General features: G+C 34.8%; 1 protein-coding gene across 1 annotated transcript; it reads left to right on the top strand.

Moving 5' to 3' along the window:
* Positions 1-30,974: 30,974 nt before the first annotated feature.
* On the top strand, positions 30,975-60,259 carry LOC128237300 (sorting nexin-12-like). The gene is made up of 4 exons (XM_052952688.1): positions 30,975-31,177; positions 45,984-46,079; positions 47,520-47,644; positions 56,890-60,259. Exons 1-4 carry the CDS (start codon positions 31,010-31,012, stop codon positions 56,993-56,995), a joined length of 495 nt encoding a protein of 164 aa, XP_052808648.1. The 5' UTR covers positions 30,975-31,009; the 3' UTR covers positions 56,996-60,259.
* The last annotated feature ends 9,784 nt before the right edge of the window (positions 60,260-70,043 follow it).

The raw sequence follows: 70,043 nt of genomic DNA, 5'->3' as shown, positions 1-70,043 counted from the left end.
TTACTTAGTGGTAACATTAAAAATACTTGCGAGGTACAAGCTTAAAATCAAACATTGAAAAAGCATTTAGCTATACAAAGGGTCTTTATAATCCTCGCTTTTAAATATAAACAAACGATCTGGAATTAGCAACAGCAAGTACTAATTTAAAGTACTCTCACAACCCATCGACTGTGATCAAGAAGAATAACGCTTCTCCGTATTTCCACCTCGTGTAGTGAAGCAGTTGTTTCCCTTATACTATAAAGAACAATATCGTTCTACAACAATTTTCATTCACGTTTACTTATACACACTCGCATTATTGTCAATTCTTTTACTTATATCGTAAAGGACCATCACAGTATAAAATACGAGTCTTCCCGCTTTCAAGGACACAATTTTCGTTGAAGAGCAAAACTTCCCCTGGGGAGTCCTGCTCCCCTCAATTTCTATGAGTAAAACTTCCCCTGGGGAGTCCTACTCCCCTCAATTTCCTACTACTGTCATCAAACTTGAAATCACCATTGAAGCGAGCTGATATTTTTAATAATTTTATCTTAAGAGAATTGAAACACTCTTCCTCATACAATTTAAAGATAACAAAGTAATGGCGCGTTAATTATCAGGGTCATCGGTGCGCTTTTTACCGCTTTGATGAAGCGTTACTATGACACCGCCCTTGAGGGACCTAGGAATGTATCCTGTCCGGAGCATATATGTAAACATAATGGTTAATATGGCGGATAAAGAGTCGATACCACATTTTAAGTGTTCATATTGAATGTTGTCCTCACCATCGACTTCCCCTGTAGAGAAGCTTTTATGGCAATGTTAACAGTTTCGGGTAAAACGGTCAAATTTTGGTCACACTGCATGCTGTGAATAGTGTTATGAACTCCAACAGATGGTTCGTTTTTGGCATTCACTGTATACATAGAGTAGTAAAAGGTTAATTTAAGTTTTGGAAGTAGCAATCTCCGCACACATGTCAATTTCACAGTTAAGTTTAAGGAGATATTCACGAACGGACTGCCTGTGAAACGTCTAAAATCATGTTTTGCGTGTTTGTAGGTCCGATAAGCCTTCTGTGTTGAGCCACGTGGATGACCTTCGGCACACCTTGCAGCACGTAACGATCGCATATATTTATGCGCCGACTTTAAGCCGTCGTTCCAATTTGGCTTTAAAAACTGCAAACCGTTTGGGGGAAAACAATTCAATGAAAATTCAATTTATGTATTTTTCAGCAGTTTATTTGCTTTGCCAATGTCGTCCCTGTCAATTTCAGCCCGGTTAAGTCACTATATGCTCAATCATGTCAAAATACAGTCCTGTCAATGTTCTTGACCTTAACCCAATTATTACAAAATTATTAGTTGGACTTTGATGCGCGGGCAGATAACAAAAAAAAATGTTAGTTTCACAAGAAATATGTGGACATGATAATATTGGTCTGCGCAATGGTCAGCTACAATCTGACATATGACATAATAGTATCACATACAGTTGATAGTGTTTATTAGTTTATTTACGTCTCATCAATGTACATCAAATATACAGTTCATATTACTAATAATATACATATCCACGAGTACATTGCCACTCAGATTAGAGTTATAGGAGACTTATTACAATATTTAAAAAACTAAAATGTTTTTATGTCACAAATATTAAAACATATAAAAAAGAATACATAAAACTTATCACTAAACCTATTAAACCTTATTAAGACTGTTTTTGTTACCTAAAAGTCTATAAAAGTTGCATATATGAATTGTTTTAAATTTCTGATTAATCCAAAGCAGTAATTAAAATGTTAGGCATATTCACATATTTTATATTTATGGATATTTTAAATATAAAAAAAGACAAACATATTACGTATCATATTATTTACATAAAAAGGTAGTACCTGTACAGTTAAAAAGGAATATAAAACAGATAAGGATATAAGAAAATAACACACAAATTTCTTATTTAGTAGTATAAAATATTCCTAAGTTTTAACATATTTAGGCAGGATTTGGCAGTATATTTTACAGTTCTCTCATCAGATAAGAGGAAGCAAAGCTTTTCAGTATCATTATATGAGTTAAACATTGTGTTAACAATACTAGCATTTTGAAGCAGTAACTGACGAATTTCAGTATATGTTGAACAGTTAAGTAGCACATGCATTTCATCTTCTATAATCAATATTACAAATTGGACAGATCCTATCATTAACATCTAGCCTTTCAGCCTACCGGTTTCTAACCTTATTGGCGCAACGCCACTTCTGAACTTTGCAAGTGCTGATCTATGACTTTATGGCATTAATATATTAACATAGTGTTCAGTTTCACAGTCAAGTTTAAACTTCTGATACAATCTTAATTTGTGTCTACCGTGACCAGTTTTAGCCATAATACAATTTACTGATACAAGCTACTCATCTACACAAACATCAATTGTGACATTTAACAGTGTTTTTAATAGTATATTCTTGTTCAAAGGGTTAGTGAAGTCTACATAATCTCCACAATGAAATTTACACAGAATACTCTTTACTCTATAATGCCAGTTTTTACAGTTCCTATTTGCAGATGAAAGACAATATTCAGAAATATTGAAATTTAGTCTTGACTGATCCATTACTGATAGTCTACACCAAAAATTTGCAATACATTTTAACTGTTTAACAAACACTGGTTCCCAGCCCATTTCCCCAGCAACAGCAGAGTTTGGTGTGTATTTTCCTGTTCCTGGATAGAAACGCATAGCTCGGTTTTCGATGGCTGCAATTCATGAAAATTTTCGAGTACCCCAAATGGCTGCCCCGTACGCTATTACTGGCCAGACCACTGAGTCAAATAGTTTTGAGGCTATAGGCCATAGGCCTGCAGACTTTTATAACCGTACCGTAAAGCGATGAAAGGCTTAAAATTCGACCTGCTACAATTTGTGAATATAGTCACGTAATGCCGAATGGAATGGAAAATGTGTGAAAATTTCTCAGTTTGTCTCAGGAATTTCAACCAAGACTCTTGAGCATGTTGCATATGCAGATTTATAAACCAATGATATAAATCTGTTCATTTTGTCCACGAGTGACATAGGTTTAGGGCGATATATTAAGATACATCAATACATACAGGCAATAAATAGAATGTGGGTGTTTCGATCCAGAGGAATTTTGCGAGAGGATCCTGTCATTGTAGAAAGAAACCTTAAACATAAACTTAACCAATATGTCCAATGCATTTTGTTGGATGCATTTGGTTAAGCGGTCATAACCTGGTAGGTAATTAAATACGACTCAGTCAGTGTAAGGTAAATTTAAAAATGCCTAAATGCGTTATTCGTGGCAGTGCATTGTTTATATAACCAAAGTTTCAGATAAGGTTTCATATGCAACAGAGTATTACTCCATACTTTTGTAATTATTTGGGTATTCCACATATTAAATGAGTATTGTAAGTGACTGATACTCCATGGTTTTGATTTAATTGAGTATCAGCATAATAATCTAAGTATTTCCGAATGAATTCGTGAGCATGCATATTCTATCTTAGATGTTTATGTTTATTAGTAGTTTAATGTGCCAATCCAGTCCAGAACGCACTCGATGACCCCACTATATGTTAAATGTAAATCCGCCATCTCGGGCGGAGTTGAAAATGAGGGAATTTTCGGAAGCGCTCATGCATAACATTATTGATCCGGCGGCTCCGGCGTAAGACTTCCGGATCTAACCGGTCGTTGGCGGTCAGCCTAGCAGACGACATTTAAGTGACTTTTAAACCGCCACAGTCCATATGTTTATGTTTTACATAACCCGCAACGTCCGTCATACCGGTAGCAGACGATAGTGTTTAAATTTTCCGATAGTCCGCCATTATAGCGGGATAACAAATTGCTGTATATTTCATTAGCATACGATGTTTTCTTCCGATTTTTTTTCCATTATAGCGGGATCGCAGTTCGCTGTAATATTGGTTAGTAGACGACATTAGACTACTTTAATTTGTTTGACAAGTATAGACTCACAAAACGAAGCAAAACGTAGCAGAAAGCCTTTTAACGCTTTAAGCGCTTTGATTTATAAACATAATGAGGCATACCACCAAGGAGTTTGAACTTTGCAATCAATACTTCCAAAGCTCTGTTTGCTGCCTGTGATACAAACTTGGCAGTCCAGATGTTCATCAAGAACTAGGCCAAGATACACATATCTTTCAACTATATCAAGTGACATATTACCACATAAGAAATTTAAGTCTGTTTTACACATATTATTATTTCTAAAGTGTACAGTTTTACTTTTCTTATCATTCACAGCCATGCTATTTATATTACACCAATCTGATAAAGCATTTAACATCTGTTGCAGATCATTTTCATTAGAGGCTAATAATACAATATCATCAGCATAAAGCAATAAGGACAATTTTTCGCTGTTGCCAACGTCTATTCCTATGTCTAGGGCTTTTATTTTTATAGCTAAATCATTGATAAAGCAATCAAATAAAATTTGGGAAAAAATACACCCCTGTCTTAAACCTAGTTTTATGTTGAACAATTCTGACAGCATGCCATTTACCTTGACGCAGCATGTCACATTCTTATAAACTGCCTGTATTGCGTGATACATTTTTCCATTAATACTTCGGTTTTTCTGCTTACCAAATAATAAAGATCGGTTAACATAGTTGTAAGCCTTACTAAAGTCTATAAATGCTGCAAAAGTTGATTGTTTTTTCCTAATCCTAGACTCTACTACAAAACTAATTGATGATAAATGATCAACTGTGCTTCGCTTCTTACGGAAGCCATTTTGTTCATCTACAATTTTATTTATTATTATCTAACCATTGAGAAAGTCTCTCAGTGAGAACAGAACAATACAACTTATACATGGTTGGAGCAAGATTAAGACCCCTATTAAGACCCCCTGATGGTACGCAAATACAACCAATCAAAGACTAAAGTTTTTCTATTATATAGAAGAATATATAATCTCGATCTGCCAATAGATTTACAACTTGAGCTATTTGACCACACAATTTTACCAATCCTTACATATGGTTGTGAAGTAATCGGCTTTGAAAATACTGATAGATATGAAAAAATTCATTTGGATTTCTTACGAAAAAATACAAATTCTAGAAAAAGTACTCCAGCGTATATGCTTTACGAAGAATTAGGCCGGTATCCTATTAAAATGACTATCAATAAACAAATTATTAATTTCTGGAACAAACTAGTCATTGAAAGGGATTCATATGCGGCACTGGTGTATAGAACAATGGCTCAAAGTGGATTAAATTTCAATTGGCTAAATTATGTAAAATCGTTGTTGAACAACACTGGATTTACCTATCTATATGATAACCAAGAAACGTTAACTAGCAAATATGTCTCTATTTTAGTAACACAAACCCTAAAAGACCAAAACGTGCAAATCTGGCGAGAGAAAATGAACGAATCGCACAAAGGAGTATTATACAGTAGTTTTAAAGAAGAAATCAACTTTAAATTTCCTATTGAAACACATGCGTGGCGAGGTATTCCCTACAACGAAAGATATTGCCCTTTTTGTCCAAATACCATAGGAGACAGCTTTCACTATATACTAGAATGTTCCGAATTTCGCACCAAAAGGGAAGCCCTGATCCCGAGATATTATAGACAAAATCCGAATATAATTAAATTCGCAGAGCTTCTTAATAACATAAATAACACGGTCTTAAATGATCTAGGCAAATTTGCTATTCTTCTGATTAAAAATGTAATTGCCTAACCAACAATAAAAAATAAGGCTCAAACCTACCTGCTGCTAGTATATCCACGCTGGAATGTCATTCACTCTAAAGTTTAAATAATCACATCCATTCACAAATGTATATTGCACGTGGTTTACATGGTGTACTACAGAAATAATTTTCCGTGAATGACCCGCACTTCATATCGATCTGTGCCAGATTACACTATTTTTAAAGCGTCATGTTTTCATAGCAGTATTTATAATGAACAATGCATGTATAGTTTACCTGTTGTTGTTGTGTTTTTAATAAGACAACTATTTACTTGCTGAAAAAAAACCTAATACCATAAATATTCTACATTTCCTCTCCAAAGTATTTTACTTCAAATTGTTAAGACAAATTGTTTAACTAACTTTACCCATGTCACTGAACCCGCAAATACGTTTATAAAGCTTTATTTCAGTTGTACATGTTAACATTATTATATTTCGTAATAATTTCACTTCGAAACCATCTTGTTTACCGATGCTTTATTGAATTTTTTAGTCTGTTGTAACATATGTTACCATGACAAATAAAGGTAATTGTTGTTGTTGTTGGAATGTACATAAGAAAGAAGAACATACAGTTGAACACCGTTATTCCGAACATCGTTTATCCGAAATTATCGCTTTTTCTAAATTATTTTTCGGCCCCGATTCTATTCCTTCTCTGTTTAACTAAATTTTCAATCTCTAGTCCGAAATAATCGCTATCCCGAAGTAAAACTTACGGTCCCGATTTGGTATTTTACACCTATTTATCAATCCTTATTCGAACTCGATCATCTGATAATTTTTCACACCATACTGCGAATGCACCCGGGCATCGGCTTGAGGTGACGATGGAGCACAATTAGCACTTGTTAACGAATAACATTTAACACGCGTATGTTACAGACATCGATGTCAGAAAATGAGCGATTCATTTGGGTGATGTAGTGTATATATAAGTAAGTAAGTAAGTAAATTGTTTAAATGGGATAATACTCTACGTGAACAATTTCGCACTGGGATTATTACAAAATTACCTGTGTTCGATGATATTGTTGATAATATAAACTGTTCAGATTTAGATTTACGGCTACAATCCGCAGTGTCGCGGACCCGTTATTTTCTAAACGTTGTACTTACAGTAACAAACCATTGTTTGATATTGATAGTTGTACGAAAAATGCAGATTGGTTTGATAATGAATGTGTTAATGCACGGCGATTATACCAAGAAGCTATACATATTTTTAATTCGAATAAAACCGATATTAATAGAGCTAGTCTGTGTGCACAAAAGAAGTCTTATAAAGATTTACGTCGTAAAAAGAAAAACTTTGCTTATCGTCAAAAAATGAAGGATATTGAGAATTAAAAAAAAAATAAACCTAGAGAATTTTGGAAATTTTTTAAATAAAAAATAAAGTTAATAATTGTAATATCCCTTTGGAAGATTTTAAAACATTTTTTAAAAATCTTAGCAACAATACGTTTGATTGCGATAACGACGAGGCTGAACAGTTTTGTCCAAGTAATGATTTTGATGAAGATAACTCTACATTTCCAGAGTTAGACCAACCTATTTCTATTATTGAAGTACGTAACGCAATAAAGCATTTAAAACGAAATAAATCGGCTGGTAGCGACTGTATATTAAATGAGTACTTTATTGAATGCGCTGACATATTAATCAAAGTGGATTAAATTTCAATTGGCTAAATTATGTAAAATCGTTGTTGAACAACACTGGATTTACCTATCTATATGATAACCAAGAAACGTTAACTAGCAAATATGTCTCTATTTTAGTAACACAAACCCTAAAAGACCAAAACGTGCAAATCTGGCGAGAGAAAATGAACGAATCGCACAAAGGAGTATTATACAGTAGTTTTAAAGAAGAAATCAACTTTAAATTTCCTATTGAAAGACATGCGTGGCGAGGTATTCCCTACAACGAAAGATATTGCCCTTTTTGTCCAAATACCATAGGAGACAGCTTTCACTATATACTAGAATGTTCCGAATTTCGCACCAAAAGGGAAGCCCTGATCCCGAGATATTATAGACAAAATCCGAATATAATTAAATTCGCAGAGCTTCTTAATAACATAAATAACACGGTCTTAAATGATCTAGGCAAATTTGCTATTCTTCTGATTAAAAATGTAATTGCCTAACCAACAATAAAAAATAAGGCTCAAACCTACCTGCTGCTAGTATATCCACGCTGGAATGTCATTCACTCTAAAGTTTAAATAATCACATCCATTCACAAATGTATATTGCACGTGGTTTACATGGTGTACTACAGAAATAATTTTCCGTGAATGACCCGCACTTCATATCGATCTGTGCCAGATTACACTATTTTTAAAGCGTCATGTTTTCATAGCAGTATTTATAATGAACAATGCATGTATAGTTTACCTGTTGTTGTTGTGTTTTTAATAAGACAACTATTTACTTGCTGAAAAAAAACCTAATACCATAAATATTCTACATTTCCTCTCCAAAGTATTTTACTTCAAATTGTTAAGACAAATTGTTTAACTAACTTTACCCATGTCACTGAACCCGCAAATACGTTTATAAAGCTTTATTTCAGTTGTACATGTTAACATTATTATATTTCGTAATAATTTCACTTCGAAACCATCTTGTTTACCGATGCTTTATTGAATTTTTTAGTCTGTTGTAACATATGTTACCATGACAAATAAAGGTAATTGTTGTTGTTGTTGGAATGTACATAAGAAAGAAGAACATACAGTTGAACACCGTTATTCCGAACATCGTTTATCCGAAATTATCGCTTTTTCTAAATTATTTTTCGGCCCCGATTCTATTCCTTCTCTGTTTAACTAAATTTTCAATCTCTAGTCCGAAATAATCGCTATCCCGAAGTAAAACTTACGGTCCCGATTTGGTATTTTACACCTATTTATCAATCCTTATTCGAACTCGATCATCTGATAATTTTTCACACCATACTGCGAATGCACCCGGGCATCGGCTTGAGGTGACGATGGAGCACAATTAGCACTTGTTAACGAATAACATTTAACACGCGTATGTTACAGACATCGATGTCAGAAAATGAGCGATTCATTTGGGTGATGTAGTGTATATATAAGTAAGTAAGTAAGTAAATTGTTTAAATGGGATAATACTCTACGTGAACAATTTCGCACTGGGATTATTACAAAATTACCTGTGTTCGATGATATTGTTGATAATATAAACTGTTCAGATTTAGATTTACGGCTACAATCCGCAGTGTCGCGGACCCGTTATTTTCTAAACGTTGTACTTACAGTAACAAACCATTGTTTGATATTGATAGTTGTACGAAAAATGCAGATTGGTTTGATAATGAATGTGTTAATGCACGGCGATTATACCAAGAAGCTATACATATTTTTAATTCGAATAAAACCGATATTAATAGAGCTAGTCTGTGTGCACAAAAGAAGTCTTATAAAGATTTACGTCGTAAAAAGAAAAACTTTGCTTATCGTCAAAAAATGAAGGATATTGAGAATTAAAAAAAAAATAAACCTAGAGAATTTTGGAAATTTTTTAAATAAAAAATAAAGTTAATAATTGTAATATCCCTTTGGAAGATTTTAAAACATTTTTTAAAAATCTTAGCAACAATACGTTTGATTGCGATAACGACGAGGCTGAACAGTTTTGTCCAAGTAATGATTTTGATGAAGATAACTCTACATTTCCAGAGTTAGACCAACCTATTTCTATTATTGAAGTACGTAACGCAATAAAGCATTTAAAACGAAATAAATCGGCTGGTAGCGACTGTATATTAAATGAGTACTTTATTGAATGCGCTGACATATTAACAAGCCACTTTTGTGATGTATTTAATAGCATTTTAGCGTATGGGTTTTTTTCCAGAAAAGTGGACAGATGGTGTCATCATTCCACTCCATAAAAAAGGTTCTGTTAATGATGTCAATAATTATAGAGGAATTACACTTGTTAGTTGTTTTTCAAAAGTATTTACAATAATTTTAAATAAGCGCATCGAGTCATTTTGTGAGGCTAATGCCACTATTTCGGATGCACAATTCGAATTTCGAAAAGGTTGCTCAACAGTTGACGCAATTTATTTTTTAATGTCTATTGTGCAAAAATATATCAATGATTATAAAAGATTATATGTTATTTATGTCGACATGTTGAAGTGTTTTGATAGTATTTATCGCAATGCTCTGTGGCTTAAGTTGTATAAATCTGGTATAAAAGGTAGAATAGTGAAAGATATGTATGAAAATGTTAAATCTTGTGTGAAATCATGTACATCTTACTCTAAATACTTTAGTTATGCCGTTGGCCTGCGCCAGGGGGAGGTTATGTCCCCGATTCTTTTTCCCTGTTTGTAGAGGACTTAGAACAATATATGCAAGATAGCATCACTTCCGGTTTAAGTATTGATGACATTGTATTATTTATGTTGCTACTTGCTGACGATATGGCCATTTTAGGGAAATCGCCCGAGGAAGTCCAAAACCATTTAAACACTCTTTACTCGTATTGCAAAGCATGGGGATTAAATGTAAATACATCAAAGACAAAAATAATGGTTTTCCGTAAACGGGGTGGAATACGTCGTAATGAGCATGGGACATATAATGGCCATACTATCGATGTTGATAACTTTAATTATTTAGATACTGTGATAAATCACACTGGAAGTTTTACATTGAACCAAGAGCATTTGGTTGGAAAAGCTCTTAAGGCCACGAATACTTTATTATATAAATGCAAAGAATACGACCTTAAACCTAAAATATTTTGTCAACTATTTGATTCTTTTGTTGGCTCAATATTGAATTATGCCTGTGAAATACGGGTAAAACTAAAACAGTAAAGAAATAGAACGTATACATTTAAAATTTTGTAAGCGATTGTCACACGTTAAAATAAGCACATGGAATGCTACCGTGTATGGAGAACTGGGTAGATACCCTTTATACATTAATCGATATGTAAGAATTATTAGATACTGGTTTAAGATTTGCAATAGTAATAACATTATAATAAAGTCCGTGTATAAACAGGCCATTGATGACTGTAATAAGGGTTATATAAACTGGGTTTCTAAGGTAAAAAAACTGTTAAATGATTATGGTTTTGCATACGTATTTGATAACCCAAATATTGTGCATGTTAATGTATTTATAAACGAATTTAAATGTAGAATAATAGATATATTTAAACAAGAATGGTATGGTAATATGAGTAACAGTTCTGTTTTGGATATGTATAGAATTTTCAAAACTTCCTTTGATTATGAAATATATTTAAATTTAGTTCCAAAGAATTTACGTTTATACTTTGTTAGATTGAGAGTTTCTGCACACCCTTTAAGAATACAAACAGGACGTTATGCACGTTACAATATACCTCGTAACGAAAGATATTGTTTATGTTGTAATAGTAGGGACATAGAGGATGAATATCACCTCATATGTATTTGTCCATGCTATCGTCAGTTACGTGTAACTTATATAAAACGATGCTATTATGTTAATCCATCTGTATTCAAATTTCATCAATTATTGGTATCATGTGATAAAAAGGAACTTATGAATATTTGTAAATATATTAAAGAATCATTTATTATACGCAACTCACTTATAAATAACTTAACTTGATATAGTAGTTATGAAACATTCCCTCACTGCCAAAGTTAACATAATAATTATTTGGTATTCAATTTACATAATATTTTTGCTTGTATTTTATTTTATTATATTATGTTTGTAAGTTTAGATACGTGACATGTTTATATGTATAACTATATGTATTACGACGATGTACATATATATAAGTCGAATAAACTGTCTGTTCTGTTCTGTTCTGTTTATTATTATGACATGTGCAATTCAAACAAAGTAGTAATAACATAAATACAGACATTTGCACCCAACCAGTTGGGTCTATAGGTCACCATAATTATGTAAAGTGTAATGTAAGTAACATAAGGTATATAACATAAATTGACTAGTAACATAACAAAGTTGGTATTACAGATACAATGTGAGTTCCAGGAGCGATAGTTAAATGATCAAATATCACATTAAGAGTACATAATAGTTCGTCTTTTTAGGTAGGCATTTACAATATATTTGGATATTTTCGTAGGATATGAGGGCATTAGAATGGATAATTTACTGTCTATATCATGGTCGACTAGTTGACATGAAATTATTTCGTTCAGGTGTAACAAACGAAGATCACTGTAACGATTGCATTCAAAAAGAAAATGTGTCTCGTCCTCAATATGATTTTGCTGGCATACTCTACATATCCTCTGATCCAGTGGTTCCCCAATATAACGTCCAGTTTCCACTCTCAATGGCAAAATTCCATTCTTTTTCAGGTTAAGGCTTATGTATTCCTCTAATCTAAATGACGTTTGGAAGAGTCTATATGTTCGTAGTTTGGGGACGTGCTCGATTTCTCTCTTCCATACATCTGCATAATGGGAGTGTATTAATTCTTTACTGCCGATTTATTGTCAAACGTATTTGAAAGTCCCACTGCATAGAATATTTCCTTTACTTCTTTTGTCCAATTATTCTTATGCATATGATTGTTGTAATCAGCGTTAAACACTTTTTTGGTATGTCGCGTGTCATTCATTAGCACAAGCCTGTTCCAGAATCTGAACACAGAGTGCCAGCGCCGGTACATACTTGGGAGCCAACCGGTGTCACCGACCATTGCGAGTATCGGCGTTAAGCGGTGAACACCAAGGAAATATCTCATGGCGCTAATATATATAATTATTGGTGAACACAACCCGAATATCATTCGAAAATGTCTCATCAGATTCGATCGCTGCATTGCTCACTCGACCCGCTACCGGAGAAGGAATCAACAGCGAGACATCACATCATTCTTTTGAAATTAAGCCGAACGATACGGAGTAAACAACGTGTCAGTGCTATTTAAACATGGTTGTTGTTTTTTTATAAACTGTTCTATGTGTATGTTAATTTAATACAGAAAATGTGCATGTTTGTACTATTCTGTTTTATTTTATTGTACTTGTAAGCATGTACCAAATGTATAGCTTATTTGTATTGTGATTTACTCAAATGTATATGTTTATGTGTATGAGGAACGTGATATGGTACAAATGAATGCTTATTTATGGACAAGAAAATATAGTACTTAATTTCACAAGTACCATGGCTATGTGTTAGAAATATAATTAGCATACACTAAACAAAATAATTAATTATTTGTGACAATGTAAAAGTCATCTTTAATGTATTTGCCAATAAAATATTGACTTGATTTGATAAACTATGAGCGTTGTTATTTCGTTTTGTTTGTTTATTATGTAATTCCATAAGAGTCCACTGAATGCGCAAATCAACTTTAAACTTTAGGCAAAGGCTAAATATACTCAATTATTTTTGATGCAACTCTACTTTGATACTACTACTCTCAGCTATATGTCTACATGCTTGAGATTCATAAAATCTACTTAACAAACAACCATAAACTTTTAATACAGGTTTGACCGCCCTTAATTCTATTAAAATAGAGTTTTTGGACTACTTCCTCTTTGGAACACTCTTTAAGAATAAAACTTGTTCTTACAGTTAACAACATTAGCCCCCGCTCCTAAATGGGATGCCGCGGAATACTCTTAAACTTCAACCGTTGAATAAGGATCTAAACATCTAAGATTTTTTTGAATTCGAGAGCCAAAATTCCATTTCTTTAAGAGATGGGTGTCCTTCGGGAAGTTTAAAGTAAACATCCAAAGAACCAACGACACTCTATTAAAATGATCAATAAATTTAAATCCTTAAAACGCTTGATGTGCTGGACAAATATCGATGTGGTGATAATATTAACTAAGATCAAACTAATAACAGTATGAATATTTCTCAAAGAATCCAAACCCGTTTCTAATTTTCGAAAGCAAAACCTTTTTCCACAAATACTTGGTATTTTTTCTGAGATCCAAAATCAGTCGTTATTTACCTGGTTTGTTTATAGAAACACGCTTTGTTAAAACTCACTTACAGAATCTTTAAAGACCTTTATACGTCACACATAGAGATTAACACGAACTATTTAAATCATGTTAACAACATTGAATTAGAAAATACAATAGATGAAAAAATGGCAAATACACGTGAAGGTCGGTTTACATACGATGAAGGCAAACACGCTCTTCTAGAAATGCAACTTAATATAAGCCCCGGGTTAGATGGTCTTACAGCTGAGTTTTATAAACGATTTTGGTATTTAATTGGCAATCTTGTAATTGATTCTCTAAATGAAGGATATGAGAAAGGTGGACTTTCTTATATTCAAAAACAAGGTGTTTTTTCTTTACTGTATAAAAATGGAGATCCCGATAATCTAGACAATTGGAGACCAATCTCCTTACTTAATTTTAACTATAAAATTGCCGCGAAAATACTAGCAAAACGTTTACAATCTGTTTTACCGACAATAATTAATAATGACCAACAGGGGTACATAAAAGGTAGAAACATTAACTTTAATATAAGACAAATAGAAGTTATCATCGATTTCGCTGATTTATATCAAATGCAAGGAGCCATTTTGTTTTTAGATTTTAAAAAAAAGCATTTGATACCATTGAATGGCTTTTTATGTTCGACATTTCTGCTAAGTTTGTTTTCAAAAAATCTTTTTTGCAATGGGTAAAAACACTATACACAAACATTTCCTCTAGAATTTCTATTAATGGTTGGATATCTGATAGCTTTAGAATAATGCGAGGAGTTCGTCAAGGATGTCCCCTGTCCGCTCTTTTATGTATAACAATTGTAGAAGTCTTTGCACTTAAAATAAGAACATGTGAAGCGATTAAAGGTGTGAATGTAAAAAACACTCATTTAAAAATCACACAACTTGCAGACGACACAACCCTGTTTTGTTTTTTTTAATGAAACTGAAATCCCAGTAGCCTTGGAGATTATTCATACATTCGGCAATTTTTCCGGGCTGAAGCTCAACATACTTAAAACACAAGGTCTATGGATAGGTACTTCAAAATACAATGGCATGGATAAAATGTACAATATCAATTTCACGTCAAAATATATATTTATATCTATATATACCTATATATATAGGTATATATTTTGGAAACAACAAAACTGAATGCATTAATTTAAACTGGGTGCAAAAAAAAAAATGAACAATGTCAAAATCTAATAAGCAATTGGAAGAAACGAAACCTAACCTTTTTTGGTAAAATCACTGTTATAAAATCATTGATGCTGCCCAAATTAACATATCTAGCGCAAAATATTTTAACTCCCAATCATGTAATTAAAACGGTTAACTCTTTAATATTTAGTTTCATTTGGAATGGCAAAAGAGATATAATTAAGCGTACAGCCTTCATAGGAAATAAACTCGAAGGTGGGCTGGAAGTTCCTGACTTTAAATACTATTCTTAAAGTATGAAACTTAAATGGGTAAATTTCTTAAAATCAAATTCAAATTGGAAAATAATCGCATCATATTTTCTTGATCAATTAGGACCAAATTATCTTGTCTTCAATATGAATTTAGACTCTCTTAAATCCATAGCTGGAGAAAACCTAAAACTCTCTGTTTTCTACCGAGACTTGATCATTACGTGGTTAGAATTTACATCAATTTCAAGGTCAAACAATGTTAAGAATGACTTTTCAATTCAACTCAGATTTTATGGGGAAATAAATATATTCAATTCAATAATAAATGTATTACTACTATTCAAACACTGGATTGACTCTGGATTTATGTTTCTAAACGATATAATTTCATTATCTGGTGAGATAGACGTGAGAAGAATTGTGCAAACTATAAAAGTGAAATGTTACTGGATTTCAGAGGTAAACACAATAATAAAAGCTGTCCCAAACGACTGGAAAATTGTAATTAAATCGACTCAATCTGTAAACACAAAGGTCAAAACGTGTTTAAATCTTAAATACGGTCGAAACCAGTTAGACGATCACACCAATAAAGATATTTATCACATTTTTTGTAACGCTGTATTTGAAAAACCCTTCATGCATAAATACTGGCAAGACACATTCAACAAACCAATCAACTGGCGACCATGGTATTTTATTTTACATTGAATAATTCCAGAAAATAAAGTTAAACAGTTCAAGTTGAAACTACTACATAACATCATGGCTACCAATCTAAACCTATTACGCAGGAATATCTCAGCAAGTCCTCTTTGTAATCACTGCAACCAAGTCGAAGACTATGACCACTTTCTTATTAATTGCCCGTATCTTTCTCATTTTTGGTCGAAGATAAATGACAACGTTAAACATTGTAATATATATAAACAGATGAAAAGCCCCGAAATACTTATAATTGGATATAAAATTGAATACAAGAATAAAATATTATCAATACTATTATATCTCAAATAGGTTATTGTATTTACAAATCGTACTTTTTATCTGAAAGAAGGCAGAAAGTTGTTAACCTATGTGCATTATTAAATGCCGAACTTTTGATTGTTCAAACATTATATAAAAATAAAGGAATTCATTGTCCTTTTCTCAATAAGTTCATTATAAAATTCAAAAGCAACTAAGAAAATACTGTTAAAAAAACAAGTTATATTAATTTAGTAAATATGCAATGTATTAAGATGAAAATAGCTGTATATCATGATTTTCTTGTTCATTACTTGTCATGTTTATGATTTGTATATGTTTTTATGAATAAAAGGATCACCTCTTAGTGATTCCAAAATGGAAAAAAAAAGAATCTATATTTTCCATAGCTGACTTACTATTTGACAAAACAGACGGTTTTTAAACATTAATAAAGAATAATTTGTAGCCATTTTTAAGAGCATTAACAATATCTTCATTAGCACCTACTTGCTTTCAAAAATTTATGTGGGAATTTTGTTTACCCTTAACATTTTAACTCTCCTTTGAACAAACTGGTGCATTGAGTGAGTCGGTAAGCATAGTAAGCATAGTAATAACGTGCATTGTTTTCACGAGATATATCAATACAGACATGGTTTTCATCGAAAACAAGCGTCATCGTTAACAATAAATTGTTCTTCAGTCGATGCACAAGTTCGTTTCTAAACTTGGACGCACCTGACATTACTGCCTTTGGAACTATGCGCTAGGTAATAATCGTATATACGTTTTATTCTAAATACAAATAAATATATTTATGTTTTCTTTCAATTTCGTCTGCCAACATAAATCATCCATTTATAAAAAGAGTTTTTACTAAATTATTTGCTGTTTGGCTTAATGAAAGGCTTACAAATGTTGGCTAAAGAACAGGATATCCTGACTGATGCTGAATTTTGTTCACAGTACAGTAATAACGGTATGTTTGATCCTGCATTTATACTTTATTATAAAAAGGCATTTACGAAAGAATAAAGTGTCGTTGACTACCGTAAGGCGAAGCATTGGACATGAATAATAAAGCTGTTTGGCAAGCATTGAAGAGATCACTATACATCACCATGCTGGAGAGATCGCCGTGTATTTAGGCTGGCCCACAAAAAAATTAACGGGTAATATTTGTTACGCGGTAGCCATGGCATAGAGGGTTTGAACGACATCGATAGCGCGTATAATTGAAAATACACAAAAATTGTCCTAATCTGATGTTCAATACTTTTGGCAATTTAAGTCGGTTGGCCTTTTTATATAACCTTGCGCAATACGCCTCGTGGTGTTGGTCAACATTGAAGTTGCATCAAAAATTATTATTTTAATTTAATCTCATTGAAAACAACCTAAAGTCTCGAAACCAAGTATATGTATGCCAACAACCTAAAGTCTCGTTGCCATGCGTATGTATGCTAACATCCTGAAGTACCGCAGACAATCGTATGTATCCCAACAACCTGAAGTCTCGTTGCCAAGCGTATTAATGCCAACATCCTGAAGTTCCGTAGGCAACCGTATGTATGCCAACAACCTAAAGTCTCGAAGCCAAGCGTTTGTATGCCATCAACTTGAGTTATGGCAAACAGCATGAAGTATCGTAGCCATGTGTATGTATGCCAACAACCTGAAGTCTCGTAGTAGCCAGCGTATGTATGCCAACAACCTGAAGTCTCGTATCCAAACGTATGTATGCAAACAACCTGAAGTACCGCAGGCAAGCGTATGTATGCCAGCAACCTGAAGTCTCGTATCCAAGCGTATGTATGTCAACAACCTGAAGTACCGCAGGCAAGCGTATGTATGCCAGCAACCTGAAGTCTCGTATCCAAACGTATGTATGCCAACAACCTGAAGTCCCGTAGCCAAACGTATGTATGCCAACAACCTGAAGTCTCGTAGCCATGCGTATGTATGCCAACAACCTGAAGTACCGCAGGCAAGCGTATGTATGCCAACAACATGAAGTCTCGTAGCCAAACGTATGTATGCCAACAACCTGAAGTCTCGTAGCCAAACGTATGTATGCCAACAACCTGAAGTACCGCAGGCAAGCGTATGTATGCCAGCAACCTGAAGTCTCGTATCCAAGCGTATGTATGTCAACAACCTGAAGTACCGCAGGCAAGCGTATGTATGCCAGCAACCTGAAGTCTCGTATCCAAACGTATGTATGCCAACAACCTGAAGTCCCGTAGCCAAACGTATGTATGCCAACAACCTGAAGTCTCGTAGCCATGCGTATGTATGCCAACAACCTGAAGTACCGCAGGCAAGCGTATGTATGCCAACAACATGAAGTCTCGTAGCCAAACGTATGTATGCCAACAACATGAAGTCTCGTAGCCAAACGTATGTATGCCAACAACATGAAGTCTCGTAGCCAAACGTATGTATGCCAACAACCTGAAGTCTCGTAGCCATGCGTATGTATGCCAACAACATGAAGTCTCGTAGCCAAACGTATGTATGCCAACAACATGAAGTCTCGTAGCCAAACGTATGTATGCCAACAACATGAAGTCTCGTAGCCATGCGTATGTATGCCAACAACCTGAAGACTCGTAGCCAAACGTATGTATGCCAACAACATGAAGTCTCGTAGCCAAACGTATGTATGCCAACAACCTGAAGTCCCATAGCCAAGCGTATGTATGCCAACAACATGAAGTCTCGTAGCCAAACGTATGTATGCCAACAACATGAAGTCTCGTAGCCAAACGTATGTATGCCAACAACCTGAAGTCTCGTAGCCAAACGTATGTATGCCAACAACCTGATGTGCCAACAACATGAAGTCTCGTAGCCAAACGTATGTATGCCAACAACCTGAAGTCCCGAAGCCAATCGCATGTATGCCAACAACCTGAAGTTTCGATGCCATGCGTATGTTTGCCAACAACCTGAAGTCTCGTAGGCATGCGTATGTATGCAAACAACCTGAAGTACCGTAGCCAAGCGTATGTATGCCAACAACCTGAAGTCTCGTAGTCATGGGTATGTATACCAACAATCTGATGTCCCGTAGCCAAGCGTATGTATGCCAACAACCTGAAGTCTCGTAGCCAAGCGTATGTATGCCAACAATCTGAAGTCTCGTAGCCAAGCGTATATAAGCCAGCAACCTGAGATCTCGTAGCCAATCGTATATATGCCAACACCTTTAAGTTTCGTAGCAAAATGTATGTATGCCAGCGTGTGTGAAATATACACTACTCAGTGTATCGGTTACAAAAGGCCTATTTACTGTATACATACACTTACAAAAAGGATACATAACGTAGATTTTGGTGAGCTAGTGATGTCCATCGTCCGACTTCCCCCTGTCAGAACAACAATGTTTGACCTACTAGTAATCGAATCTTTACACAAATCTTACAGATACTTGTTCAGCAGTCTGTTTCAGTGTAATTGGTACATTTCTTTTGCATGTTAACGTGCTCGGGTTGACAATACCAGAAGAGTGGCATACTTACTTTATGATTATTTTTACTACATGTCAAGTACATTGGGGCATACGTCGTGTTGCTTTCGGCAAGAAGTTCCTTTATTGGACAGACATTTTGTCTCGACAAAGACATATGGATGATCCGGAGGAAGTCGTAGGGACACTGGAACATTGTAGTCTGAATGCGAAAACGTGTTGGAAGTTAGAACTTCATTATACATTTGTCCCACATTTCAGAGAAAAAAAAACAATGATGTTTAATTGACATATACTCCCCACGTGGGATTTAGCCTTTAATGTTACGATTTGAGAAATATTTTGCTATAAGTTAAACACTTTTTTAATTTTTATTTACATCCTAGAAGGCAGTTAATAAAGAACTTCATATTAAAAGAAATCATTTATTACACGATTCGTTAAATGATTTTAATTTTTTTAACCCTAAAGTTACAAATTTTAAATTATATATTAATGTGTTTATGCTAGTACATGCACTAATTACTACGACTATGCTACAATTAGTACACTACTATCCACAGCACACTATTTTTTAGAATACTGTCCATATAATGTGAAAAGAACTTCTTTTTTCAAAATATTATGATTTATGGCTAATAGGTTACTAACTCATTAAGAGAAATGCATAAAACATCGATTTCTGATCATTAATATGAAAACTGCAATCTGATATTTGTCGGCAGTCTTATATCAATGGTGTCCATGCATTTTCGCAAAAATGGCTCGTTCCAAAAAGAAAACCATAAAAAGTAGTCAAAACGTTCAATTTGTGAGAGTGCTTTAAAATAAATTATTTTTTAAATAATGTTTAATATACTATATTTTCGTATTGCATTATCCAATCAGGGCAAATGGTTGTGAGAACTTGCATGGCCAGTAAAGTAAAGACGTACTATTATATGCCAGACGTCATATACGTGATATTTAATCAAAACTAGATAAATACCGTAGAGCAAGTGCAGGACTATCAATAAATTACTTAATAACGGTTTAAAATAACCACATAGCATTGTAAGAAGGTAAAAATAGAAAAAGAAATCACAAAATATGGAACATGTACTTTCTGTAACTTAAAGTCTTTCTCTAAGCATGCTTAATATTACAGTGTGTGTATACCACGTGATAAATTACGTCATATATGCTACGTCGGAAGGCAATATTTTGCTTAAATTGAAGACTTAAATCAAAGATAACTTTTCTTTTACTTCACCATTTTAATTGAAACAAAGGGCAGTCTATGCCGTTTAAAGAGCCCTGCCTTCGTTTTATAGTCGGGGTTTGATAAGGTGATTAGTTTCATCAAACACTTCGACAAACCTGTTTCCAAACTTATGTTTTGACAGTGCTCCGTCAGACGGCCGTATTGTGAAAAGGTTTGTCGAAGTGTTTTAAGAAACTTTTACTGTTCCGAAAATACTATTTTTTCATCGTTTCGCCGCCATCTTGCAGCTCAGATGCAAAAACCTCACGAAAACCGTTGCAGATTCGGAATACGTCGCTGATGACATTCCCACTGCAATCTGCATGCGGAGCAGTCCCAACAAATCAAATCCAACCTTCTTAATACGCTTGGCTACGGGATTTCAGGTTGTTGGCATACATACGTTTGTATTTGTGTTCTGTCTGATTTAACACTTATCTTGATAGGGCTGTCAACAGAGATAATGTTCGGTTAAGGCACTATGTAGGTTTGGGTTCTGGTACTTGTCAATGATTTTTCAATCAAGTTACAATCTTTTGAATTTTCAAATATAATCGAGGAAGAATGTTTAATAATACACAGTGCGCATGATTGAGGATCTTGTGCGTATCTATTTTCTTCAAAGCATCCACCCTCTGAAAAGAACATTCCAAGTGTCATCGAGAATTGCAGACGTCACACTGGATCCAGGAGGCTCAAAGATTGTGTTTTGGTCCGTTTCACTTTTTACAGAAGCAGGACTCATAGGCGAGACCGATTTTTGTTTACTTGTGTTTTTACCTGTCTTTCTTTTACCAGCCATTTTCCATATCTCAATCGTTGTGTTATGTGTTTAGGTTTTACTTTAAAATTGGATAAAAAGTTTTTACCTTAGAAAGTCTTCAAAATTAAACTTCAGGCAGCAAACCAGTATGTTGACCTTGACTTTGTTTACAAATCAAGTACCGATCAGATGATTGCTGACTGCTCATGGAAACTCTCAAACCCCTTTCAAGCCTTTATCTCCGATCGATTTTCACCAAAACTATATCAAACTACTCGTTTTACTTATTCTGCGATTTTCCAATTCAACTATTTAACACTCGGAACCGAAAACTTTTAAATTCTTGATTTTTTTTATTATTTCGTAAAAGTAAACAACTTTCCGTCAAGTGATGTCATATACACTACGACGAATTGCTAATTGGCCACCTAGTTTTTTAACATATTCTAGGAAAAGTATTTGAAGAAGAATACAAACAACCAAATATTGTTTTAAACGATTTATTCCTAATACGTAAAACAAATTTCATTGAAATTTGATCACGGGAGTAGACTCACGGGAACAAACTTAACAGAGAGGATAAACATTGACACCCTTAAAACAAAAACTGCAAGATCAAATCACGTCGTATTTGATTTTGTTTTAATACATTTGTATGTCCACCTGTTGTGGCAATTAAAGCAAGGCACCTTGTCCTCACTAATATAATGTATCTGTGAAGATACTGTTGAGGAATGTCCGCCCAAATCTGATGAATAACACGCGTGAGCACTCTGAGATTTGGTTGCAGCGGCTGGACACGCACCTTGCGCTTCAAAAGGTCCCCCACGTGCTCGATCGGATTTAAATCCGGACATTTTGCAGGCCATTGGAGTGTTCGCACGTTGTTTGCTACAAACATTACGTGTGTTCTACTAGCTGCGTGACATGGTGCGTTATCCTGTGGCAACATCATAACCGTGATTGGCACAGATATGAGGTAGAAGAACCGGCCGAATGACGTCATTTTGATAACTCATCGCGTTCAAGTTTCCTTTAATGGGCACAATTGGAGTTTTCGTGAGCATGGAAACTCAATCCCACAGCATAATGGAACCACCCCGAAGTTATCCAATTCTACTGGACAGTTCTCATTGTTCCCCCGACGGCGATATACGCGAGCACGTCTGTCATTCCCACGTAGTGTGATGCGTGCCAATAAAACATTTGCCCTGTTCGCCCTTGTAAATTGCAAATGTCGCTTGGTCCACAATAATATTGCCTCCCTGTGCCTTGCGGTAAGATTCGGAACCCGCAGGGGACGGCGGCACCGCCAGCCGATGGCCCTCAGGCGATTGCGCACTGTCTGTGGGTGGGTTGCGTGGTTGTGTCTGCCCACTGTATTATGTGCCGTCGTCGCTGCCGTGGTAAAACGACCCTGAAGGTGGTCATTAACAATTTGAATGTCCTGTTGGAGAGTCGCTACTCTTCTTTTGGGGCGTCCTCGGACTTCCGGTTTGTACGAACTTCGCCCAACGAGTATTCAATACTGAAATATCGCCTATTGAAAAAACCGTGCAACCTGAAAAATAATAATATCCACTTAAATATGATTCAAAGATAAATGTTAATAAGATACAATATATAGATACATATGAAATATAACTTTCAAAGGAAGTTTTAAAAGAAATAAAAAGAAAATTAACTGTGCCCAGAAAAGTCTTAGCTTCACTTAACTTCCGTCGATAGTGGTGCTTCACATTTTAAAATCGCGATGGGGCGGATTGATCTATCGATTTCATTGTATGATTGGTCAGTCCGATAAATTATGACAAATAGTTAGTTCGCGGTGTTTGTATCAAAACTAAATCTTGTTTTGAAGTTGATCTTAGAGAATAGTGTTCATTATTTGCAAAGATTAGCAATTCAGACATATACCTCGTAGCCTTTCCATTAAGGGTATTATAGACAAGGGTTGCACAGTGATATTTACACCTGTCTGTAAACGTTAGCCACTGAAGTTCTTGTAACAATCCGTTTGAAGATGATCGTTTAGGAATTTTAAGAATGATTTTTGCAGCCCTGTTTTGCAAGGATTTAACTTTATATATGCATTGTAAAACAAACGTTTCATCTCATCATTGAGGCAGAACAATAGACGTTTCAAAAGTGAGATTTTACAGTTGATTTTTTTGTACATTTACGATGATATAGTACATTTATATGGGAATTTGATTAATAACTTAATAATAAGTGTAAACTTTGTTTTATTGATTGCATCTGTCACTTAAAGCTGTCAAACTGAAAAAGTGTGTCAAAAATTACATGAAAAAAAAACATTTTAAAGGCTTTAACGACATTCGGAGCTCCTCGGCCATTTTTATCAAAAACAACCTCGGATGTATTTGGACGGTTTACATACTCAAAAAGCGGTACGTTTAAGTCCGCTGCAAGTAGATTGCGTAGTAATTTTATTTAGCAGTTAAACTTTATGACTTAACTCTTGGGAATCTTAATTATGTTAGCAATAATACACTTTACTTGAAATCAATTTGAACTTAGATAAATAAATACAACTCTAAAACCCTACATTTAATTAATGATATAATTAAAAAAATACAAACTACTGCAACTGATGTCAGGCATACATCCGAGGTTATTTTCGCTAAAAATGGCCGAGGAGCACCGAATGCTTTAACGAATGTGTTTTAAAAATAAACAAATCGAAAGATGCACAATTCTAATGAACAGAGCATGGAGTGCATCTATACATTCAAGTATAACAATATTGCTTAGACATAAAGCAGCTTTTCAAACCAGAAATGAAATAACAGTTTCAAGTTAATTGGCACATTAGATTCAATCACAAAAATCATACATGTAAAATAAAAAGAATTTAAAAGCAGAAAAATTAAACACAAACCAGAACTATTGACTAACACAATTAATGCACCTTGTAATACTGACTAGTGAACTGACATGACTGAATGTTAAAACATATATATCCTTATTTCCTCCATGTATGAAGAGTTTAATACATTACAAAATACAAATGTACATATGAAACAAAAGTAGAGCAACAGCATATAACAAATATTTACATAATGAAATTATATCATTTAGACCCATTTCATTGTTGTCTGTCAAGAAGGATTAATTAATATATATATACACACTCACTCCATAGGTTAAAAAAATGTATCTACCATGTACAAATCAGTGATCACTGTTATGGCCAGGGAAATAAATGGTGTTCATATACTTATAGTCAACTGGCCCCAATTTCTCGAAAGTTCTTAAGCGTAACACCCTTAAGTAGCTTATTTCATTCAGCCAAATTTCTTACTTCATCTTAAAATAAGTTTATCGTGAGTGTATCAAAGTTTAAAATGGTGTACCCAGGATAAGCAAATATTATTGTAAAACAAAAACCGACGTCATTCCGAGGTATAATGATAATTATTCAATGCCAACAGGTTTCGCTTACATTGTTCATCAGGGAAACAATAATCAAAGTAAAATATGACATTATTGACACTGTAACTTGGGAACATTTTTGTGTTCACATGTGCACACGTGTTGGTAAATGAAATCTGACATCGTCACTTTTTGTTTAGAAATGGATTAAAAACGTTAATAAAATATATTTCCATAGATAACCTACCTGAAACATCAGCGTTATGCTGTTTATAAAAGGGAAAGATTGAATATTAAGAGTCTTCTTTTGAACAATCATCGAAATGTAAACTAAACATATTTGTCTTGTTGATTGGTCTCTTATTTGTCATGGACAGTTTGTCTTAGGCCAAAAAATAAAATTGTTTGTTTAGGGTAGCCTTCCCAAAATTTCTAGGTAGGGTAGGTAGGGATTTATTTTTGATTTTATTATTATTTTTTTTTTCAAAATCTGTCGTAAGTTCAGAGTGTTTTCTTGCACATGACAGTCTTTCCTACATTACTGTCACTGCCTGACTTTGTTTTATCATATAAACAATAATTCTGATTAAAATCTGCATTTATCCGCCCTTCGTAACTCTCTATTCGCTAACGAATATTTTTTGGGTTAAGAAACGGAAAAAAATGGTTAGGGTCGGCGCATTTTTATAGGTAGGGTCGGGTTACCCGAAACAGACATATTATTTTTTTAGCCCTTATGTATATACAAAAAAAGTAAAAGCAACATAGATGTGCCTATAAATATAGATAAGAGATGCTCTTCTTGCAACCCTTAACGATATGAAAATTTAGGGCAAAAGTTGGCGATATCTCATTAAGTCATTATTACATTATTGTAATACATTTTGCATACAAACTACACGACATGTCACACGACATTGATGTGTATATGATAAAATAAACGATGCATACATATTGTATATAATCAATTTGAAAATCGGTGATAAATATACTGACAATTTTTGTTGGTTAAATTCTGAGTCGTAAGTCACTTCTGGATGGCCTCCTCCATTTCCTTGCGGTAACAAGAGCGTGTTGCTGGGTTCAATTGTAGACATCCTGTAAATAGTGTTAGTGGATAGATGAATATGCGAGACATTTATTTCATCAAAGTGATTATCAAATGTTTAGTAATAAATCAGCAGCATTTTATCGTCAACTATATATATATATGGTAATTTTAGCTAGGCAGATAAATTTACAGGTATCTTAAAAAGTTTGTCATTTTTAATACTAATAATCTATTATATTTTTAAAAAACATCCATTGATGTATATATGCACAGCATTGGTTGTTTCATTTAGCACACCTTAATATATACAACAACAAAACCACCTATTGAAAAAGATGTTTATCAAGTGGAGCCAGTCCAGTTTCTTTTTTTGTTTGGTTCCCGTTAGGTTGTTTTGGCAGGCCAGATTTGTTGTCAACACCGTCTTCGTTACCCGGGAAACCGTGTCCACTGTGTCACTCCCACCATATTCTGTCAAGTATTTTACCATGAACAAAAAGTTGTGCATGAAAATGCCTGTAAATCCACATTTAAATGCAAACCAGTAAAAACTTTCAAGCAGAACCATAGTATCACACTCAATGTGGTACAATTAAATATTAAAACTTGAAGCACTGTCAGCGCCCCCTACTGTAGTACTGGCTTGATTTGTGTGCCTGCCCTTATATTGATCAGATCACTTTTCAAAAACAAATCTGAATGAATAATGTCACTTCAAAATGTAATTTTAAAGCACAAATTATGCATTTTTAAATTTAAAGACACCATCAGTCAACTATGTTTGGGAAACTTACAACGGATGTTGCAGCATTCGCTTGTGACATTCGCTCTTTGACGGCTGTCAAATCCTCCACAGTTTTGAGGGGGAAAGATATCCCCTCTGGCAACTCACTTGGAACTGCATCTTGTGCATTTTAATATTTAAAATTAAAAAGGCACCTACTTCTGGATCTTTAACTAAACTAGATATAGATATATAGAAATATTGAAATAGGGTATATTTTTATGACAATATTGAGAGCAATAGTAAACCACAAATAAGTACATAATAAATTAATAGTAGAAACGTAAAGGCATATGGAAAAGCAGTTTATCATATTTAATCATTTGAATTTGAATAAAATTGCTTTAACAAACATTATTAAGTTAAACATCTGCGTTTTATTCCGGGTATTTATAAGTTTCTCTAGTTTAAAAATATTCGCGTGTCTATGAAAGTAGGGTTTCAAATATTTCTTTCGTTCTTTATCAAAAATTCTACATTCTAAAAGATAATGAAATTCATCGCCTAATTTATCGCAATGTGTACACACTCTTTCATTTAGAGGCGTTCTGTTCCAGCTACCAGTTTCAATTGGGAGTCTATGGTTTCTTGTTCTCGGTTGATCTAAAATGTATGGCTCAATGCCGAATTTTGTTTTAAATATTCTGTAAAACGTTGCTTTATTGGATGTTTCAGTAGCACTAAACCATTCATTAATAAAGAGATATTTTAACTTTTGCTTAACCGTTGCCTTCAACCACTTTTGATTCACAAAGTTTTGGCCTTCCCATATATTAATTAAACCACATTTACTTAAAATACATTTTAGATGGTAGATCCATGGAAATATTCTTTTTAATACTTGCTCACTATAGTTGATTGAGTAATTATAAATACTCTTATATATCAAAGACGAGAATTTCGTAATATTGTTATCAGTATTTGTTAATAATTTTGTCCAGAAGGCAATCATTTTATCTTCAATATCAACCGAAAGCGGCATTACCCCGGTTTCACCATAGACCATATAATTTGGAGTAGATCGTTTTAGCTTTAAAATATACTTAAGGAATCGAAGTTGAACTCTCTCTAAAACATCGTTTTTTATATAGCCCCAAATTTCAGCTCCATAAAGAAGTATTGGTTTCACAGTTTTTACTTTTATCAAAAAATTCAATTTGGAAGTCTATAGGTAAAGAAAGGCGATTTGCGTTCCGTAATAAACTGTACATTGCTCTTGTAGCCTGATTTGCAATATGTACTTTGCATTTTTGAAAAGAACCGGTTCTACTAAAGTATATACCGAGGTATTTATATTCATTAACTATATCGAGTTGGCTTGCTTGAAATGAGAAATTAAATGTAACCGGTCTTCCCTTTCCAAATACTAATATTTTAGACTTTGCAATATTAACTGTTAGTTTCCATGAATCGCAGTATTGTGCGTATGCATCGAGTGAATTTTGTAAACCTGTTGGAGTTTCAGACATTATAACTGTATCATCAGCATATAGAAGTATGAATATTTTTATGAAAGGTAATTATACACTGCTGTCTATATTGTTACTTATAAAATACTCGTGTAAATCGTTTAGAAACATGGAAAACAGAAGTGGAGACAGATTTTCCCCCTGTCTGACACCTATATTACTTGGGAAATAAATTGACAATTCTGTTTATATTGCATTTTAAAAGTTTCACCCAAAGCCCTTCTCGCCAGACAGTGTCAAAAGCTTGTTTGAGATCAATAAACGCGCAGAATAGCTTTTTTTGTTACTGTTCAAATATTGAATTATGTGGTTTATGGCAAACATGTGATCTGATGTCGAAAAACCAGCTCTAAAACCTGCCTGACATTCATGTATGATATTATTAGATTCGACGTAATGTTTTAGTCTATTATTTATTACGCAAGTAAACAATTTCCCCATACAACTAAGTAGAGTAATAGGTCGATAGTTTTCAGGTTGTGTAGGGTCACCCTTATTTTTGAAAATAGGATTAATAACTCCAACAGTCCAAGATTGAGGTATAACACCATATTCAAAAATTAAACTATTTGACATATATGTTCATAAGAGCGTCAAAAGTAGTTTTAATATGTTCATTTGTTATTTTATCTAGTCCACTTGCTTTGTTATTTTTTAATGATTTTGCAGCTTTTTCAATTTCTTCTAATGTTATTGGAATATTAATTTCATCATTTACATTAAGCTCAACAGACTGGTTACTTGTGGATTGTATATATATCCTTATAGTTAACGCTTTTAAAGAAATTAGACAGGTCTTCAAGTCCTGCTTTACTTTTGCTCTTACTTTTGTTATTTAATATTTTCCAATATTTATGAGGTTCTGTGACCTTAAGATTTCTTAACTTTAATATGTCTTTATTTTATTATGAAAAGTTCTCATTGTATTTTTATACATTTTACTGTTTTCGTTTAAGTTAATTCTATTTGTTTCGGTTTTTCTGATTTTATAAAGATATCTTGCTCTATGGAAAAAATTTCTAGCCTTAATGCATTTTGGACCAAACCATACCCGTGTAGTTTTGCAATCAGTGCTATTTCGAAACGTTTTGAAGCCAAATATCGTTTTGCAAGCATTTACAAAAATGTCGGAAATATTATTTACAATTATATTAGCATCGTCTTGCGTAAGAACATTAACAAATTAAAGACACTAATTCATTCACACGTCATTGAATGTTTTTTTTCACACCCACAACACCAACTTTGACTTGCAAAGAATGCATAGCTGAAAGACAATATTTCTTTGAAGTCTTTATTGATCAATTAATATTTCACAGTCACAAAATACATTCTTACATTTTTTCACATTTTATATTTTACCAGTCGTATCAATGTATTTCATGAATATTTGTCAATTTGTGCCTTAATTGATCTCATTTACAACTTCTTTTAAAATAAAATTTGACAAATTATATTTTTTCTTTATATTAAAAAATAAGGGGCCGAAATGTCTCTGTAAAAAAAGTAATAAGGGGCCGTTTCGTCTCTAGTCAATTTTATTAAGGGGACGAAATGGCAGGGCCGAAACGTCTTAGGGGCCGATTTGTTAGTAGGCCGATTTGGTAAGCGACCGATTTGTCTCGCTTCCCCATCTAACACTGCCCTACTCAATCGTAACAACTCGGCCATCTCCGGCAAGCTTCGAAATATATCTTGATCCTAGGTGAGGAGTCTGGAGTTCCTTCCCCTAACACTATCGTGTACTGTATGGAATATCAGTAAGCAGGGAACCAGACTATACTAAATGATAATGCCGAGTATATTAGACCCATATGGGACCTATCTGGCCGGGAGATGGCCAGTGGGGCAGTGGGGCATATCACGGCAAAATATATGAAGCCGATGCATGAAATAGTGAACTTTTTTCACATAGTATCGATGTTTACATATTTTCATATAACAATGATCTTCGTTTCCCTTTGTGTATCAAATTAATATAGATGAGAAGCTATATGGGTCCCATCTGGGTCCCGGCATCTGTGCATTCTCAACCACATGGGTCCTATATGGGTCCCATATGGGCTGTTTGTCCAGATTCAGCCCATATGAGACCCATTTAGCCTTGCTTGCTGGGAATTTGATAAAACGAGTGATCTTATGTTGAAAATACAGAACTTCATACTCCCAGACTAAAAATGTACATGTACTTCGGGTATTTCCGTCATGATTTTCATTGTTTTACGGAGGCCAGACCCCGCCCAGAACATGCATGTACAATCTGCTTACCTGCCTGCACGCGCCTTATATGAGCAAAGATTGACAAGCTTTTCTAGCTCCCATTTTATGGTTCACCAGCTAGTTCCCCGCAAAAAGATACCCATCCCTCTGGCAAAGACAGGAAGTAGTCCTTTTCATGTGTGCCGTATGATGATGATGATGATGATGTCGATGACGACGGCGGCGGTGATGATGATGACTGGGAGTAGTTCTTGGCCCAGATGATGATGATGATTACGATGATGATGTTGATGATGATGATGATCATCATCATCATGACTTACTATGTTGATGATGATGGTGATATAATATGATTCGATAGTAAAACGATTCGCAAATAGAACTGTAGATCTACACAAAAATGAAAACGTCATCAATTATTGTGTAGGAGGAGAAAATGGCACAAACTTCGGGTCCAACAGCAACAGCTCGGATTCAGCCTAAGAAACAGACTTTGGAGGACGCTTATTCTCCTCCAGCTAATTTTTTAGAAATAGATGTTACAGACCCTGAAACTCACGGTGTTGCCAAGAAACGTTATACAGATTATGAAGTCAGAATAAGGGTAAGTGTCGTGAAATATAACCGGAAGTGATCTTGTGTTCCTTATTTATTTGCCTTAGAAATATAACTTTCAAAGGAAGTTTTAAAAGAAATAAAAAGAAAAAGAAACTGTGTCCAGAAAAATCTTAGCTTCACTAAATTATCATCGATAATGGTGCTTCATATTTTAGAATTGCGATAGGGCGGATTGATCTATGGGTCATAGGAAGCACAGGCATCTGAATCATTGTTTGTCACTTAAATGTTGTTTAAAACCATTTTGGGTACATACAATGAGATAAACAACACATCTGAAGATATTTAGTGTCTTTGATATACAAAAAAGAAACAAGGTATGTAACTCAAACTTACCCGATTTCACGGTAGAGTCCAGTTTTATGCAAATTTCTCAACCAACATAAAAACAATCCATTTTTAAATAAGTGACATGGAAAGAAGAGTCAATTACCTTTAAAATGGTGTGCGATATGTTGGTATAACTATATTGTCTTTAGACAAACAAGCATAATTCAATGTCCAATTCTCGTGTTTTTCTTTAGTTAGAAAGAGTACAGCAAATTCAGATCGTCAATTTTCCCCGTGTAAACAGTACTAAAAACAGACCTATTGAAGTTATTTTATGCTTCAGTGTACAGATAAAATAATTCTATTCCATAATATCACGAAAACCCTAACATCACAATGTTAGAAACAACTGTATCAGTCTTTAAACTAAATCCTCTTTAAATTTCGTAGGCAGCTGGCCATTTTACCCACAAGCGCCCAGATGATGTCATTGACATGTACATTTAACATCTTTGTACCGGCTTGAATGTGAGCCACACAAGCTTGGATGGGTCAAATACTCTTCTTTGGAGGTTGATCAGAAACATCTGAGCGCTGTCAGGAAAATGTCCGCCTCAAACAAAATTTTAAAGTGGATTTAATTTGAAGACTGATACGGTTGTTTCTTAAACTGTGGTGTTAGTCTTATTGTGATATAAAGGAATGGAATTAATTTATCTGTACACTGAAGCATAAAATAACTTCAATAGGTCTGTTTTTAGCACTGTTTACACGGGGAAAATTGACGATCTGAATTTGCTGTACTCTTTCCGACTAAAGAAAAACACGAGAATTGGACATTGAATTATGCTTGTTTGTGTAAAGACAATATAGTTATACCAACATATCGCACACCATTTTAAAGGTAATTGACTCTTCTTTCCATGTCACTTATTTAAAAATGGATTGTTTTTATGTTGGTTGAGAAATTTGCATAAAACTGGACTCTACCGTTAAATCGGGTAAGTTTGAGTTACATACCTTGTTTCTTTTTTGTATATCAAAGACACTAAATATCTTCAGATGTGTTGTTTATCTCATTGTATGTACCCAAAATGGTTTTAAACAACATTTTAGTGACAAACAATGATTCAGATGCCTGTGATAGGAAGTTTGGCAAAGTGAATGGTTTACAGATTTAAACTTTGTAAGACGTTCAGTGCGGAATCGCGGACACAGAATTAACTTTGGATACTTGACAGTTACTGATTAGCGACCTTTTATTCGCTGGTTCCACTTTTTCGCACACCCAATTAAAACCAGTCAAAACGTATTAACTATGTTTTACTTTAACCCTTTCCCGCATGATTGTGCCAAATTGCCCCTTTATCTATTCCCGCATGATTGTTCCAAATTGTCCCTTTATCGGTTACCGCATGATTGTTCCAAAATGTCCCTCTATCGATTCCCGCATGATTGTTCCAAAATGTGCCATGCTAAGGCTTAAAAAAAAAATTGTTTGGTTAGGGTTACATCCTTTTTAAAAATAGGTAGGGTAGGTAGGCTTTTTTGTTTTTTTATGCCCCCTTTTGAAAAAAAGTGGGGTATATTGTTTTGCACATGTCGGTCGGTCGGTCGGTCGGTCTGTCTGTCTGTCTGTCGGTCGGTCGGTCGGAATACCAAATGGTTTCCGATCAATAACTTGAGAACGCTTTGACCGAGGGACCTCATACTTGGTATGTGTATTGGTCATCACCAGCAGATGAACCCTATTGATTTTGAGGTCAGTGGGTCAAAGGTCAAGGTCAGTGTGACCTTTACATGAAAAACGGTTTCCGATCAATAACTTGAGAACGCTTTGACCCAGGAACCTCATACTTGGTAGGTGTATTGGTCATGACCAGCAGATGAACCCTATTGATTTTGAGGTCAGTGGGTCAAAGGTCAAGGTCAGTGTGACCTTAACATGAAAAACGGTTTCCGATCAATAACTTGAGAACGCTTTGACCCAGGGACCTCATACTAGGTAGGCTTATTGGTCATGACCAGCAGATGAACCCTATTGATTTTGAGGTCAGTGGGTCAAAGGTCAAGGTCAGTGTGACCTTTACATGAAAAACGGTTTCCGATCAATAACTTGAGAACGCTTTGACCCAGGAACCTCATACTTGGTAGGTGTATTGGTCATGACCAGCAGATGAACCCTATTGATTTTGAGGTCAAAGGTCAAGGTCAGTGTGACCTTAACATGAAAAACGGTTTCCGATCAATAACTTGAGAACGCTTTGACCCAGGGACCTCATACTAGGTAGGCTTATTGGTCATGACCAGCAGATGAACCCTATTGATTTTGAGGTCAGTGGGTCAAAGGTCAAGGTCAGTGTGACTGTAAGCTGAAAAAAGGTTTTCTGATTGTCCATATTTTATTTTCTGTCGGTCGGTCGGAATACCAAATGGTTTCCGATCAATAACTTGAGAATGCTTTGACCGAGGGACCTCATACTTGGTATGTTTATTGGTCATCACCAGCAGATGAACCCTATTGATTTTGAGGTCAGTGGGTCAAAGGTCAAGGTCAGTGTGACCTTTACATGAAAAACGGTTTCCGATCAATAACTTGAGAACGCTTTGACCCAGGAACCTCATACTTGGTATGTGTATTGGTCATGACCAGCAGATGAACCCTATTGATTTTGAGGTCAGTGGGTCAAAGGTCAAGGTCAGTGTGACCTTTACATGAAAAACGGTTTCCGATCAATAACTTGAGAACGCTTTGACCCAGGAACCTCATACTTGGTAGGTGTATTGGTCATGACCAGCAGATGAACCCTATTGATTTTGAGGTCAGTGGGTCAAAGGTCAAGGTCAGTGTGACCTTAACATGAAAAACGGTTTCCGATCAATAACTTGAGAACGCTTTGACCCAGGGACCTCATACTAGGTAGGCTTATTGGTCATGACCAGCAGATGAACCCTATTGATTTTGAGGTCAGTGGGTCAAAGGTCAAGGTCAGTGTGACTGTAAGCTGAAAAAAGGTTTTCTGATTGTCCATATTTTATTTTCTTATATAGTAGACAGTAGAAATTTATATGTCACTAAATGCATGAGTTGAAGTATCAGTTTTCAGTGAACATCTAGTTTAATTATGCCCCCCTTCGAAGCAGAGGGGTTATATAATTGCTTTGCACATGTCGGTCGGTCTGTTGGAAGACCAAAGCTTGTCCGAGTGATAACTCAACAATTCCCGGACCTATGGTCATCAAACTTGACATGAAGATTAGGTATGACCAGTAGATGACCTGCCTCATATGCATCCAATGACAAATCAGCTGTCATTTCAGTCCATGCATATTTCATTCAATTGTCCAAATATTTCTGGCAACTTGGCGCTCAGGGGGCATAATGTTTGACAAACATCTCTTGTTTATTGTTTTTTTTTATTAGGCTTTATATAAGAATGTTATTTTCATCATTGGAGAATGGTGTTAAAGTTATATCCTGTATTAGCATATAAGGTTTTAAACTACACATTGAAAAGCAATTAAAAAAAAGATTTTTTTTTTCAAACTGACTATAAAAACGGTAGGGTCGGCGCCTTTTCCGTAGGTAGGGTCGGGTAACCCGAACCAAATGTTTGTTTTTTTTAGGCCTTATTTACAGTCATTTATGAACATATCTGTTGCTTATTTTTTCGCAACAAATGCATTTTTGTGTAATATAAACATCGATAAATATATAAATAATGAAAAAAGATGATGTTTCTATTCAAGATTTTCGGAAAATCGCGACTAAAAGAGACAGAGGTCAAACACGCCTTAAAAGTTCACAGCGCATGCTTGACGCGTGCTTGTCTCGTTTTTTTAATGGAAATTCCCCATACACATCACTAGCTATTTAAAACTACCAATAATAAATATCATATAAATATATCCTATTGATCATGTGCTAATGACGTCACCTGTCATGGTTTAGAAATGTGTCAAAATGGCTGATTTACGATGTAGTAAACAAGAGTCTGGCTTGAATAAACACATGTCATTTGTCACTTCTGTTTCCAAAAATGGAATGTTAATCCGATAATAAAAATGTCTCCTTACTTCTGTTAATCAAAGTTAGTATTTTGTTGTGAAAACACGGATAATAATAAAATTATATGTGATATGACCCAGTTTGACAGCTGTTAAAACACGTGTTCTCTTGATCTCGATAAATACACAAGAATGTTGTCGTAATTGTCCATGCATTTCAGACCTTGATTTATTGCCTTGTGTTGACAGATTTTAATTATAATATTATTACGGAATCACTAAATTTAATTTAAATAGCGATTCTGACTTTTAAAAATTCGAGTTGTTCGGCTTGTTGAGGGCAATACCTAGTACGTTCCCAAAGTTTTTAAAACTGTGCCAGTAGCAGACCCAGCTTTTTATTTTGATATTTACAATTATTTTATTCAATTCATTTCAAAACAACGGACATGCCAATTTTATTTATGACAACAATGAATCTGAAATAGCATTTGTTGTTTGCCCAATTAAATTGTGTTTATTTTTTAACAATGCATGATTTCTCATGATTTCTGTGATTTGAATATTTGTTCATTTTAAAAACCTTTTTAGATTAAACTATATAATTTTATTATATGATCACTAGATTCGAAATTTAATACACTACAAATACTATATTCATTATTTGAATTTCTAACATTATTTTAATCAAAAGAACTACTACAAAATATTAAAAGTTGTTATTTATAGGTGTCAATGGAAATATAGTATAATATGAAATCAATTGAAACATCTTCAATTTTTCACAGGAGTTGTGTTTCTCTATAAATATTCAACCAAATAATTTAGACAACAGAATAAAAATTATACCACTGGATTGGAAATTCATTTACCTACAACTTTATATTGAACTATAATTGATTAAACCAAAAGAAATACTAGAAAAATAAGTTAGAAATGCATATGGGGCAATTTTTCAATATTCTCCAATAATCTCCTATGCAGTAGGGGTACTTATAGGGGCTTATTATCTATTGGCTACTGGTTATCAATGTACTGATAAGCCATGCAGTGGCAGGCCTAATATGGCTGATTTGACATGAGGGAAAGGGTTAACATATCAGTCTGGCGTTTAATTGCAGAATTTTTAATGACGGATATCAGCTGTTTTCTGCATTCAAATGAAGGAGCATGTGGAATTTTACTTAAATAAACTTTGTTTACACTTCTGATCTCGTTAGTTGATTTTTTTCGTCTAAGGGAGCAACTCAAATTTGATTAATTATTACATTTTTGTACGGACATGCGTTGTCCATTAATTATTACATTTTTGTACGGACATGCGTTGTCCATCTTTGGAAGTCTATAAATAATAGGGATGCAAACGAATATTCGAATATTCGAATATTCGATCAAACGTTTGGTATTCGAATGTCAAAATTGGTATTCGAATATTCGAAAAAAAAAATCAATAAAGAGAACAAAACACATTTTGCCTTCATCACTGATGTTGTTTATAAAGCTCGTTTATCTTGTTTTTACAACGATTGGCCCCTAATCCCAGAGGTGTGAATGTGATGACTAGACACGCGACATGTGTCATTTAGGGACATTTCGTCGGGTACTATAAAAAGTCCCCCTACTTTTACAATAACTGGCTAGGGATCGGCTTTAACACCAATGTGTTGTCTTGGCTGCAAATTATGCTGTGCAAAATAGCGCAAAACGAGGTGATGATATAAATGCCACAATAATGTTGTTGCATATATGTGCTTTAAACTGTTTTCATCTTTCAATACAATTTTCGTGCTTTGAAATGGATTTTTGAATATAATTCCTCTATTGTTGTACAATAAATAAGTCCAATCCACTTATGTTTTCGTTTTACTATTTTACTAGTTCCCGAGTTGGTTTGAGTTTTCCATAGTTATATTTAGTCAGTTTAGAGGTCAATCTCAGAACGAGGCTGATCATCCTACGGAAAGACCTTCCATTGGCGCAAAACACTGTTTTACTAGGAATCCATCTAATTTCACATTGTTTACAAAAGGCAGCGGAATTGAATTATTCGATTTTGTTGTTTGTCTGTTTATAATGTATTGCTTTTTACTTCATGAAAATGGAGAATTTCAAAGGCTCATTTGGGGAAATCAGGGTCCGCCGCGCGTACTGGATACGACAAAATAGGGTTTTAATGCCCCGGCTATTGCTTTAGCGAATAATAATAATAGTTTACTACATCTTCTAAAATATGTATTTCGCTAATCGAATATTCGAATATTCGATCGAAAGAATTACCGAATATTCGAATATCTGTTTTGCCATTCGTTTGCATCCCTAATAAATAAGCATATCCCCAACGTACGAAATACTGGTGGTTACCTATTACTGGTGTTATCTAAAAAATTCGAATATATATCTAGTTAAAACCTGGTCAAAAAGCCCCCAAGTGAAAACGCCCCCATTTAATATTAAAGGGATTAGTGAAGTAAATTAATGATCATTAGATCAGGTGAATATGAACTATGATTAGAAACATGACAGTACCACTATTGGATGATTTGTGATAAACTGACATGTGAAAGCACTCAGGTCATGGTATGTATTCTTTATTTCAGTTGTTAATTTCACTGTTATGACACTTGACTTACTTGTGGGTCTTCTGTTTGTCAACTTTCAATCTAGTGCACATATTTAAATAAATAACAATGCTGTTGTAGATAGCAGCTGGAAGTAGGATTATTGGTCCCAGATAGTAGATGTAGTTTTAAAACTCTATGAAGATGCACTTGTTTTTATCCTTATATATGTTAATATAATATTAACATATTAAGCTGAAATTGCCATGTTTCCATAAATATGCACACTAGCACCTTTAAAGTTATACAAATGATTACAGTGTTGGTTTTTGTAGGGGTCATAAAACAGCCATCTTCCACATGGCTTACCAGTTATTGGAAACTGGCCAAATTGGGTCAGTCAATTTAAGTTAAGTACTAATAAAGTCATTACTTATTTAAAATATGATACCCTGTTTTATTCCAGAGCTGTCAGGAATCTCTAGATTTGACAAAAATATAACAAAAGATCCTTGAGACTGTCATTTTCCAATTTGTAGCTTACTTTGAGTTTCATGATTTTCTATCAATTATTTATGCCACTGAGTTATTACTGCTAAATTTTACAAATATGTACTTGTTTTTCTGACTGTATATACATTATGTTCAGTTACAGAGTGAATTTGTGCTCTTTTTTAACACAGAAAAATGCTCATTTAACGCAGAAAAAAATGCACTTTTAACGATTTTTTTTTTGTCATAAAATTTGGGTGAAAAAGATTCCCTTTTAATCAGTAAAAACAGGAGTGCGTTTTAAGCGCGTTTTTTAGGGATCAAAACGCACTTCTTTACTGAAGTGCGTTTAACTGCATTTTTAACCCAAAAATGTGCACTGTAAACGCAGTTGAGTGCGTCTTTTCTAGAAGTGCGTTTTTACCTCCAAAAAGCGCACTAAAAACGCACTTTCAAGAAGTGCGTATTCTTTCCCCCAAAACGCACTCAAGTGCGTTTTAACTGCGTTTTTTGGAGGTTAAAAAACACACTTCTAGAAAAGTAGCACTCAACGGCGTTTTAAGTGCGCATTTGTGGGTTAAAAACGCACTATTAAGTGCGTTTTTACATTTAAGTGCGTTTTGGGTGCGTTTTTTTTACCCCAAAAACGCGGTTTAAACACACTTAGTGTGTTTTTTTTTGTGTAAGTTCGTTTTAAGTGTATTTTTGTTAAAAAACGCACTTAAAATACACTCAAGTGCGTTTTTAGTGCGTATTTAGCTCTACTGGCCAAAGGCCAGAAGAGCTTATGCGTTGGTAATGTGTACGTAGTATGTGCGTTCGTGCGTCTGTAAACAATTGCTTGTGAACACGATACAGTCTTCAGTTTTGATTGATGAAACTTGTACAGTATCTAGATATCCATTAGAGCTCGGTTCCTTTCGAAAACCAGCCAGATCCGCCCATAAATGCCTAGATTATGGGCCATGAAAGTTTTAAAGAAATGCTTTCTATTTTTAGCCAGGTCTGCATGAGCGAATTCTATTTTTAGCCAAGTTTACATGTACATGTAAATTCAAGTCTAGAGTTAAGGGAGATAATTTGCAAGTCTAGGATTTTGAGAGACAATTTGCTTTTTGCTTCTGCAGTTGATTTTGTGAATTACTCTGCCTTGTTCTTGTTGAAAGCCCAAAGGCCATTTTTTTGCTTCAAGTTCTGTAGTTTGCGCATTCATCTTAACTAAATTGGTTGTGAATGTTTAAGTTATGCACCTGGTATCATTACTGGCCACACCCAGGGTTCACAGGTTTGGTAAACATAAATCTGGAAAGGTTTGAAAATCTTTTTGTGTGTTCGTGCATCCATCTCAGCACAATTGATTGTGAATGTTTGTTCAAATTGATCAATGTTGTCCTAGGATGCCCTTGACTTTGACCTTTTGACCAACTTTTTTTAACTTTTAAAACTACAGAAATTTTTACTATTGAGTACAGTTTTGAAAGCATTTTTTTTTTTGTCAGATGACTTTTACTTGGCACATATTAAAATAGTTCATGCAACTAATCTGCTTACAATACTTTCTGGGCTCAGATGTTGAACGTGCTATGTTTTCAGGTAACCCAAACACAAAACATAAAGTATATGTCTGTTGCCTTTTACCCATACATACATGCTCTGGATTGATATGACCACAAAAGCCATGCCAGTAGAGCATAGGCCCTTTTGGGCCTCTTGTTTGTAAAAAGCGCAGAAAAAAAATATGCTTAAGTGCGCTTTTCTGTTCAATTTTATTCACTTTTTACGCACTCGGTAAGAAAAATATGCTTAAAACGCAGTGCCAATACCGCTGCGTTTAACGCCTGATAAACGCGCATTAAACACACTTTTTTGAGAAGGGTAGTTATGCCACCATGCTTTAATCTGCGCAGCGACAAGCCTTATCAAAACAATCATCAGTTTGACAGTTGACTGTCATTCAAAAAGCATGTCGGGACTATTGCAACGGTTGCAACATGATATTTATAAGTAATATTTTAAAACGTTTGTTATTCTTATTGGTTAAATTGTCAAATTTATCAATATACAAATTATGTTGGTTGAACTTCATTTTGTAAAATTAAAGGTTTAAAAATGTTTTGGAATAACATAAGTATGCATACATACATATAAAAACAAGAGGCCCAAGAGAGCCTATGCTCTACTGGCATGGCTCTTGTGGTCATTTTCAAACCAGAGCATGTACCATGGGTAATAAGCAACAAATATATAGTTCACTTTTTGCGTTTGGGTTAGCTGAAAACGCTGCACGTTCAACATCTGAGGACAGAAAGTTTTGTAAGCAGATTAGTTGCATGAATGAATTTAATATGTGCCAAGTAAAGGTAATCTGAGGGTAAAAAATATTTGCTTTCAAAACTGTACTCATGGTCAAAATTTAATTTCTCTAGCTTTAAAATTAAAAAAAAGTTGGTCAAAAGGTCAAAGTTAAGGACATCTGAGGGCAACATTGATGCTCGTTTGCAAAACTGTACACATGGTCAAAATTTCATTGCTGTAGCTTTAAAAATTAAAAAATAAGTCAAAAGGGGTGGGGCCAGCTTTTGCCCAAGGGGCATAATTTCAAATGTGTTGCTAGACGGTCATCATATGATGCTCCACAACAAATATCAAAGGTCTGGGCCTTGTGGTTTGAAACAAGAATATTTTGAAAATATTTCTTAAATAAGTCTCTAGGAAACTTGTGACCCCCGGGGCAGTGGCAGTTTTGACCCAAGGGCCATAAATTGAACAACCATGGTAGTGGACCACTAAATTAAGCCTTGTTCAAAATAGTAAGGATCTGCATAGCTGTTTCAGACAAAAAGGTTTTTAACATTTCCCAATTTAAGTATACCAAACCTGTGAACCTGGGGGCGTGGCCAGTAATGACCCCAGGGGCATAATTTGAACAAACATTCACAAGCAATTGTGACTTTACATGTAAACTTGGCTAAAAATAGACTTCGCTCATGTAGACTTAGCTAAAAATAGCATTTTTTTCGAAAGGAACCAATCTTTAATGGATATCTAAATACTGTACAAGTTTCATCGAGATACAATCAAATCTGAAGACTGTATCGTGTTCACAAGCAATTGATTTTTTATAATTTCAAGGCGCATAATCTAGGCATGCATTGGCAGATCTGGCTGGTTTTCGAAAGGAACCGAGCTCTAACGGATATCTAAATACTGTACAAGTTTCATCGCGATACAATCAAACTGAAGACTGTATCGTGTTCACAAGCAATTATTTACACAATAGCATTTTTATACTCCCCACAAACAAAGTTTGAAGGGGGTATTTTGGAGTTACTCTGAGGTCGGTCGGTCGGTCCATCCGTCTGTTTGTCGGTCGTTCCGTTGCAATTTACCTTGTCCAGAGCATAACTTAATAACTACTGGATGGAATTGGATTAAACTTCATACAATTGTAGAGCATAATGAGAGGAAGTGCAGTGTACAATAACCATAACTCTATTCTTGCTTATTACTGAGTTACTGTATCATGTTCACAAGCAATTGATTTTTTATACTTTCAAGGCGCATAATCTAGGCATGCATTGGCGGATCTGGCTGGTTTTCGAAAGGAACCGAGCTCTAACGGATATCTAAATACTGTACAAGTTTCATCGGGATACAATCAAACTGAAGACTGTATCGTGTTCACAAGCAATTATTTACACAATAGCATTTTTATACTCCCCACAAACAAAGTTTGAAGGGGGTATTTTGGAGTTACTCTGAGGTCGGTCGGTCGGTCCATCCGTCTGTTTGTCGGTCGTTCCGTTGCAATTTACCTTGTCCTGTCCGGAGCATAACTTAATAACTACTGGATGGAATTGGATTAAACTTCATACAATTGTAGAGCATAATGAGAGGAAGTGCAGTGTACAATAACCATAACTCTATTCTTGCTTATTACTGAGTTACTGCCCTTTTTTTGTCCAGAGTATAACTTGAAAAGTACTGGATGGAATTCATTGGAACTTCATACAGTGGTAAAGCACAATGAGAGGAAGTGCAGTGTTCAAGAATCATAACTCTATTTCAGCTAAATACAGAGTTACTGCCCTTTTTACTTTTTCTTGTCCGGAGCATAACTTGAAAACTATTGGATGGAATTGAATAAAACTTCATACAGTGATAGATCATAATGAGAGGGAGTGCAGTGTACAGGAACCGCAATTCTATTTCAGCTTATTACAGAGTTACTGCCCTTTGTTACTTTTTCTTGTCCGGAGCATAACTTGAAAACTATTGGATGGAATTGAATAAAACTTCATACAGTAATATATCATAATGAGAGGGAGTGCAGTGTACAGGAACCTCAATTCTATTTCAGCTAATTACAGAGTTACTGCCCTTTGTTACTTTTTCTTGTCTTGAGCTTAACTTGAAAACTATTGGATGAAATTGAATAAAACTTCATACAGTGATAGATCATAATGAGAGGGAGTGCAGTGTACAGGAACCACAATTCTATTTCAGCTAATTACAGAGTTACTGCCCTTTGTTACTTTTTCTTGTACAGAGCATAACTTGAAAACTATTGGATGGAATTTAATATAACTTCATACAGTGATAGATCATAATGAGAGGGAGTGCAGTGTACAGGAACCGCAATTCTATATCAGCTAATTACAGAGTTACTGCCCTTTGTTACTTTTTCTTGTCCAGAGCATAACTTTAAAACTATTGGATGGAATTTAATAAAACTTAATACAGTGATAGATCATAATGAGAGGAAGTGCAGTGTACAGGAACCGCAATTCTATTTCAGCCACTTACATAGTTATTGCCCTTTGCTACGTTTTTTCTTGTCCAGAGCATAACTTGAAAACTACCGGATGGAATGTAATAAAACTTTATACAATGGTACAGCACAATGAGAAGGAGTTCAGTGTACACGAATCACTACACTATTTTAGCAAATTACAGAGTTATTGCCTTTTTCTGTGTTGTTTTTTTTTTGTCAAACTTTTGTCCGGACAGTAACTTGAAAGCTACTAGATGGAATTTCATAAAACTTCATACAATGATAAATCATAATGAGAGGCGGCGTTCGGGTGTATAAATCACCTTCAGTGATAGCTCTAGTTAACCAGGTTATCACATAGTGAAACCAGGTTATTAGAATGAAAAACGTCGTTGTTCGGGCAGGCGGCCGGGCGGCATCAAACTAACCTATGAAACTGAATAATTTCAGTAAGGGTTGACATATCTTGACCAAACTTAGTCTATAGGAAAAGTTTATGGATACCTTTTATGGGATTGCGTTTGGGGTCCCTAGAGTCAAGGTCAAGGTCACTGTTACTAAAAATAGAGAACAGTTGAAACTGAATAATTATGCCCCCCTTAGAGGGGTATATTGCTTTGCACATGTTGGTCGGTCGGTAGGTCGGTCCGCACACACGAATTGGTATATATTGGGTACTTATTCCTTCATTACTTATAGAAGATCAAAGTTGTTGGGTAGGGTTAGTAGGGCTTTAGTGGGTATATTTTTATAATGGGAGTAATGGTAAAGTACCTAACAAAGGTCGATATATGGGAATGTCAGTCTGTCCGTCCGTCGGTAGACCAAAGCTTGTCCAAGTGATATCTCAACAATTCCTGGACGTATGGTCATCAAACTTGACAAGAAGGTTGGGCCTTACCAGTAGATGACCCCTATTGATTTAAGGGCTCATGGGGTCAAAGGTCAAGGTCACAGTGACCTTTAATCGTAAAACAATTTTAAAGCCTGTCCAAGTAATAACTCAACAATGCCTAAACCTATGGTCATCAAACTTGATATGGAAATTGGGCCTTACCAGTAGATGACCCCTATTATTTTCGGGGGTCATCGGGCGAAAAGTCAAGGTCACAATGACCTTGAATGGTAAAAGGTTGTCCGAGTGATAACTCAACAATGCCTGCACCCATGGCCCTCAAACTTGACTTGGAGGTTGGGCCTGACCAGTAGATGACCCTTATTGATTTTAGGGGTCATCAGGCCAAAGGTCAAGGTCACAGTGACCCTGAATGATTAAAGGTTGTCCGAGTGATAACTCAACAATGCCTGCACCCATGGCCCTCAAACTTGACTTGGAGGTTGGGCCTGACCAGTAGATGACCCATATTGATTTAAGGGGTCTAAGGTCAAGGTCACAATGACCTTGAAAGCAAATTTGAAAACAGATTCCTGGACCTATGGTCCTAAAACTTAATATGAAGGTTGGACCTGTCCAGTAGATGACCCCTATTGACTTTTGGGGTCATCGGGCCAAAGGTCAAGGTCACAGTAACCATTAATGCAAACAGTTAACAAATCTTCTCCCAGTGATATCTCAACAATGCCTGAATCTATGATCATCAAACTTGACATGGAAGTTGGGCCTGACCAGTAGATGACCCTTATTGATTTTAGGAGTAATCAGGTCAAAGGTCAAGGTCACAGTGATCTGAATGCGAAAATGTTGTTCTAGTGATAACTCGACAATGCCTGCACCCATGGCCCTCAAACTTTACTTGGGGTTGCATCTGACCTGTAGATGACCCCTTATGTTTTTAGGGATCAAAGGTCAAGGTCACAGTGACCTTGAACAAAAAAGGCTTGTCTGTGTGATAACTTGACAATGCCTGCACCCATGGCCCTCAAACTTTACATTTAGGTTTTTGGTGACCAGCTGATGACTCCTATGGATTTTGAGGTCATAGAGTCAAAGGTCATGGTCATAACACACTCTATCCTCACACTTTTAATTAATAATCTTAAAACTGCCTCAACAGCATCAGTGTCAGTGACATATCAGCTGTCATTTCGGTCCATGCATATTTCATTTAATTGTCCATATAATCCTGACTACATGGCGCTCAGGGGGTGCATAATGTTTGACAAACAACTCTTGTTTCAGTAAGGGTTGACATATATTGACCAAACTTGGTCTATAGGGAGAGTTTATGGATACCTTTCATGGGATTGCGTTTGGGGTCCCTAGAGTCAAGGTCAAGGTCACTGTTACGAAAAATAGAAAAACGGTTGAAACTAAATAAACGGTTGAAACTGAATAACTTTAGTTAAGGTTGACATATCTTGACCCAACTTGGTATAAAGGAAGAGTTTATGGATAACTTTCGTGGGATTGTGTTTGGGGTCAAGGTCACTGTTACTAAAAATAGAAAAACGGTTGAAACTGAATAACTTTAGTCAGGGTCCACATATCTTGACCAAACTTGGTATAAAGGAAGAGTTTATGGATACCTTTCATGGGATTGTGTTTGGAGTCCCTAGGGTCAAGGTCACTGTTACTAAAAATAGAAAAACAGTTGAAACTGAATAACTTTAGTCAGGGTCCACATATCTTGACCAAACTTGGTCTAAAGGAAGAGTTTATGGATACCTTTCATGGGATTGTGTTTGGTGTGATTCAAATTTAATAATGCTCAAGCTTTCTATGCTTTCAGACCAATCTACCAGTGTTCAAAGTCAAAGAATGCAGCATACGAAGACGATACAGTGATTTTGAATGGTTACGAACTGAATTGGAAAGAGATAGCAAGGTAAGCTTAAAAGAAATGGATGCAATAAAAAATAATACATCTTACATACTCTTAAAAGAACTACTTTTTTAGCTGTGAATATTACTTACTTACGCTTGAACAAATAGTTGCTAATACAGGTGTGAATATATATATAACTTACATACTCTTGAACAAATAGTTGCTTATTTAACTAAGGTATTCTTGAAGAAATATGTGTGACTACAACTAAGGTATTCTTGAAGAAATAGGTGTGAATATAACTTACTCTTGAACAAATAGTTGCTAATACAACTAAGCAGGGATATAACTTAACTTTTCCGGACCATTAGCCTGCTTGGCTCATAGCTTTTTTAATTAATGAGCCCAGCATCAAACCCACGAGCCCAACTTTTTGATTACACATTTTATTTACATCCAATTAAAATCACTTACTCACCCATTGTTTATTAAAAGGGAATTACAGGCTCAAAGCATTACAAATAAGTTTTCATAGACAGCTTTGTTAAGGTCCTCAAAATCTTTGCTGCCTCACAATTTTCGAAACGCTTTTCTTCACCTTTTGGAATAGCAAGGGACCTTTAGTGTGTATCACTAGTTTCATGTTTTAATACTGTCAAGTTTATACAGTTCACAGTAATGACAAAAATATTTTGCAAAAACAGCAGACGTACTCAAAACAAACAGAACCATTATCAGTATTGGACGGCCGTGGGCGGTAGTTTGCCCATTTAAGGGAGTATTTAAGCACTGGCCGTTTATTTTTTCATATTTTTCAAAATGCTTTTGTTACTCGGCCTTGCAAGCTCCGTAACGCCGTCAAGAAATTTCCTCATAAGTCTACATTTTTTGATGCATGATTGGTTATGGCAATTATCCTATTTCCTGGCGCCCAGTACCCTTTTGCAAGAGGTATTTCTCAGCGACCGGGAGCTTATTATTCAGACCCCTACAAAAAAATCGGACTCGCCACTCGGGGCGAACTTCTTTTGAATTTCAGTCACCCAGATCGGAAATAGGTCGCCACTGGCGAGTGGGCGAGTGCTAAGCTATATCCCTGCTAAGGTGTTCTTGAAGAAATATGTGTGACTACAACTAAGGTATTCTTGAAGAATTAGGTGTGAATATAACTTACTCTTGAACAAATAGTTGCTTATAAGCAACGAAGGTGTTCTTGAAGAAATATGTGTGACTACAACTAAAGTTTTCTTGAAATAAAAAGGTGCAAATACTACTTAAATCAAGCTTTTAAGGAATTGTTGGGAAGAAGACTAAAGCCTAGCACTCATTGTCATAACAGTGGTCATGATGATTCACTATAATGGAGTTTTTAAGTCACAAGTAAGGTTCCAGTATTAATCAATTAAATTAAGAGTGACATGTATTCTAGAGAGCATTTACTTGACTTTACTGTGAATGCAACCTGGTCTTAGGAAGATTAATGGTGATGGTGTTTTACAGATAGTGGTGCCTCCATTGCCTGGGAAGGCATTGAAGAGACAGTTGCCGTTTCGAGGAGATGATGGTATTTTTGAAGAGGAATTCATAGAGGAGCGTCGGAAGGGCCTTGAAATGTTTATTAACAAGTAAGCATAATAATAAAGTGCACTTGATAGAAGTGCTTATGAGATGGCGCATCCTCCGTCGTCCGTGTGTCTGTAAATAATTGCATGTTAACTCCGCGAAACTCTGAGGACACTTGATTTGAATCTACTCTAAAGTTAATTTTTTTTTATTAAAAATTTCAACCGATTATGGCGGCTCCAGTAAATTGCTATTATTCTTTTTCCTATGACCAAGCATGAAGTTGGCTTACCACAAGAATGCGGTCATATTTGACTATTTGCAAATGCATCTTATAAACGTGTTTTTGCTTATGACTGAATACATTAATAAACACATTTAACCCAAAAAGGCTAGGTTACTAATTACACATTTTCGGAAAATCAGGAAGTCAAACACACGTTCAAAGTTCACAGCCCATGGTTGAATGCCTTCTTGCCTCGTTTTCTGTGGAAATTTCCCTAAAACCTCGTAGCTATTTTTAACCACCAATAATAAATAGTATATCCTACATTATATTGATCCCGATCGTGACGTCAGAGGTCATGGTTCAAAATCATGTAAAATGTCGGCTGTTTTATGATGCAATACAATTAGTGGCAATGCATCAACGATTCAATGTTTATTATTAACAAGTCAAGACAATATTCAATTGGCGTTTCCTGACACAAATACAAATTAAACGCTGGTAAGAATCTTTTACGATTCACAATGTACATAAGCATAAAAACAAATAACTTCTGAACAAGAATGATTTCTTGCTTATCTGATTAGACACGTAGTTCCGCCGTCATAAAATTGGACAATTTCCAACGCTATGGTAACATTCATATTTAATTCGGCAGTAAACCAGCCACTCAGAGGAACTTGGGGGAATTTTAGTGAGGGTAACAGTTTTACCCTCGGAGGAAATCCGCGCTCATTGACTTTATACCTCCGAGTGATCAAGGAAAGTGGGTCTAACTCGTTGAGTGTTCTGTATAAATTAGCTTGTAAACACAATACAGCCTCATTATCAGATGTTTACTTAACTTATACAGCTTTCAGATATTCACTTAATCATAGTTCTGTTCTATAATCAGCCAATACACCTATGCATGACTGGGTTTTGGCCCCTTAAAATTGACAAAATTGCTAAAATTATATATCAGCGCCGTAGCCACACTGAGGCACATCGAGGCAGCTGCCTCGGTTAAAATTTGGGAGAGCAAATAAATAAAATAAATAAAAATAACTAATACAATAAAAACTAATAAGAGAAACAACTACAATGTTACATTTAATTATGAAAAAATGCCGTAGCAACAGACACTGAGCCAAACCGAGGCACCTTCTTACCTGTCATTTAGCACTGCCCGGCACTCTGTATAATGTATCAAACCATACAGCAATGCCTTTTTGCTCGGGCATTGAGGGCACACTCTTATGTACAGAATGGCACTCTGTATTATTCAATTGATTCCGAATGAATTTCAAATATTTTATATTTATAACAGCCTCGACAATATATACAAATCTTATCAATGAATTTTTGCATGTTCAATTTTATACATGCTTCAATCTCGGCTACATGTATAAAATATATAAACATTTCATGAAATTTAATGGAATGAAAAGTTCCGGTTGCTAAGTGTAGAGCACACTTGTTTAACACACAGGAAACGCGTGTTATAAAATAAGCAAACACAGACATGTCCACATGGACATAATTTAAGTTATTATAAAACTTTCAGCTGGGTGAATTCCTCTCAGAGGGAAATGGTTAAAGTCCAAAACCGCGAGAACGGAAATGATAACTTCTTTATGAACTGGATAAGCACATATGATGAAAAACTTTCAAAATCAAATATTGCGCAGTTTTTACATCGCTGCAGCAAATTACAATGGACATAGTCCTTACAATTGTCGAGGAAAAGTGTTTGATGTAGCATCGACAGTGAGTTGCCGAGTAATTGGCGTTCAGGCTCGGATTACTGACCTTGACCTTTGAGCCGACTTACCACAGTATGAGGAGGAAACGAATATGTCATATTTCAGTGGACTTTAAAAGGACAGACTCTCCCTATTCTCTCGGTTACGAGATGGTTAAGAAAGGATTCCATTAGAACCCTGTCCATTATTCATCGCATTCAAGATACTGTTAACGAACAAGGTGCGGCAAGTTATTTGAAGTCAATGGAAAGCGGTATATAATTGCATTTATAAGACTATTTTATAGAGATTTATGCCGTGACAGGTCAGTTATAATAGCTATACAAGCAAATAAATATATTGCCAGGGAAACCAGAAAAAAATCAAAGGGATAATTTTTATTATTATTATTATCATTATAAGCTTAATCACTTTCAGTGGTCGAAATTAACACAACCCCACAAGCCCTGCACTGGTAAAATGTCTTCTGGGCTTGCTGAAATTCTGAACTTTTTATAGCAGGGCTTGTTAAAAAAAATTGATGCCATGCAATAGTATAAGAATTCGGGCTTGTTCATCCAAAAGTCTAATTTCGATGACTGCACTTCTATCCATTTTGAGACCACGTAAAACAGCACTTTACTTCACCTGAACAATTGGAAGACGTTAAAGAGGGGACATGTTTGTTATCTGGAAATCATGACCATCTTCCGTTAAGCTTTGAATACAAAATCAATTAAACATTTTCAAACAAACTTTCTATGATAGCAAATTTTAAACCAATGTTATAAGATGGAAACACTCATGCATCACTCAAAGAAGGATTTTAAATGTGTGAAGAAAACGACTTCCCCACTATTGATGCAATCTGTAAGTTAATTTTAAGATTACCTGTGGGTAACGCAGTTTCGGCGCTTTCAGAAGACTCAAAACATGGAAATGATCAACCATGTTAGAGGCTTGTCTTAATCGTTTGGCTTTGATGTGTTCATACATAAAAACATTCCAATAGACTGCACGTATACTCTGCGATTCCGTAAAATCGAAGTGTTTTTGATTCAGAAAACAAAATTAAACGTTACATATATGGTGTATCTTGAATCAGTGTTTGCTTACTTTATCACTAAACCCCTCTTTTTCCGCCGAGCTCGTCCCTGGGTCATAATACCAATATATAAAAACATGAAAATCTTTTCTTTACGCACGCTCATTACAAATGAAAATGTATATAAAGTGCCAATGATGCGAATTTTACTGTGGTTTTACAGGGCCAAAGTGTCTTCAATGGCAAACTTAAGAGGTGTCCTAGAAAAAAAAGAGGAGGGAGCATGCTCCCGGACCCCTCTGCACTGCCTCGGTTTAAATGTACCTCTGGCTACGGCACTGTATACCCATGCTTTACAATGTAAAGTGGGTCTATAGAGAAATCACATACATCTTTAATCTGTCCTTCCCATTTTGTCCGGTCCATGTCTTTCTCATTCATGGTCAGATTTTAAAATTATTTGCCAGAAGTGTTCACCATGACATGAACCCCATTTGTCGCTACCTTCAAGATCAAGGTCACATAAACCATCTGAACTAAGTTTGGTCCGTGAGTCCGTCCCATTTTGTCTGGTCCATATCTTTCTCATTTACTGTAGGATTTTAAAATTATTTGGCAGAAGTGACCACCATAGCATGAGGAAGTGTCGCACACAAGACCCTTGTCCTTTAAGGTCAAGATTACAGCAACCTTCTGAACTTAGTATGTTTGCTACATGTATATAAACCTTAGTGCTAATAGTTTCTGTCCGCGGCATACATTCCACATTCATGGTCAGATTTTATAATTGTTTTGCAGAAGTGACCACCATAGCATGAGGATGTGTCGCACACAAGACTTGTGGTCTTACCTTCAAGGTGAAGGTCAAAGCAACCCTCTGAACTTACTTTGTTTTGCTATTTAAGCCTTACTGATTGTAGTTTGTGTCACATTACAGTAACAATATTTTACAATCTTCCTCATGTATCAACATTTATTGACATGTTTACCTTAAGTGAAACATGTTCCACTCAATTTCTTAGTTGTTCTATGTGGGGAGTATTTCCAACACTTTGGCATGCAGGGGTTTTATTCACATTCTGTTATAGCTCTAGTTTGGCTTGAGAACAGAGAAGAGCCCTAGTTTTTATTTGATAATTACCAAACTTGGGCAACAGTAAGATATCCATGAGGCCTCGGTCCCTTTCAAAAAACAACCAGATCATCCTAGCATGACTGTATTATGGCCCTTGGAATTGGAAACATTTCTGTAATCAATATTGCTTTAATATTCAGGTAGCATGTTACAAGGCTGTCATTTTGGCACCTAAGAACAAACACCAAATATTCCAAGTGGACAAAACTATCAGACAGTATGTTGCCTATAACTTAAACATACATTATCTGTATAGAAAATGACCAAACGATCCATTGCCAGTAGAGCATTGGTCCTCATGGACCACTTGTTGAGAAAACAAGCATAAATAATAAATCAGATGATTTCTTAGGAAAGCTGAATGTCTTTTTTAGCTCCACTGGCCGAAGGCCATGGAGCTTATGTCGTCACAGATTGTCCGTCGTGAGTTCGTGCGTGCGTGCGTGCGTAAACTTTTACTTTAAACGACATCTCCTCTGAAACTGATAAGCGGATTTTGACAAAACTTCACAGGAATGTTCCTTTGGTGGTCCTTTACCAAAATTGCTCAAATGGTTCCGGTCCATTGCACAATATGGCCGCCAGAGCTAAAAATAGCAAAATCTTTAAACGACATCTCCTCTGAAACGGTTCGGCAGATTTTGATGAAACTTGACAGTAATGTTCCTTGGGTGGTCCTTTATTAAAATTGCTCAAATGGTTCTGGTCCATTGCACAATATGGCCGCCACAGCTAAAAATAGCAAAATCTTTAAACGACATCTCCTCTGAAACGGATAGGCAGATTTTGATGAAACTTGACAGAATTGTTCCTTGGGTGGTCCTTAACCAAAATTGCTCAAATGGTTCCGGTCCGCTGCACAACATGGCTGCCAGGGTAAAAAAATAGAAAAACCTTTAAAGAACATCTTCTCAGAAACCGATGATCAGATTTTGATGAAACTTAACAGAAATGTTCCTTGGATGGTCCTTTATCAAATTTGCTTCAATGGTTTCGGTCCACTGCACAAGATGGCCCCCAGAGGTAAAAATAGAAAAACCTTTAAACGACTTCTCCTCAGAAACCGATGATCGTATTGCAATGAAACTTGACAGAAATGTTACTTGGGTAGTCCTTAACCAAAATAGCCCAAACAGTTCTGGTCTGCTGCACAACATGGGCACCAGAGCTAAGAATAGAAAAAAACGTTAAACTACATCTTCTCAGAAACCGATTATCAGATTTTGATGAAACTTTACATAAATGTTCATCGGGATGCCCTTTAAACAAAATTGCCCAAATGGTTCCGGTCCGCTGCACAACATGGCTGCGAGAGTTAAAAATAGAAAAACCTTTAAGGACTTCTCGTCCGCAGTCTTCACGAAAAACATTTTAACCTACTAGCCAGTTGGACTAGCATAATGGCATATTTTACTACTCCGAATGACAATCTAGTAGTCCGACTATTTTGCCACATTATAAAACTGTATGCTTGAGGTAAATACCTATTTCAATTGAGCAGCTTGCAGTTTGAGTAAACATTTCTTTATTATGATGCTCATGCAGTGATAGGGAGTGACATCCTTCTGTTGGGAATAGTGCTCCTTGTTTTTCAGAACCTATGGGTACTATGTAAAAACAAAAGGCATCTTGCTTGAATAGACTGTAATAATATCAACATGGTTAGAAAAGAAATGCCATGCTTTAATAGCTTTGATTACATTTTACTACTGAATTACCTCCCTTTAATAGAAAAAAAAAAAATGTCTTAATTTTTCACGTATAGCATCTTTAAATAATTTTTAAACAATAATAATTTATGAGTAAACATATAAGCATAAAGTTCTCACAAAAACATCAATTTAAAAACCTTACATTTATACATAGGAAAGTATATATAGACTGAACATTAATTTTCGTTTAAGTGACATTCTGAAAGTTTATGAAACAGCTATTTTTAGTAACTTAAATGGCCGAAAAGTGTAAGTGAAACACCAAGTCGATTCTATCTCGTCAGTTCTTGTTCAGGTTAGATATTTGCTTCATAATCTATTCAGATTAAATGTTTATTAATTGTTTAACTTTTAAGCATTATTTTGGGTCGATATTTATAGTTTAAAGGAAAAGCTAAAAATAGGAAAAACCTTTACACCACTTCTCCTCAGAAACCGATGATCAGATTTTGATGAAACTTGACAGAAATGTTCCTTGGGTGGTCATTAACCAAAATTTGTTAAATGGTTCCAGTCCACTGCACACCATGGCTGCCAGAGCTAAAAAATAAAAAAAACTTTATACGACTTGTCGTCGAAACCGATGACCTTTTTTCGATAAAACTTGACAGAAATGTTTGTTTGGTGCTCCTTTACTCAAATTGCCCAAATCATTTCGGTCCACTGCACAACATGGCAGCCAGAGCTATTAAAGTAAAAATTTTTTTTAAATAACTTCTCCTCAAAAATTGATGATTGTATTTCTATGAAACTTGACGAAAATGTTCGTTAGGTGGTCTTTGCTTGAACCTTTTGGCCAGTGGAGCACAGGCACTGATGTGCCTCTTGTTTCTAATTGCATTGAACTTAGAAAAATTTATACAGTCAAATACTGTTGTCTAAATTTGCTGGGACCGACCAGAAAACATTCTAGCCATGCAGAATCACATACTTTTAATTATACCTTGATTCACTATAAACCTCTCAAAAGTCAATTATACAACATATTTTTGTAATGTCATAAAAATTCCAAAGTATACTTAAAAAAAAGCATGAAAAACATTGAATATTGATAATACAAACAATTTGCAATGTAACTGTCATATTTATTAAGAAATAGCAATCTTAAAAATAAAGCACATTTCAATGTTAAAACAAATCAAACATTAACATTTAAGTCATAGCGTTACAATACAAAGTACACAGATATTTATACTGACGCAATTTTTGTCACTTTCTACTTGTGTATTTTAAGTCAGATTACTATTTATCATACTTAATTAAGACACCAATAAAGCACAGCTGTTGATTAACGTCTTGTATGGATGGTGCCAAGCAAACAAAACAACATGCAAAAGTTGTACCTGGGACCGTGAAAATCACTTCAAGCCAGGAGAAAAATTGAAACTGTCAAAACATGCCATGCGCTTAGTATATATATATATGTGTATTTTATATAAACTAACTACTCGCACCAGCGTCGGCGTAGGCGTCCGGTTAAAGTTTTAGGGCAAGTTGGGATTTTCACTTTTAAGTCCAATACCTTTCATTGAATTGAGTTAATACTTCACACAGTTGTTCAGGGCCATCACATGATGAGGTTAGATAACTCCATATTATCCTTAATACAAGTTATGTCCCCTGATTGACTTAGGTTAAAGTTTAAGGGCAGGTTAAAGTTTTAGGGCAAGTTGGGATTTTCACTTAAAACTCCAATACCATTCATTCAATTGACTTAATACTTCACACAGTTGTTCAGAGCCATCACATAATGAGGTTAGATAACTCCATTATATCTTTTATACAAATTATGGTCCCTGATTGACTATGGAACTTAGGTTAAAGTTTTAGGGCAGGTTGGGATATTTGTTAATAACTTCTATACCCTTCATTCAATTGACTTAATACTTCACACAATTGTTCAGGACCATCAACCAATGAGGTTACATAACTCCATATCCTTAATACAAGTTATGGCCCCTGATTGACTTAGGTGTAAGTTTTAGGCAAGTGAAAGTTAAGGGCAAGTTGGGATTTTAATACAAAAACTCAAAATTATTTACGACCATCTTACAACAAGAAACATAACTCCATTTTAACCCTAAATACAAATTATGTCCATTGAATATTTATTTTTTTTAAATTCTTTTGACAGGCACATTTTTACATTCTTAACCAGTTTTTTACCAAGGGAAAACAAGGAGGGCTATACTATATGGCCCTAGTCCAAATAATTGTATGTTGACGGATTTTTTTTTTAGATTTTTGATATGGCAAATCCTTCAAGTACAAATTGTTAAGTATCAAAAGTGGGTAGTTGTTCCGATCAGGATTCCGGGTTAAAGCATATAGCGTCTATAAAATATCATAAAAAACAAGAAATATTACCAGATAATGTTATTTTATATTAGTTCCGTACACAAAAAATAAATATCCAACTTCTGATTATGAGTTTGACGGCTTTTCTTCATTTCATTCTGTCAAAACATAGCGATATATACATGAAGGGCACCTGCAAGGCTTCAGGGCACAGTTTTAAATCGCTCGGAACATTTCGGCCATGGCCGAGTTGTTACGATTGTATAAAGAGGTCTATCTCGAAGCTTTGTCGGAGGAGGCCGAGTTATTACGATTGTATCGAGTTGTTCCCCTTCGCATAATTGTTGTTTGTGTCAGTCAACTTTCGTTTTATTGGAAAGGTAAACAACTTGTTTTTATGCATTAAATGCTTGTTTAGTGCAAAATAGCATTTCACTTACATGGTAAAATATGAATATTACTCTTTATGATCAATTTCAACAATAAAATACTTCACTTAAAACAATTTCAATATTTTAAAACACCCCCGTTTTTTGCACATTCCCGTTTAGACGTTAGGGATTGGAAGAATCCCGTATAACACGTCTATTATTTTAGACTATATATGGCCCTTGATCTTTTTTTTAAATTTCTTTTGAAAGGCATATTTGTATATTCTTTACCACATTTTCATAATGGGAAATCAAGTTATTTGAATGACTTGCGTCATTTTTCGGGTGGTGGGAGGGCAGCATCAAAGTCACCTTATATATTGAATAATTTTTGTTAGGTTTGACATAAATAGACCAAACTTGGTAATATTACATTGTTATTGTATTCACTTTTAAGTCAAAGCGGCGAAGTTGAGCGCGCTGTCATATGACAGCTCTTGTTGTATATTATTTCATGTATTTAGCTTACATACACAGAGACATGATTTCATCCTTTCATTTGATAAACAATAACAAAACTTACAAACTCTACTTGTTTTTGTTTCACACGACATGGTTACTTAGTAGATAGAAACCATGTATTTATTATGTCATGTTTATACTGTGGCTTGAAATGTATATATATATGTGTAACCACAGGTAATTGACAATCCAGTTCTCGGACACAAACATGCTACCTATCTTTGCCCTATTGAAAGATAGGATTGTCTTACATGCTGGTTGTGTATACTTACAGGGTGGCCGGACATCCCCTAGCCCAGAATGAGAAGTGTCTGCATATGTTCCTGCAAGAGCCAGTCATAGATAAAAACTATGTTCCAGGCAAAATCAGAACCACCTAATTAGTCATGTCACCATCTGCAATTAATATCATCTTATATCACACAGTCTTTTGTTGCCTTTTTATTAGATATGTAAAATATGAGTCAAACTACCAGCATCAATGTTACGATGGAAATTTTATGCTCTGACACTTTTTTTATGGAAGTGTTAAGACCAAACATGAGTGTTGCAGAAATAATTTTACATGTATGTGAGTAATGGCATTAGATGATTGTGAACATTGTATCTAGAACAATTTTAATTGAGATTAAATAACAAGAGCTGTTGTTGATTATGTTTATACATATTTCAGACATTGTGTAAAATGTTTTTTTGCACATTTGTATGCTTCAAACATAATTTTGGTTGCATAAGGATACAATACACACGCATGTGTAGCTTGGAGATGGTTTAAAACAGGGATTATACTAAGTAATCTATTTGTCTGCATATTGTTGAAACCAAAGTTTTCAGGTGAGGCAAGTTTTCTGTGATAAAAATCAGATATTTTTAATGATGTACTACTGTAAGCCACTAAGAGTGATCCTTCACTTTGATAACCTCTATATGACCATTTTTAAAACAAACTATTTAGTTTTTGAACTTGTGTAATTCATTTCACTTACCACTGTATTTTTTATATTTTATAAGCATTATTAAAGGATACAATGTAGATAATACCAAGATGATTTGAATTGTATTCAACTTTTGATGATTTTATGACATGTAGGGCAGTGATCACAGCTTTGAATATCTTAAGCTTTCTTCAAAAACGGAGCACATTGTAATAAATAATGAACATTTATTAAGAAAAATATTTGTAAACTTAAGTATTTATGTTTTTGTCTGACCCTTTACAAGGACTTGTTTTGTTGTTACTATGTGATGGTTAAACACTGCTTCACTTATGAACATTAAAGTGTATTTTTGATTTTATGCTTATAAAGGTGTGCTGTGTAACAATGTTTTCGAAAGCAATACTTATTTTATAGTAAGAGTTTAATATATCTTAAAAAATCAAATTCATTACAATCAATCATACGAAGTATGGAACACAAAATGAGCTGCTGGAATGGATGTAGGAATGGTAGGATATACATGAGTGTGATTGGTTCGCAATATACTAGTAGAACACAAAAATGTGTTATGCTTTATGCATAAAATGTTGTGGATATTAACTTGTCTGTTGATTTTTAAAAGATATTTTTTGTTATTGTTGTAGACTTGGTGTCATTGTCATAAAACCCAGAAAGGCTAGGTTGCCAAGGACAATGTGCAGGTGAAGCAAGGCATTGTTTGTGTGTCCTAAAAATACAGATTTTTTAAAGAACTTGCATAGTCTATAGTAATTCATGCTCATAATTTAGTAGTGATATAATTTTAAAATCTAGCATTGTATGTTTTACAGTATAAAAAATTATATCCGCACTTGTTGGTTTTTTCACTGTTTTGAATATTTTTGTTTCACTAAATACTAAAAAAAGCAAACCTTATGTTCCACTGTCTTTTTTGAAAGGATACAGTAACAAATGTAGCACTTTTTAAATTTATGTTCCAGAGTTGTCAGCGGTAACAAGCTGATGTGTTTATTTTATTTCTACAATTTAATGTATTTTTCATATTGTTAAGTTATTTCCTTATTGTTTAGAATTTCCAAATTAACATAACATAATTATTTCAGCATGAAAAAAGTATATATTTTACCAATCTTCATTTTATTATCCCTCACCAAAAGGTTCAGAGGGATCTATATTTGGAGTTGTTGGTCCATCCTCTTTTCCCCAGGGCAAACCTATAGTTATATCACTACTAGACAGAAATTAATCAAACATAGGTCAAGTGTGTATAACCATAGTGCACTGCTGCACAACTAAGAAGGATCTGCATTAGAGTTATTGCTTTTTAATTGATGAAAAAAAACAACATGATAAACCTGTGGTGCATGCACATAGTTGTCAAGATTGAATGAGTACCATTAGAGGTACTACCTTTATTTAATGAATAGATTATTCCCCACCAAACCAAATGTTGTTTGTTTGTTTTTTGGTATATTGTTTTCCTTGCCATCAGTTTTGTATTTTTTTCTCTCAAAGAAGGAAGCTCAAGTAAGAATGTTCCCTTTTTTCTACAGCAACTCTGACAAAACATTAACTAATTTGCATCTAAAATATGCCAACTCCACAAAAAGTGTACTCAGACTATAAATTAATTTAAAACTTATTACAAATTTTGTTTTTAATGTTCCATCAACACCAGGTTTTGTTACTTTGAACTTCCAAACTTTCTCTTTTAGAAGTTTATACACTTCTAAGAACTCAATTTTGGAAGTTTTAGCCTATCTCTTGGGAGTAATATACTTCCAAACTTCCTTTTGTGGAAGCCCTGTGATTGGTCATATAATGTTCAAACTTGGTCAGAAACTTAATCAAGTCTCGACTGCTTGTAAAAGTTGGTCACATGGTAACAAAAACTAGGTCACTATGTTAAATCTTAGAAAAAACCTTGTGAACATGCAGCCTTAATCTTATCTTTGCAATATTTCTGGTCCAATTTTCATTAAACTTGATCAGAATGTTTGCCTTGATAAACTTTTTTTATTAGTAAAGCTGGGTAACTTGGGTAAGAACTAGGTTACTAGGTCAAATCTTATTACTTCACCATTTACATTATTCTTTTATTTCAAACAATTGCAAACAAAGTCATACCTCGTATCCAATGTTCATAAGAGTCCATCACCCTGCAGCCGAATTGCATGTTACAGTTGGAATATTTCATCAACACTTGATTTCCATTCCATCTACTTTGCCTTGTCAGGTGAGGGATATCAATTCAACGAATTTGCTTGTTATAATCAAATAAACATTTTGATGACCAGTTTTAGCTGATATATTTCCTTATGAAGCAAATATCAATAAATATTTCAAAAGAAATTGTGAGATTACAATAGCAAATTTCATACTATTTTTTTACCAAATTTACTTTAAAATATTTTTCATACAGTCCTCTTTGTGGAGTTTTGCTTAGATTGGTGTCTTGAAATGTTTAGTTCTTTACAAATAAATCCTAAGGCAGCGAATATCATTTCTCAAATTCACTTGACTTAACTTGAAAATTGTTGTCAAATACAGTGCAGCAATCTGTTGTACAAATAAACGGAAGAATGAAGGGCAGAGCAAATGTTTTTGGTAAACAAATTTGTACAAATATGTTCTAATGCATTAATTTGATGCAGAAATTAATTTAAAACTTGTTCTTTTGTTGTAAATAAAATAGTTTTCCCCAAATTGATTTCTTTGCTTTTTAGCTCGACTATTTGAAGAATAAGGAGACCTATACTACTCACACGGGCGTCAGCGTCACACCTTGGTTTTAAAAGGTTTTGCATGTAACCTCCTTTAAGTCATTATCTCAGTAAATACATCATTTATTGCATTGAAACTTTGGATATGTATTCCCAACTATCTAACCTACTAAGGCCTTTTTTATTTAATTATATGTTTTACGAACGGCCAGAGTTGTAAAGTGTCGTAGGAGGAGGAAATAAAAATAAAAATAAAATTACATTTCTGGAATTTTATTTTTTGGTCGGGAAAAAACACACAGAAAAGCAAAAGCTATGATGTATCCTCTATGATTTTCTATTTTGAAGTCAAGTCAATATGTAAGTGTGTGCACATTTGTTTTTGTTTTATCTGACAAGTTCACTTCATATTTTCATTAATCACTCTTTATGATTGTAAATGCATGTTATAGTAGACAAGTGACATAAAAAATCAACTATTTTCGGTAAATTTATTTGCCATTTAGAGTTTTAGGAATCGGCCATCACTCCACTGTGTTGTCTTGGCTGCAAATTGTCTGATACCAATTCACCAACCATGTCATTGTTACAGTTAGCAAAACTTTTTTGTTTCCTTCTATGCAGCGAATATTTCACCAGGAACTTGTAAATCAACTGATTATAGCTGTCTGATAAAACAGAAGCTGTCTATCCAACAGTGATTCAAATAATACTAATTGTCCATCACACATTCTGTCCAACATGCAGTTCAAACAAAACTGGTGGTCCAACCAACACTTCCGGTCCAACCATTAATAGTTGTTCAACCAACACGTATGGTCCATCCAATATAGCGGTCTAGTAAGCAATAGATGCCCAACCAACAATAGTGTTTCAACAGGCATTAGCTTACATCATGTTGCTACCAATCTAGCAGCCCATCCGATTGTATTGATGTTCTTCATTGAACGTAATGATCTCAGTAGATAACATCAGCACATTTGAATCATATCTGTAAAGAAAGGAATGGATCATTAAAAGTATATTTTTATAAAAAAATAAGTTACTCTCAGACTTTTTTTATGGATGGGTTTTTAGACAATCTGGACCCCGATTTAATTCCAGGCCTGGGTGTATGTGACTAGTCCAGTGGCCATCATAATGTTTAAACATAACTAGTAACAAATCATTCAGAAGCTGAAAACACTACAAAGGTGACAGCATAGCATAAATACTCCAAGTAATTTTTATTACATATTTATAAAACACACAGAGCAGTATAAATATCATAATTTATATTTATGATGAGCTATATATATGTTCATTCATAAGACTATTACATAGTTATACTGTACCTGGTAATGTACATACAGATTCCTCATTATAGAATATGACTGACAGATAGTAAAACAGCCTAATTTATTTGTGTTTATTTTCAAAACAAATGTTTTAGAATAGATGAGAATTATTTGTTCTTAATAATACTCCAATTAGAAAAGTAACCGCAGTTTTTTCTGAACCATCTACCCACCCACCAGAACTAAATTGTCCAGGTAAACAGTCAAGCGATTTATAGCTCATGGCATTCAAATTATATCACAATAATGTAATATAAACTCATTAAAATGACAAATCTAATAAAAATAAATAAATAATAACAAACCTGGACCGATAATTAGTCCATATTTATCGCTGTTGAAGGGTGACGTCACGGAACGTGCAAGTTGTTGTTTTTATTCAAAAAATTGGAAATAATTGAAATTAGCGTGATTAAAGTGATTGTTGAATGAAAACTTAACCGAAACACACAAGAAGAGTAAAAGAAAGGTTTTAAGACGTGTACAAGTGTTTAATTCAAAAGATTTCATTGAAAAAGTGTAAATTTTCTGTGCATCATTCTGACAGTTAACAGCTGATCTTAACTTCCGGTGCGGGTCAAGGACATAAACATGTAAACATAGACGAGGTTTGAACAGGGTTTTTGACATTTTTTCACCGATCAATATGAGGAAGGAATAAGGTAATGCTTACGCTTTATTTTATGATATTTCTATGGCACAGAATGACAATCATTACCAGTTATAAATATGCGACAAAGTAAAAGGATTTCAACTAAAACAAAGGAACTGTACCTGAATCAAGACCTTATACAAACTGAAACCAGATTCGAGACTGTTGACTGCTACCATCATTATGTATTTTTATAAATAAGTGCAGTTTATTGTTTTAATCACAACTTTACACCTTTTAACTTCAAGAACTAATAATACTACCAACGAAGAAATACTGGTTAATATACTAGATAAGCAACACAAAGTAAAGTGCAGTGTAAGACCGGTCAACAACCAAACTTTTGTACTGTCAGTGAGTCCGGACAGAAACCTTATCCGCTTTAATAGTCCATATGTAAAAAAAACCTTTTAAATACAATGGACAATACAGTGATCAGAATATATACACTGTGGATTTCCATAATGTTATCAACAACTACAGTATGCTGTTCTACCATTTTAAACACTCAAGAAGAGTTTACAGCAAAGCTATCCAGCTGAGACAGCCTAAAGATTTTACTTTTAATAGTAGCTGGCGATGTAGCCCCTAACCCAGGTCCCGTCAAAGTGCCTTGTGGACAATGTGCAAAACCAGTTGCCAGGACCCAGAGTGCTATATATTGTGATGGATGTTTCTACTGGTGGCACATGAAATGTGCTAACATGACCGCTACCCAGTATCAGCAACTAGGAAACAGCGATGAACCATGGATCTGTGAAACCTGCTCTACGTTCCAGTTTTCAGACTCCTTTTTCGACGATTCACTGTCAACATACGAAGTTTCCTTCAGCGATATAACACCACCAGCAGTGCAGACTCCATCATCTTCAGATACATCTGACATTGACTTAACTAATCTATTTGATGAGATCATAAATCAGAAGAAAATTCACCCAAAAAGATTTACATGTATACATATTAATATAAACAGTCTTAGATACAAGTTTGATATGCTTAAAGAAATTCTAGTAAAAAGTATTGTTGACATATTATTTATATCGGAAACTAAATTAGATAACTCTTTTCCAGATGCTCAATTTTTGGTGCAAAACTACCATTTTTGGAGAAATGACCGTGATGGGAAGGGTGGTGGGATAGCAGCCTATCTTAGATCAAATATACCTGGCGACAGGCGCAGTGAACTTGAATTTAACAATATCGAATCAATTGCAGTTGAGGTTAACCTAAATCAAGTCAAATGGCTTTTCTTTGGGGCATATAAACCACCAAGTATGTCGAATGAAATGTTCTTTTCTGACTGTACACATATATTAGACAAATGCAGATCATTATATAGTAATTTCACACTGATGGGAGATCTAAACTTTGATACACTGTGTCAAGCTAAAAGCACAACTCTTAATGATGTATGTGATGTATTTGATCTGACAAACCTTGTCAGAAAACCGACCTGTTTTTCCAAGAATTCTAAACCATCCCTTGTAAATGTCATTTTAACTAGTAACCACACCTCCTTTGGAAAGGTTTTTAATTTTAACTGTGGCCTCAGTGATGTTCATAATATGATTGGCTTCCAGTTGAAGGCTGAGGTCACGGCTAGTAAATCAAAGTGGTGTTCATGTAGAAGCTATAAAAACTTTGATGCAAATGCTTTTAATTATGATTTACAAACACGTTTGGCTGCTCTAGATAGAGATACAAATGATATCAACAAGTCGTATAATGATTTAGCATCGCTTTTGTAGACACTGCAAACAAACATGTTCCTGTAAAGCGTAAACAAAATATAGAAAAGTCAATTCCATATATGAATAAAACTCTCAAGCAAGCTATTTTCAAGAAACGCATGTTACAAAATATTTACAAAAAGTACAGCACCAGTAAGAACTGGGAAAATTTCCGCAAACAAAGAAACCTAGTCACAAGCCTAAAAAGGAAATCTATGAACAAATATTTTCTAGAAAGATGCGTTGGAGGTTGCAAATCTAAATCTTTTTGGCAAACCGTCAAACCATTTTTAACCAACAAAGACACTATAGTAAACAAAGATACACTTCTGTGTGAAAACAATGTGCTAATAAATAACCAAGAAGAGGTGTGTACCATTTTTAATGACTTCTTTGTGAACGTGGCTAAGGATATTGGTACAGAATCCATTGATATAGATGAAAACCACCCAAGCTTAACTTCAATATCATCAATTCTGACATGTAACGAGAAACTCAGCTTTAAACCCGTAGATACTTCTTTTATTAGCAAACAAATAGACAAACTATCTGCCAAAAAGGCAACCGGCCATGATGGCATTTCTGCCAAACTACTTAAATACTCCAGAGATACAATTACTCAACCAATTACAGATATGGTTAACATGAGTTTTTCGTCTTCAGTCTTCCCAGAGACTCTAAAATTGGCCCAGGTGACTCCTATCCACAAAAAGAACAGCACATTAGACAAAGGCAATTACAGGCCAGTGAGTATACTCCCGATAATGTCAAACATATTTGAAAGAGCCATAAACACTCAGCTAACGGAGTTCTTTGACCTACATTTTAATAGTTCACTTTCTGCCTTTAGACCGGGATATGGCTGTCAGAGTGCCCTCCTAAAAATTACTGAAGACTGGAAGAAGGCTCTTGATGATAACAATTATGTGGCAGCGATTCTGATGGACCTTTCTAAGGCTTTCGATTGTCTGCCTCATAACTTATTACTGATGAAACTTGGTATTTATGGTGTCACTGATAGTGCACTAGAACTCATTTCTGATTACTTAAGCAATCGCAAACAATGTGTGAAACTTGGTACAGAAATAAGCCCACTGAAACATATCTTTAAAGGAGTACCGCAAGGATCTATTTTAGGTCCTGTGCTTTTTAATATATGTATCAACGATATTTTCAACTTTATACATAGAAGCAATCTGTATAATTATGCTGATGATAATACTCTATCATATAGCGACAAAAACATAGACAACGTTGTCCAAACTTTGGAGTCTGATAGTAATATATTAATACAATGGTTCTCAGATAATCATATGAAAGCCAACCCCGAAAAATTTCAAGCCATTGCAATAGGACAAAAAACTAAGGACCAACATATAACCTTTAACTTGAATGAGACAACTATAAAATGTGAAGACAGTGTCAAACTCTTGGGTGTCACAATAGACTTCAAACTTAAATTTGATGTCCATATTTCAAGCATTTGCAAGAAAGCCTCAAGACAGCTTAATGTTTTAAAGCGAATAGGTCATAACCTTTGTAAACTAGGAAAGTTAAACATATATTACTCATTTATCCTATCAAGTTTCAATTTCTGTCCAATTACTTGGCATTTTTGTGGCGAGGTGCATACTAAGAAGCTTGAAAAAGTACAAGAACGAGCCCTCAGATTTATATACAATGATTACACATCTGATTACCCAACACTTTTATCTAAATCAATGTTGCCAACTCTTAAGCTTAGAAGGTTAAGGTCCATTGCTATAGAAACCCATAAAATTATCCACAAGCAGGGTCCAATGTATCTACATGACTTAGTGGTTATAAAAGAACATTCCTTTAACTTTAGATATAAGATGATGGCTGCTATCCCAACTGTAAGAACTACAACATATGGGTGCAATTCTTTCAGCTCCGGTGCCCCTAAACTCTGGAACTCCCTTCCGCAACATTTCAGGGAAGAAACTAATTTTAATCATTTTAAGAGTTTAGTCCCGGCATGGAGCGGAGATAACTGCAAATGCTCATTTTGCATATAAGAATGCTGTCATATATCATGCTGTAAAATGTCTTAATCAAAGATATGTTGGATGGGACCTAGCGAGCTTAGACTGCCTAGGCAGCTGGTCTCTTTCAATGTGTCTTTGATTTAAATAATGTTAATTAATTGTGACTTCTTTTGTTTTATTTCCCATGCTAAATGCATTGTCGTATTACCTTGTGATTAGTATTTTCGATTAACTTATGCTTTAAATTATGCTAATTTACCTTCATTTTATATACAGCCTAATGTCTATCAACTGCCAAATATGCTTTTGTGATTTTATTATAAGAATTATTTATTTGTTTCAAGTGTACATGCTGTACTGAATATTAAATTATTTGCATGCACTGATGTGTGTGATATATTAGTTACATAAATTATGCTTTTTTATTATGTCGGTCAAAAGCTATTCATAGCTTATGTTAAACTGTTGATGATAGTACCCGACAATAAATAAATATTGACTTGACTTGACTTGCTGTTATATACTTCGTTATAAACCGGAAGTCACCCTGCCGCAAAGGATCAGGGTGAGCTAAAACCCGGTACCAGGTATCGATATCGAGAAAAGCCATTATCACAGTTAATGTTACCAGATTATGTTGATTCCGTGTTATTTAAAGTATGCATTGGCTGTCAACAAGCAATTTATAACGGACCGTGGATTTATCATCTGATAATAACCCTGATATCGACATAATCCGGTATTAGAAAGTGATACCGGATACGGGGGATACCAGGTACCGGATACCGGGTTTTTAACACCAGCCTGCAAATCCGATGAATGTTTTTCATAGGCTTAAACTTTTTCAGAAGTGTTTACACCAATATTTTTACAACTATTGCGATGTCCTCTGCTTTAAATAATTTACCGCGATAAAGTTTCATCGGCGGAAATAAAAAAAAAACCGAAATCACAATATTATTTCCAAAATGAGTTTTTTGAGCGGCGGTGTTCGTAAAACATAGAATCAAATAAAAAAGGCCTAAATTAATGAAGTAAGATAACACTTTTTAGCTCACCTGCTCAAGGTGAGCTATTGTGATTGGTCTATGTCTGTCGTCCCTCGTTCGGCGTCAACAATTGGCTATAATCATCTTCTCCTAAACCACTTAGACAATTTTAATGAAACTTCATAGGAATGATCCTTGGTTGGTGCTTTTTCAAAATTGTTCAAAGAAATTAATTCCATGCAGAACTCTGGTTGCCATGGCAACCTAAAGGAAAATGTCAACAATAAAAATTAACCCCTTGGACAATTTTGATGAAACTTCATAGGATTGTTTTGAAAATTGTTCAAAGAAATTAATTCCATGCAGAACTCTGGTTGCCATGGCAACCTAAAGGAAATGTCAACACTAGGTTATAATCATCTTCTTCTCCTAAACCGCTTGGACAATTTTGATGAAACCTGATAGGAATGATCCTTGGTTGGTGTGCTTTTTCAAAATTGTTCAAAGAAATTAATTACATGCAGAACTCTGGTTGCCATGGCAACCTAAAGGACAAAATTACAAAACTTTTTTTGACAAATACTATTAGGCCGAGTGCTTAAATATTTGGTGTGTAACATTGTTGATTGGTTACCTACCATGTTTATTAACCATGTTTTCACATAGTGAAACCTGGTTATTAGAATGGCGAACATCGTTGTTTGGGCGGCGTCAAACTCACCTATGTAACTGATTAACTTTAGTAAGGGTTGACATATCTTGACCAAACTTGGTCTATAGAAAGATTTTATGGGTACCTTTCATGGGATTGCATTTGGGGTCCCTAGGGTCAAGGTCAAGGTCACTGTTACTAAAAATAGAAAAAAACGGTTGAAACAGAATAACTTAAGTAAGGGATGACATATCTTGTCTAAACTTGGTCTATAGGAAGACTTTATGGAGACCTTTCATGGGATTGCGTTTGGGGTCCCTAGGGTCAAGGTCACTGTCACTAAAAATAGAAAAACGGTTGAAACTGAATAACTTTAGTTAGGAATGACATATCTTGACCAAACTTGGTCAATAGGAAGAGTATATGGAGACCTTTCATGGGATTGCGTTTGGGGTTTCTAGGGTCAAGGTCATGGTCACTGTTACTAAAAATAGAAAAACAGTTGAAACTGAATAACTTTAGTTAGGATTGACATATCTTGACCAAACTTGGTCAATAGGAAAAGTTTATGGATACCTTTCATGGGATTGTGTTTGGGGTCCCTAGGGTCAAGGTCACTGTTACTAAAATAGAAAAAACGGTTGAAACTGAATAACTTTAGTTAGGGATGACATATCTTGACTAAAGTTGGTCTATAGAAAGAGTTTATGGAGACCTTTCATGGGATTGCGTTAAGGGTCCCTAGGTTCAAGGTCAAGGTGACTGTTACTAAAAATAGAAAAACGGTTGAAACTGAATAACTTTAGTAAGGGTTGACATATCTTGACCAAACTTGGTCTATAGAAAGAGTTTATGGGTACCTTTCATGGGATTGCAATTGGGGTCCCTAGGTTCAAGGTCAGGGTCACTGTTACTAAAAATAGAAAAAACGGTTGAAACTAAATAAATGTAGTGAGGGATGACATATATTGACTAAACTTGGTGTACAGGAAGAGTTTTTAGATACCTTTCATGGGATTGCGTTTGGGGTCCCTAGGGTCAAGGTCACTGTTACTGAAAATAGAAAAACGGTTGAAACTAATTAACTTTAGTTAGGGTTGACATATCTTGACCAAACTTGGTCTTAAGGAAGAGTTTATGGATACCTTTCATGGGATTGCATTTGGGGTCCCTATGGTCAAGGTCACTGTTACTAATAATAGAAAAATGGTTCAAACTGAATATCTTTAGTTAGGGTTGACATATCTTGACCAAACTTGGTCTATAGTAAGAATTTATGGATACTTTCATGGGATTGTGTTTTGGGATCCCTAGATTCAAGGTCAAGGTCACTCTTACTAAAAATAGAAAAAAACAGTTGAAACTGAATAATTTCAGACAGGGTCTACATATCTTGACCAAACCAGGTATAAAGGAAGAGTTTATGGATACCTTTCATGGGATTGCGTTTGGGGTCCATATATTCAAGGTCAAGGTCACTATTACTAAAAATAGAAAAATAGTTGAAACTGAAAAACTTTAGTTAGGGTTGACATATCCTGACACAACTTGGTATAAAGGAAGAGTTTATGGATTCCTTTCAATGGATTGCATTTGGGGTCCCTAGTGTCAAGGTCACTGTTACTAAAAATAGAAAAACAGACACAGGCTGAAGTTCTTCTGTCAATCATTAAAAACCTGGTTTCGTCGCATTGTGGCATTTTTTGTTTATATTATGCCCCTGAAGAAAAATTGGCCTCACTCAACACAGTTTTCATTATAAATACATTTTGTTAAAAATTGATAGTTATGTAAAGTTTACCCTTGAAACAAGGGCAGCAAGTCTAGCTATATGGTCTCCCTTTTTGTTGGAGATTCCACTACTTTCTATTTTTAGTAACAAGGGAATAGATTTTAAAGTCTATTAAGTCTTCAACATAGTCACTTATAAGGTAATTATTGTGGTTTTTTTAGGATCATTGATTAAAATAATTATTATTCACTCTATTCCATGGGAGAAATTTCATTTTTACTTAAATGATAAATTTAATAATCAGACTTTTCCATTGAACTTCATGTATATTATTGTAAACTTCATGTAGATTATTCAAAACAACAAATCTTATCTTCTGTGTGGATAGTGAATAAGCCTTACACGGAAAAAAATGATGCACATTATTTGAAGGATGGTGATGTGGTCCTAGATGGAAGAAGCAAGAATAGAAAATATGAATGTGTACTGTTCATTGATTTTTAGAGCTTAAGGCAGATTATTGATGTTATTGGATGGTGCAATGTTTGTTGTTTGTGTATCTATACTTAAAGTTATTTTAGTGTGCAAGCAATTGAACATAGTTTTGTCAGTGTGCTGGCAATTGAATGAAGTCCTGTCAGTGTGCAGGCAAATGAACAAGTCCTG

This window comes from Mya arenaria, chromosome 6 (genome assembly GCF_026914265.1).
Source record: "Mya arenaria isolate MELC-2E11 chromosome 6, ASM2691426v1".
NCBI lineage: Eukaryota > Metazoa > Mollusca > Bivalvia > Myida > Myidae > Mya > Mya arenaria.
The sequence above is the reverse complement of the archived record's forward strand: the minus strand, read 5'-3'. Positions and strand labels throughout refer to the sequence as shown.

Excerpts from the sequence above, each read along its gene's own strand:
- LOC128237300 (XM_052952688.1), top strand. The coding sequence starts at position 31,010 with ATGGCACAAACTTCGGGTCCAACAGCAACAGCTCGGATTCAGCCTAAG. Across the intron at positions 31,178-45,983 it reads ATTATGAAGTCAGAATAAGG|ACCAATCTACCAGTGTTCAA; the intron begins GTAAGTGTCGTG and ends CTATGCTTTCAG. Across the intron at positions 47,645-56,889 it reads CTTGAAATGTTTATTAACAA|GGTGGCCGGACATCCCCTAG; the intron begins GTAAGCATAATA and ends GTATACTTACAG.